General features: G+C 38.4%; 1 protein-coding gene and 1 long non-coding RNA gene across 2 annotated transcripts in view; both read right to left on the bottom strand.

Annotated features, from left to right (window-relative positions):
- Positions 1–15,374: 15,374 nt before the first annotated feature.
- LOC124170447 lies at positions 15,375–19,567 on the bottom strand. Its single transcript, XR_006867462.1, has 3 exons — positions 19,546–19,567; positions 18,310–18,398; positions 15,375–15,475 (listed from the first exon to the last, which is right to left on the bottom strand). It is a non-coding gene; the product is annotated as an uncharacterized LOC124170447 (long non-coding RNA).
- Positions 19,568–52,988: 33,421 nt separating this feature from the next.
- The window catches only part of LOC124170408 (zinc finger protein 271-like), a 23,420-nt gene continuing 4,319 nt past the window's right edge, over positions 52,989–72,089 (bottom strand). The window contains exons 4-8 of the mRNA XM_046549129.1: positions 69,389–69,517; positions 64,725–64,853; positions 56,402–56,474; positions 54,069–54,911; positions 52,989–53,050 (exon numbers count right to left, since the gene is read on the bottom strand). Of these exons, the coding sequence (XP_046405085.1) occupies positions 52,989–53,050; positions 54,069–54,911; positions 56,402–56,474; positions 64,725–64,853; positions 69,389–69,517 (1,236 nt within the window). The remainder of the gene's footprint in view (positions 53,051–54,068; positions 54,912–56,401; positions 56,475–64,724; positions 64,854–69,388; positions 69,518–72,089) is intronic.

The following is a 72,089-nucleotide window of genomic DNA, read 5'->3' as shown; positions in this document are numbered from 1 at the left end:
TCCCCTCCGAAGGCTGGTAAGGGGAAAACTTGCGTGTTTGTGAATTAAGTGAATTTCACGTCTTCATCCGGAAGCAAAATCCTTCATTTCATCTCAAAAGGTTAAAATTGACACTTCGATTACAACCAAAAAACGAACACGGCATGAATAAAATAACACTGGGGCATTGTTTAAGAACGTATTAAAATCGTTGACATGCATAAAGTTAGCTAAATACAGATTTTGTAGATAGCCTAATTTTCGGATCTATTGAACGACTCATCATTATGAATTCAAAGTGAAACTCAGTACTTACGGAATTTATTCTCGATGTATGAAAAGAAGTTTCTTCAAAAACCATTGAATCCATGTCAAATCCTCCCCTCCGAAGGCTGGTAAGGGGAAAACTTGCGTGTTTGTGAATTAAGCTAATTTCACGTCTTCATCCGGAAGCAAAATCCTTCATTTCATCTCAAAAGGTTAAAATTGACACTTCGATTACAACCAAAAAACGAACACGGCATGGATTAAATAACACTGGGGTATTGTTTCAGAACGTATTAAAATCGTTGACATGCATAAAGTTAGCTAAATACAGATTTTGTAGATAGCCTAATTTTCGGATCTATTGAACGACTCATCATTATGAATGCAAAGTGAAACACAGTACTTACGGCATTTATTCTCGATGTATGAACAGACGTTTCCTCAAAAAACATTGAATCCATGTCAAATCCTCCCCTCCTAACGCTGGTAAGGGGAAAACTTGTATGTTTGTGAATTAAGTGAATTTCACGTCTTCATCCGGAAGAAAAATCCTTCATTTCATCTGAAAATGTAAAAATTGACGCTTCTATTGCAACCAAAAAACGAACACGGCATGGATATAATAACACTTGGGCATTGTTTAAGAACGCATTAAAATCGTTGCCATGTAATAAGTTAGCTAAATACAGATTTTGTAGATAGCCTAATTTTCGGATCTATTGAACGACTCATCATTATGAATGCAAAGTGAAACTCAGTACTTACGGCATTTATTCTCGATGTATGAACAGAAGTTTCCTCAAAAACCATTGAATCCATGTTAAATCCTCCCCTCCCCAGGCTGTTAAGGGGAAAACTTGCGTGTTTGTGAATTAAGCGAATTTCACGTCTTCATCCGGAAGCAAAATCCTTCATTTCATCTGAAAATGTAAAAATTGACGCTTCGATTACAACCAAAAAACGAACACGGCATGGATATAATAACACTGGGGCATTGTTTAAGAACGCATTGAAATCGTTTACATGTAATAAGTTAGCTAAATAAAGATTTTGTATATAGCCTAATTTTCGGATCTATTGAACGACTCATCATTATGAATGCAAAGTGAAACTCAGTACTTACGGCATTTATTCTCGATGTATGAACAGAAGTTTCCTCAAAAACCATTGAATCCATGTTAAATCCTCCCCTCCTAAGGCTGGTAAGGAAAAACTTGCTAGTTTGTAAATTTAGCGCATTTCACCTCTTCATCCGGAAGCAAAATCCTTCATTTCACCTAAAAATGTTAAAATTGACACTTCGATTACAACCAAAAAACGAACACGGCATGGATAAAATAACACTGGGGCATTGTTTAACCCATTAATGCCCAGAAGATTTTTTTCTAAAAATTTTACTTTTTTTGCTTAAATTATGATTAGGCATCATACCTGATGCGGGAAAAAATATTTTGAAAAATCTCTAATATTTGGATAGTACTTAATCCTACACGTATCTTAAGATACATCTGGGCACTTAAGGGGTCAAAAATGCACATTATCATTTTATTGTGTTTAAGCACGTTTTTTCTATATAATTCATCACCCATGCCTTCATCAGTAGTTTTTAATACTTGAATTTGAATTATTATGCATCAGATAATAAAATTTTGAGTATTATTATAGTATTATAACCTGAACAATTTACATTTGCATTTTGAAATTTTATAGCAGTGTGATACTGTATCCGAGTTTTTTATACCGTATCCATCCCTGTACAACTGATACATCCAAGTCTCATCTGAAATATTTGAACCACCATTTTATTCCTAATTGTTGTCCGGTAATTTGCCAGGAATTGATCACACAGATCCACTCCACCCATGTGAGAATTGTAGTCCGCGATCGCCACTGGCATTTCGGAAACAGAATAACAAACAGGAGTTTTCATTTTTTATGTATGCTAATGGTAATCAATTCTGATATGAATAAGTTGTCAGCAAATATGTTTGTACCTGGTGGTAATTTTCACTCATCCACTAGTCCTAAAAGTACATCTCTTTGACCAAGACTTGTTCTCTGAAGGTTGGCTACAGCATGATAAAGGTTGACTAGATTCGAAAATACACCATAATTTTAACCATAATCTTACTCGTTTCCCTCTAATACATTGCTTGCAGCCATATCCACAATAGTAGAGGTTGGATGATTCATCCACCAAACAGTATTCTCCAGCGCTTACAAATTTGAAAGTCTAGTTCAAAACCTCAAACTAAGGTTGAACTTTATATAGCCATCCTTGCCATCATTCTTCCCATTATAATAATTATCTGCCAGATGCAGAAACCTTAACATTTCTTCAAACCTGTTCCTTCGCATTGACTGAGAAACTATTTCGATGCTGCAGTCTGGAGATGACCTCCGATAAAGCCATCAACTAAGTAGACGGTGACCTGAAAGAAGCAATATTCCAAACACTTCATAAATCACTTTGATTTGTACGTACTAAGAATGTACTAACATTTTTTAACAATTGTTCATAAAATTTGTCTTGAATTTTATCTGCTGACAGCACTGATGTTAGAGCTATTTCAGATTTGTTTCACCTCTGCTCAATCACTAAGGTGTAACGTCTTCTCTTCTCAGCGGTAAATGGGAGCCCCTATGCTTTTTTCGTGACTTATATAGCAAGCGGTGTGCAACAAAAGTAACAAAAAAGTATTTACAGAAGAGACGGTTGAAAAGTCTTTAAAGCGCAGATTCCTCATTATGTCAGGTATATCTTTCGGAGACTCGAATTTGAATACAAAGTACAGAGTTTTTGGTGATGGAGCGTAGTACAAAGTTTCTTTATCAATGTTCGCCAAAGTTGCTTATTTCGTACACTGATTTCCGGCTTGCAAATTGGATATTATTGCCAGGGGAAAGTTGAACGAGAAACAAAGTAATCAATCCATTCCACTGTCGGCGATACAGAATACAAGTAATGCCATGACAGTGGCAGATACATATGGGGGGCGAAGGGGGAGCGCGCCCCCCTCTTACGTGGCCGCCCACATTGTCTAACAGGGCAGAGCTACAATTGTAACTCTTTCATATCATAAGATGTCATTGCCTTGTATATATAATAATTATATAATATATATAGTAATAATGCCTTGTTTATAATCATTTTAAATAAAACTTTCCTAAACTTTGCACGTGACTTGATTATTTTTCATAACGATACAAGTAAAGATAGCTCAAGATATCTTTTGTGCCCCCCTTGAATTCTTTTCTGTATCCGCTACTGTGCCAGGATAGGCAACTTGATATTGCGAGTTTTTGCATTTCCAGAAATCCAATACTGACTCATTTTCTGCTTCCAATGAAGGTACTTTATCACAATTCAAATGAGGTTGCACAACAATTCTGAGAAAATTCCTGTTTTGCTGTATTTACCTAATTGTTTAATATTATACTTCATGAAATGGCAGGAATATAAAACTGTCTTCGATCTATCACATAATTAGGATTATAAAATTATTACTTATTCATCTAATCAATAAATAGAATGAAACATACCAATAAGTCAAAACTTGAATTTTTAGTACCACAAGTGCCCAGACGTATCTTTAGATACGTCAAAATTTTACTGATTAGTTTTGTGATGAGCTTGAAAGAAAAATGAATATCTTTAAAAAGATAATACTCCTTATACATTTAAAATAAATCAGGTAAAAACTGGATTCAGATAATTCAATGGTTTATGTGAAAATTTAATTTTCACATGACCATAGCGTAGCGATTTCTGAGTAGTTCATGACCAGCCATGTGTAAGTAAGCATTAAAATTGCAAATATTGGCTTAAATAATCTAAATCACCTGTATACCATTTCAAGACTTTATTCTGTCATATTACGTAAAAAAATCGCATTAACAACAAACCACAGAGTATTTAGGAATTTTTAAAGTGTGACGTATCTAAAGATACGTCTGGGCATTAATGGGTTAAGAACGTATTAAAATAGTTGCCATGCATTAAGTTAGCTAAATACAGATTTTATAGATAGCCTAATTCTCGGATCTATTGAACGACTCATCATTATGAATACAAAGTGAATCTCAGTACTTACGGCATTCATTCTCGTTGTATGAACAGACCTTTCCTCAAAAAACATTGAATTCATGTCAAATCCTCCCCTCCTAAGGCTGCTAAGGGGAAAACTTGCGTGTTTGTGAATTAAGCGAATTTCACGTCATTATCCGGTAGCAAAATCTTTCATTTCACTCAATATGTTAAAAGTGACGCTTCGATTAAAACCCATAAACGAACACGGCATGGATATTATAACACTGGAGCATTGTTTAAGAACGCATTAAAATCGTTGCCATGTATTAAGTTAGCTAAATACAGATTTAGAACATAGCCTAATTTTCGGATCAAATGAACGACTCATCATTTTGAATGGATAGTGAAACTAAGTACTTAATGCATTAATTCTCGAAGTATGAACCCACGTTTCCTTAAAAACCATTAAATCCATGTCAAATCCTCTCCTCCTAAGGCTTGTAGCGGGAAAACTTGTGTGTTTTTGAATTAAGAGAATTTCACGTCTTCATCCGGTAGCAAAATCTTTTATTTCATCAGAAAAAGTTAAAATTGACGCTTCGATTACAACCAAAAAACAAACGCGGCATGGATATAATAACACTGGGGCATTGTTTAAGAATGTATTAAAATCGTTGCCATGTTTTAAGTTAGCTAAATACAGATTTTGTAGGTATGCTAATTTTCGCATCTGTTGAACGACTCATCATTATGAATGCAAAGTGAAACTCAGTACTTACGGCATTTATTCTCGATTTATGAACAGAACATTCATCAAAAACCATAAAATCCATGTCAAATCCTCCCCTTCCCAGGCTGTTAAGGGGAAAACTTGCGTGTTTGTGAATTAAGCGAATTTCACGTCTTCATCCGGAAGCAAAATCCTTCATTTCATCAAAAAATGTTAAAATTGACACTTTGATTACAACCAAAAAACGAACACGGCATGGATATAATAACACAGGGGCATTGTTTAAGGACGTATAAATATCGTTGCTTTATATTGAGTTCGCTAAATACAAATTTTGTAGATAGCTAATTTTCGGATCTATTGAACAACTCATCATTATGAATGCAAAGTAAAGCTCAGTACTTACGGCATTTATTCTCGATGTATGAACAGTAGTTTCCTCAAAAACCATTGAATCCATTTCAAATCCCCCCGTCCTAAGGCTTGTGAGGGGAAAACTTGCGTGTTTCTTAATTAAGCGAATTTCACGTCTTCATCCAAAAGCAAAATCCTTCATTTCATCTGAAAATGTAAAAATTGACGCTTCGATTACAACCAAAAAACCAACACGACATGGATATAATAACACTGGAGCATTGCTTAAGAACGCATTAAAATCGTTGCCATGTATTAAGTTAGCTAAATACAGATTTTGTAGATAGCCTAATTTTCGGATCTATTGAACGACTCATCATTATGAATGCAAAGTGAAACTCAGTACTTACGGCATTTATTTTCGATTTATGAACAGAAGTTTCATGAAAAACCATAGAATCCATGTCAAATCCTCCCCTCCCCAGGCTGTTAAGGGGAAAACTTGCGTGTTTGTGAATTAAGCGAATTTCACGTCTTCATCCGGAAGCAAAATCCTTCATTTCATCTGAAAATGTAAAAATTGACGCTTCGATTACAACCAAAAAACCAACACGGCATGGATATAATAACACTGGGGTATTGTTTAAGAACGTATTAAAATCGTTGACATGCATAAAGTTAGCTAAATACAGATTTTGTAGATAGCCTAATTTTCGGATTTATTGAACGACTCATCATTATGAATGCAAAGTGAAACTCAGTTCTTACGGCATTTATTCTCGATTTATGAACAGACCTTTCCTCAAAAACCATTGAATCCATGTCAAATCCTCCCCTCCTTAGGCTGGTAAGGGGAAAATTGTGTGTTTGTGAATTAAGTGAAATATTACGACTTCATCCGGAAGCAAAATCCTTCATTTCATCTGATAATGTTAAAATTGACACTTCGATTACAACCAAAAAACGAACACGGCATGGATAAAATAACACTTGGGCATTGTTTAAGAAGGTATTAAAATCGTTGACATGCATTGAGTTCGCTAAATACAAATTCTGTAGATAGCCTAATTTTCGGATCTATTGAACGACTCATCATTATGAATGCAAAGTGAAACTCAGTACTTACGGCATTTATTCTCGATGTATGAACAGTAGTTTACTTAAAAACCATTGAATCCATGTCAAATCCTCCCGTCCTAAGGCTTGTAAGGGGAAAACTTGCGTGTTTGTGAATTAAGCGAATTTCACGTTTTCATCCGGAAGCAAAAACCTTCATTTCATCTGAAAATATTAAAATTGACGCTTCGATTACAGCCAAAAAACGAACACGGCATGGATAAAATAACACCTGGGCATTGTTTAAGAACGTATTAAAATCGTTGCCATGTTTTAAGTTAGCTAAATGCAGATTTAGGACATAGCCTAATTTTCGGATCAATTGAACGACTCATCATTTTGAATGCATAGTGAAACTAAGTACTTGTGGCCGATTGTGTAACTTGGCTAACTTTCGATCGTTAGCGATCCGTTCACTCTCGATTGAGTTCCCGGTATTCGAACGTGGCTGTAAGTGCGATTGTGTATGGACGATCGTCAACAAGCAATCGAAAGTTACGACGTTGTCATATTTACTTGGAATTGGGAATAAGTGGGAATAAGTTTCGCGATTGTTTTCCTTGATCGCATGCGCAGTAAGGCCGAGAGTGGCTGTGTTTGTTTTGAAAAGCGAAACTATGTTAACAATATTGGTTTCAGATACAATCGGACAAAAGTTTATATTATTGAAAGAATTTAACTTTGCGTATAAATCAATCTTTCTCAATTCAGTATTAAATACCTTACTTTCCGTTGGAGCTTAGCTGATATTTGGGATGAGTATTTTTTACTCAGATATCGCTGACTATTTCTCCATTTCGTTACTTTTGCAATTCGCTAATAACTTGTATCATTTGTAATTGACTTAATTCCTTTGGAGGAAATATATGAGCGGATATTCGATATTGATAGGCTCTCGTCTTCGCCTTTGTGTGTCTGCAAGGAGCAATGCCGCAGAATATTGAATATTTGCAAGAAATAAAAACTGACGAGTGTGAATTAGTACGACGTCTTAATAATAGTCGTAAGGTAAACAGTTAAAAAAGCACGTAACCCATGAAATAAATAAGTACGTTAATATTCTCAATCAAAAACATTCTCATCATCACAAACCTTTCACCTATTACTTGAAAGAAAAAGCAAATTTGCAGAGTCATCTTTGATATCTCCTCTCGTCTCAAACACCCGAATATCACTTCAAACAATTTACCCTTTTTGAGGAAACCATATCGCATCAGAGACATTAATTGAAGTACATAAACCATAAAAATTCAACTTAATTTAAAACGTCATTGAGAAGTTAAAATAAACTATTTGAATACATAAATTAAATCATTTACTTGTCAATAACTGCCCGATGATCCGAATTAAATTAAACATTGTAGAGAATATAATTTTGGCAATGTATTATAGCACAACTATAATTTACCTAATATACTATAGTGGAACCGCGTTTAAATCAAGCATACAAAAAGGATAATTTCATTTGAATTGCACACACATAAACGTCCTCATCTTTGTATCGTATATTAAACTAACACGTACAAATTGTATTTATCGATGTAATTTCAATACTTATTCACGTTATTAAAAACATAACACAATGATGTATAAATTAAATAGAATGTTTAATTCACTTAATTCCACATGAGTTGATTTCATGTCAATTGCACACAAAATACACAGCGAAGCAAATGTAAACTTGCTCATCATTATACCATAGTGAACTAATACGGAAAAATTGCAATTATTTATGTCATTTCACTACAAATTCACGTAATCAACAACATAACACTTCGATTTATGAATATAATTGATTGCATAATTCACTTAATCCCAAAAAAAGGACAAACAACGTGGCCATGAAAGGTAATAAACATTTAAATTCCATCCCAAACCTCACCTGCGAACGATTCGATAGCCTTATCGTCAAGTGATGTGTTGACGAAGAGATGCTTTCGATCGAGAGCCGGAATACTTTCGAACGTAAAGTCACGAAATCGCTCCTTCAATTGTTTTCGAGTTGTTGATCAAAATTCCACGGGAACCGGATCGTTACGTTCGAACGTAAAGTTACACAACCGGCCCCCTTAAGGCATTAATTCTCGAAGTATGAACCCACGTTTCCTTAAAAACCATTGAATCCATGTCAAATCCTCTCCTCCTAAGGCTGGTAAGGGGAATACTTGAGTGTTTGTGAATTAAGCGAATTTCACGTTTTCACCCGGAAGCAAAATCTTTCATTTCATCTGAAAAATTTAAAAGTGACGCTTCGTTACAACCCGAAAACGAACATGGCATGGATATAATAACACTAAGCCATTGTTTAAGAACGTATTAAAATCGTTGCCATGTTTTAAGTTAGCTAAATACAGATTTAGGACATAGCCTAATTTTCGGATATATTGATCGACTCATCATTACGAATGCAAAGTGAAACTTAGTACCTACGGCATTATTTCTCGAAGTATGATCACACGTTTCCTTAAAAACCGTTGAATCCAATTCAAATCCTCTCCTCCTGAGGCTTGTAAGGGTAAACCTTGCGTGTTTGTGAATTAAGCGAATTTCACGTCATTATCCGATAGCAAAATATTTCATTTCATCTGAATATGTTAAAAAAGACGCTTCGTTACAACCCATAAACGAACACGGCATGGATATAACAACACTTGGGCATTTTTTAAGAACGTATTAAAATCGTTGCCATGACTTAAGTCAGCTAATTACAGATTTAGGACATAGCCTAATTTTCGGATCAAATGAACGACTCATCATTTTGAATGCATAGTGAAACTAAGTACTTAAGGCATTAATTCTCGAAGTATGAACCCACGTTTCCTTAAAAACCATTTATTCCATGTCAAATCCTCTACTCCTAAGGCTGGTAAGTGGAATACTTGCGTGTTTGTGAATTAAGCGAATTTCACGTCTTCACCCGGAAGCAAAATCTTTCATTTCATCTGAAAATGTTAAAAGTGACGCTTCGATTACAACCCGAAAACGAACACGGCATGGATATAATAAAACTGGGCCATTGTTTAAGAACGTATTAAAATCGTTGCCATGTTTTAAGTTAGCTAAATACAGATTTAGGACATAGCCTAATTTTTAGATCTATTGAAAGATTCATCATTATGAATGCAAAGTGAAATTCGGTACTTACGGCATTTATACTCGATGTATGAACAGACATATCCTCAAAAACCATTGAATCCATGTCAAATCCTCTCCTCCTAAGGCTGGTAACAGGAAAACTTGCGTGTTTTTGAATTAAACGAATTTCACGTCTTTATCCGGTAAGTAAATCTTTCATTTCATCTGAAAATGTTAAAAGTGACGCTTCGATTACAACCCGAAAACGAACATACATGGATATATTAACACTGGGCCATGGTTTAAGAACGTACTAAAATCGTTGCCATGCATTAAGTTAGCTAGATACAGATTTTGTAGATAGCATAATTTTCGGATCTATTGAACGACTCATCATTATGAATGCAAAGTGAAACTCGGTACTTATGGCAATTATTCTCAATGTATGAACAGAAGTTTCCTAAAACCATTGAATCCATGTCAAATCCTCCCCTCCTAAGGCTGGTAGAGGGGAAAACTTGCGTGTTCGTGAATTAAGCGAATTTCACGTCTTCATCCGGTAGTAAAATCTTTCATTTCATTTGAAAATTTTTAAATTGACGCTTCGATTACAACCAAAAAACGAACACGGCATGGATAAAATAACACTGGGGCATGGTTTAAAAACGTTTTTAAATCGTTGCTATGCAATAAGTTAGCTAAATACAGATTTTGTAGATAGCCTAATTTTCGGATCTATTGAACGACTCATCATTATGAAAGATAGTGAGTCTCAGTACTTACGGCAGTATTTCTCGATGTATGAACAGACGTTTCCTTAAAAACCATTGAATCCATATATAATCCTCTCCTCTTATGGCTCGTAAGGGGAAAACCTGCGTGTTTGGTAATTAAGCGAATTTCACGTCATTATCCGGTAGCAAAATCTTTCATTTCATCTGAAAATGTTAAAAGTTACGCTTCGATTACAACCCGAAAACGAACACGGCATGGATATAATAACACTAAGCCTTGTTTAAGAACGTATTAAAATCGCCGCCATGTTTTAAGTTAGCTAAACACAGATTTAGGACATAGCATAATTTTCAGGTGTATTGAACGACTCATATTGATGAATGCAAAGTGAAACTCGGTACTTACGGCATTTATCCTCGATGTATGAACAGACCTTTCCTCAAAAACCATTGATTCCATGTCAATTCCTCCCCTCCGAAGGCTGGTAAGGGGAAAACTTGCGTGTTTGTGAATTAAGCGAATTTCACGTCTTCATCCGGTAGTAAAATCTTTCATTTCATTTGAAAAATTTAAAATTGACGCTTCCATTACAACCAAAAAACGAACACGGCATGGATTAAATAACACTGGGGCATGGTTTAAGAAGGTTTTTAAATCGTTGCTATGCATTAAGTTAGCTAAATACAGATTTTGTAGATAGCCTAATTTTCGGATCTATTGAACGACTCATCATTATGAAAGCTAGTGAGTCTCAGTACTTACGGCAGTATTTCTCGATGTATGAACAGACGTTTCATTAAAAACCATTGAATTCATATCCAATCCTCTCCTCTTATGGCTCGTAAGGGGAAAACCTGCGTGTTTGTGAATTAAGCGAATTTCACGTCATTATCCGGTAGCAAAATCTTTCATTTTATCTGAAAATGTTAAAAGTGACGCTTCGATTACAACCCGAAAACGAACACGGCATGGATATAATAACACTGAGCCTTGTTTAAGAACGTATTAAAATCGTTGCCATGTTTTAAGTTAGCTAAATAGAGATTTAGGACAGCCTAATTTTCGGATCTATTGAACGACTCATCATTGTGAATGCAAAGTGAATCTCAGTACTTACGGCATTCATTCTCGTTGTATGAACAGACCTTTCCTCAAAAACCATTGAATCCATGTCAAATCTTCCCCTCCTAAGGCTGTTAAGGGGAAAACTTGCGTGTTTGTGAATTAAGCGAATTTCACGTCATTATCCGGTGGCAAAATCTTTCATTTCATCTGAAAATGTTAAAAGTGACGCTTCGATTACAACCCGAAAACAAACACTGCATGGATATAATAACCTTGAGCCTTGTTTAAGAACTTATTAAACTCGACGCCATGTTTTCAGTTAGCTAAATACAGATTTAGGACACAGCCTAATTTTCAGATGTATTGAACGACTCATCATGATGAATGCAAAGTGAAACTCGGTACTTACGGCATTTATTCTCGATGTATGAACAGACATATCCTCAAAAACCATTGAATCCATGTCAAATCCTCTCCTTCTAAGGAGGGTAAGGGGAAAACTTGCGTGTTTTTGAATTAAGCGAATTTTACGTCTTCATCCGGAAGTAAAAACCTTTCATTTCATCTGAAAATGTTAAGAATGACGCTTCGATTACAACCAAAAAACGAACACGGCATGGATAAAATAACACTGGAGCAAGGTTTAAGAACGTACTAAAATCGTTGCCATGCATTAAGTTAGCTAAATACAGATTTTGTAGATAGCATAATTTTCGGATCTATTGAACGACTCATCGTTATGAATGCAAAGTGAAACTCAGTACTTACGGCAGTACTTCTCGATATATGAACAGACGTTTCCTCAAAATCCATTGAATCCATGTCAAATCGTCTCCTCCTAAGGCAGCAAACGGGAAAACTTGCGTGTTCGTGAATTAAGCGAATTTCACGTCTTCATCCGGTAGTAAAATCTTTCATTTCATTTGAAAAATTTAAAATTGACGATTCGATTACAACCAAAAAACGAACACGGCATGGATAATATAACACTGGGGCATGGTTTAAGAACGTTTTTAAATCGTTGCTATGCATTAAGTTAGCTAAATACAGATTTTGTAGATAGCCTAATTTTCGGATCTATTGAACGACTCATCATTATGAAAGCTAGTGGGTCTTAGTACTTACGGCAGTATTTCTCGATGTATGAACAGATGTTTCCTTAAAAACCAATGAATCCATATCCAATCCTCTCCTCTTATGGCTCGTAAGGCGAATACTTGCGTGTTTGTGAATTAAGCGAATTTCACGTCTTCATCCGGAAGCAAAACCTTTCATTTCATTTGAAAAATTTAAAATTGACGCTTCGATTAAAACCAAAAAACGAACACGACATGGATAAAATAACACTGGGGCATGGTTTAAGAACGTTTTTAAATCGTTGCTATGCATTAAGTTAGCTAAATACAGATTTTGTAGATAGCCTAATTTTCGGATCTATTGAACGACTCATCATTATGAAAGCTAGTGGGTCTCAGTACTTACGGCAGTATTTCTCGATGTATGAACAGACGTTTCCTTAAAAACCATTGAATCCATATCCAATCCTCTCCTCTTATGGCTCGTAAGGCGAATACTTGCGTGTTCGTGAATTAAGCGAATTTCACGTCTTCATCCGGTAGTAAAATCTTTCATTTCATTTGAAAAATTTAAAATTGACGCTTCGATTAAAACCAAAAAACGAACACGACATGGATAAAATAACACTGGGGCATGGTTTAAGAACGTTTTTAAATCGTTGCTATGCATTAAGTTAGCTAAATACAGATTTTGTAGATAGCCTAATTTTCGGATCTATTTAACGACTCATCAATATGAAAGCTATTGAGTCTCAGTACTTACGGCAGTATATCTCGATGTATGAACAGACGTTTCCTTAAAAACCATTGAATCCATATCCAATCCTCTCCTCTTATGACTCGTAAGGGGAAAACCTGAGTGTTTGTGAATTAAGCGAATTTCACGTCATTATCCGGTAGCAAAATCTTTCATTTCATCTGAAAATGTTAAAAGTGACGCTTCGATTACAGCCCGAAAACGAACACGGCATGTATATAATAACACTGAGAATTGTTTAAGAACGTATTAAAATCGTTGCCATGTTTTAAGTTAGCTAAATACAGATTTAGGACATCGCCTAATTTTCGGATCTATCGAACGACTCAGCATTATGAATGCAAAGTGAAACTCGTTACTTACGGCATTCATTCTCGTTGTATGAACAGACCTTTCCTCAAAAACCATTGAATCCATGTCAAATCCTCCCCTCCGAAGGCTGGTAAGGGGAAAACTTGCGTGTTTGTGAATTAAGCGAATTTCATGTCATTATCCGGTAGCAAAATCTTTCATTTCATCTGAAAATGTTAAAAGTGACGCTTCGATTACAGCCCGAAAACGAACACGGCATGGATATAATAACACTGAGCCTTGTTTAAGAACGTATTAAAATCGCCGCCATGTTTTAAGTTAGCTAAACACAGATTTAGGACATAGCATAATTTTCAGATGTATTGAATGACTCATCATGATGAATGCAAAGTGAAACTCGGTACTTACGGCATTTATCCTCGATGTATGAACAGACATATCCTCAAAAACCATTGAATTCATGTCAAATCCTCTCCTCCTAAGGCAGGTAACAGGAAAACTTGCGTGTTTTTGAATTAAGCGAATTTCACGTCTTCTTCCGGAAGCAAAATCTTTCGTTTCATCTGAAAATGTTAAAAATGACGCTTCGATTACAACCAAAAAACGAACACGGCATGGATAAAATAACACTGGAGCATGGTTTTAGAACGTACTAAAATCGTTGCCATGCATAAAGTTAGCTAAATACAGATTTTGTAGATAGCAAAATTTTCAGATCTATTGAACGACTCATCGTTATGAATGCAAAGTGAAACTCAGTACTTACGGCAGTACTTCTCGATATATGAACAGACGTTTCCTCAAAATCCATTGAATTCATGTCAAATCATCTCCTCCTAAGGCTGCAAACGGGAAAACTTGCGTGTTCGTGAATTAATCAAATTTCACGTCTACACCCGGAAGCAAAATCTTCATTTCATCTGAAAATGTTAAAAGTGATGCTTCGATTACAACCCGAAAACGAACACGGCATGGATATAATAACACTTGGGCATTGTTTAAGAACGTATTAATATCGTTGCCATGTTTTAAGTTAGCTAAATGCAGATTTAGGACATAGCCTAATTTTCGGATATATTGATCGACTCATCATTATGTAAGCAAGGTTAAACTCAGTATTTCCGGCATTATTTCTCGATGTATGAACAGACGTTTCCTCAATATCCATTAAGTTCATGACAAATCCTCTCCTTCCAAGGCTGGTAACGGGAAAAAATGCTTGTTTGTGAATTAAGCGAATTTCACGTCATTATCCTGTACCAAAATCCTTCATTTCATTTGAAAATGTTAAAATTGACACTTCGATTACAACCAAAAAACGAAGACGGCATAGTTATAATAACACTGGCATTGTTTAAGAACGAATTGAAATCGTTGCCATCTATTAAGTTAGCTAAATACAGATTTTGTAGATAGCATAATTTTCGGATCTATTGAACGACTCATCATTATGAAAGCTAGTTAGTCTCAGTACTTACGGCAGTGTTTCTCGTAATATGAACAGACGTTTCCTTAAAAACCATTGAATCCATGTCCTAAGGTTCGTAAGGGGAAAACCTGCGTCTTTGTGAATTAAGCGAATTTCACGTCATTATCCGGTAGCAAAATCTTTCATTTCATCTGAATATGTTAAAAGTGACGCTTCGATTACAACCCATAAACGAACACGGCATGGATATAATAACACTGGGGAATTATTTAAGAACGTATTAAAATCGTTGCCATGACTTAAGTTAGCTAATTACAGATTTAGGACATAGCCTAATTTTTCGGATCAATTGAACGACTCATCATTTTGAATGCATAGTGAAACTAAGTACTTAAGGCATTAATTCTCGAAGTATGAACCCACGTTTCCTTAAAAACCATTGAATCCATGCCAAATCCTCTCCTCCTAAGGCAGGTAAGGGGAAAACTTGCGTGTTTGTGAATTAAGCGATTTTCACGTCTTCATCCGGAAGCAAAATCCTTCATTTCATCTGAAAAATTTAAAATTGACGCTTCGATTACAACCAATAAACGAACACGGCATGGATATAATAACACTGGGGCTTTTTTAAGAACGTATTAATATCGTTTCCATGCATAAAGTTAGCTAAATTCAGATTTTGTAGATAGCCTAAATTTCAGATCTATTGAACGACTCATTATTATGAATGCAAAGTGATACTCAGTACTAACGGCAGTATTTCTCGATGTATGAACAGACGTTTCCTCAAAATCCATTGAATCCATGTCAAAACCTCTCCTCCTGAGGCTGGTAACGGGAAAACTTGCGTGTTTGTGAATTAAGCGAATTTCACGTCTTCATCCGATAAGCATATCTTTCATTTCATCTGAAAATGTTAAAAGTGACGCTTCGATTACAACCCGAAAACGAACACGGTGGGGATATAATAAAACTGGGCCATTGTTTAAGAACGTATTAAAATCATTGCCATGTTTAAAATTAGCTAAATACAGATTTTGTCGATAGCATAATTTTCGGATCAATTGAGCGACTCATCATTATGAAAGCTAGTGAAACTCAGTACTTACGGCATTATTTCTCGAAGTATGTTCACACGTTTCCTTAAAAACCGTTGAATCCATGTCAAATCCTCCCCTTCTCAGGCTTGTAAGGTTATCACTTGTATGTTAAGTAAATTAACGTAATGAGTTTGCCACCAGCGACAGCAAAGAACCTGCTACCTCAAGCACCAGTGCCTCCTAGGTTTTATGGGTTGCCCAAGATTCATAAGGAAGGAACACCGTTGATGCCGATTGTCAGCGCAATTAACTCTCCCACACATTACGTTGCAAAATATCTTACGGGTATCCTAACACCATTCTTTGGTCTCGGTGAACACCATGTGATAAACTCACTAGAATTTGTGAACACTTTTAAGGATATTCGTTTAGATCCTACCGATTTGATGGTTAGTTTTGATGTGGTGTCTTTCTTCACGCGGGTCCCTCTTGTTGCCACCTTGAGTCTGCTAGAGAGTAAATTCGATACGAAGACGGTCAAACTTTTTCATCATGTGCTCACTTCTTCCTATATTTCTTTTGAGGATATTTTTTATGGGCAAATGGATGGTGTCGCAATGGATTCACCAATATCACCGGCTATCGCTAATTTTTTCATGGAAGATTTTTAGAGAAAAGCCCTCGATACCGCTCCCTGCCGTCCAAAATGTTTTTTTCAGATATGTGGACGATTCCTTTTTAGTTTGGCAACATGGTACAGCTGCATTGCAGGAATATTTGACACATATGAACAACCAACACCCGAGCATCATATTTGCCATGGAGGTAGAAGAGAATGGGCGACTTCCTTTCCTCGACATCCTAATACATAGGAAATAAGATGGGAGCCTAGGTCTTTCCGTTTATAGGAAGCCAACGCATACTGACCTGTACCTCAACGGACAGAGCCACCACCATCCATCGCAGAAGGCCGCTGTATTATCTACCTTGGTCCATAGAGCCAAGTTAATATCAGATAATATAAGCATCTCAGCCTAGTTAGACCACCTTAAGACAACATTTTTACGGAATGGCTATGGAAAACAAGAGATTTTTAAGGCCCTAAGCAGATTCAACATAAAAGAAAAGAGTTGCCGGGATGAGCCGCCTGAAAAACCACTATCAACAGCCTTAATCCCATATGTGTCAACCATATCTGGTAAGATCCACGGCATTCTACGACGGTATAATATCAAAACTGTCCATCTGCCACCACCTAAATTAAGGCACCGCTTGGTGTGGGTGAAAGATCCGATTGGGTTGAAGACACCAGGGGTTTATGGAATACCTTGTGAATGTGGTAAAATGTATGTGGGGGAGACAGGCCGAACGATTGAGACGAGGCTGAAAGAACACCGGAGATTTTTCAGACTAGCGCAACCAGAAAAGTCGGCCGTGGCGGAACACAGCATTGATGAAGACCATGCTATTAAATGGGACGACACCAAAATCCTTTGCCATGCTCAACGTTACTGGGACCGCGTAGTTAAGGAAGCAATAGAGATCCGCCTCAATCCCAAAAATTTCAACCGGGACACCGGCTTTCATCTAAGCACTACATGGAGACCTGTAATCAGCTGCATGAAAAGCATAAGGGTTAAACGTGAAGAATTTCAAAAGACCTACAGCCAATCGGACGACACCTGAGCCGTATTGTTGTCTCCGTAAACGGTCGATCCTGTTCAGTGTGAAATTGAACTTCATTCAAGAAACACAGCCTTGAGGATGGAAGACAAGTCGTCTTCCGAAACGTCGGCTTACATAAAAGCTTTAACCTGTATGCAAACCCGAGAAATATTTTTCAGAAGTATTCACCAGGAAAAACTTAAATCGTTTATCGATAAATTGGTGTTTTTCCTTAGACAGCGTATAAAGGGCATTACATAACAATGCTATCTTATCCCCTTAATAGACGTTTGTTCATGTTTCTAACGTTTTCAAATAAATTGAATGTACTATTGAAATGATAATTACGATTAATATGAAAAAATGCGAATATCTTTAAATATCACAAAATGAATGATATATCTTTTATATTGGAAAGAGGGCCACTATGGGGTGCAATATTATGTTTCGAAGCAAGTGTGATAGACAAGGGAAAGTAAAAAAAATCTTCAGCTGCATCTTGAAATCGGAATCTTAAGACTTATACACGAGAAGTTCGAATGGATTCTCATTTAGCATTCGAATTTTCTAAATCCATACACGTAGGTACGAGTGAATATATAATAGGATCTAGTATTACTCTTTGGCATCAAATATTACAAAATGTATTAAATTATCAAAAAATGAGATAATAGCTTACCATCCACAGTATCTCCACTCGCCAATTCAGTCGAATGCCAGAAAATGTCACTCGTGTAATCACTGCCGCTTTCATATGGTCTCAATTTACTGTAAAAAAATATAAAAAACACGCTTTAGAATAATGATTTCAATTTGGTAAAACCAAGACTACAAAATGCATAAAAGCTGCATTGCTGTTTATTATAATGGCTATTACCAACTACCACAATGACGGTAAAGTTCAGATACGAAAATAAATTATGCACAAATAGCAGGCAATCCACTTCTTTACAATCATCTTTCCATTTTGATTGCTAAAGCTAAGCAGGTCAACGGCCAAAAAGGTAATTTCAATCAAGACAATTGTAAATTCTTGGTTGGTTGAAATAAAATTCCCGAAAAGCAGGGATTATAACTATTACATTCACTCGCGACTACAGAAAGTATTACGAAATTACTCCATGGAGGCTCTCCGCATAATTTCATGTGGCTGATAATAGCAACATTGACGAATACGGCGGTCAAATGGGACCTTTTTACAAAAATACTTGAACTTGGTGACGTCCTCTCAAAAATTCATGTAATAGTTTCTTGTCGTGTAATATATGAAGACAATAAAACTCGATCACTATCACTTTTCACCACCGATTTGGGATAAATCATTGTATACCAGCTGTCCTCAAAACCCACAGGTAATCACCCGAGTGGCATGCAAACATTATCCTGAGAAAAGCACTTCGGTTATATCGCTTTAAAAAATTCACGGAAACCACCTCATTTAAACAATAGTCACAGTAGCAGCCTATGGATTTCTGCAAGGGCGGATGCAACGTCACCTGAGTTATGAAGCATTCCGGAAAAATAACGAACTAGATTACAAGGGGTCACACTCGTGGACGAACAAATTCGACGAATGTCATTTCGCAAAGGCATTTTCACATGTCGTATTGGATTATCAGACACAAAAGGGACTGGGAGGAAAAGTATCCCTTCAACACTCGTATGTTTGGCAGCAGCAACGAAAGACTTTACAACGCTGGCGAATGTATTACAAAAACATTTCCTTATGACCTTGAGATTGTTTGCTAAGTAAAAAACATATTGTAAAGCGAAATGAATCCGATTGAAGCCCTGAACTCACATACAACTATCAGCATTAATCATTTCAAACATACTGATATCGTGAACAAAACAACCATTAATAGCATAGATGTATAACAAGGAAACAACAACCTAGGAATGTCTCTTCACTTACCTCTGTCCTCGTTGACGGATCCCTCCAAACTGAGACGATTTAAGCACCCGAGAGCTAATTGTTACGTGATTGGATAACGACTCTGACGTCACAGAGAATTGGCCAAACTCATTTTCTTAAGAACAATTAAAAATGGTGATTTAGAGTTAATTGAACGAATAAGATTTTATTAGACTACATCTTATAACTTTACATTTGTAATGGACTCCTTTAAAAAATAAAGTTTTCCAAACACCTTGATTTTATTCCGCGGAAAATTTCTACGCCGTCATCTGATTGGGTGTCACTTGTTTTAGTGTAATCTCGGCTTCCCTTGCGTTGACCAAATAATGCTATCATCTGCATTTTATTATTTAATATAACTTTTGTTTGTGGTAGCACGTGGATCGGTGAGTTACGTTGTTTTTTAATTGAATTCTCTTCAGCAATATCCGTAAGGCGCCGTGGTCCAGTGGCTAACGTGGTCTACTGCCACGGTAAGGTCCTGGGATCGAGTCTCACTAACGACAAATAATTACATATTTTCATAGAAAATTTTTATTTTAAGGAAGACTGCTATCCAATGTTATGTATTTAATTTTCACTTAAAATTAAAATTTTGGCGAGGAAACTTTTTTTTGAACACGCTGTTTCCGATTTTCTCCTATTTTTTACACGGGAGCTTCTATTAACACTTTACGGTCCATAAGAATTGCAGCCATTTAATTGCAAACAAAATACATTCTTAGGCTAATGTTGACGCTAAGATTCCGAAAATGTTTAAATGAAAGTATTTTCTCTAAAAGGTTTTGAGATACAGTTTGGGACTAATATGGGTCCCTATGGTAGGTGAGGATAAGTTTGATTCCGAAAATAAAGTCCTATGTGCTGATTATGGTGTGTTCTATTACTATCTACTAGCCTCATGAATATTGTCTAAATGTTTATTTTGATATTAAAAATCTCAAAATTCCATGCATATGTTGACTTATGGCAAGTCCATAAATAAATAAAAATAATTGTTAAACAAATATAATAGAAAAATTTTCAATGTTTTCAGAGCATCCATCAACGTCCACTAGAATACAAATTCAGAGTATATTGGTTCATCTAATATTATCGGGAACCTACTTGGTACATAAAAAAATTAATAAAAAACAACCATAATACAATCAACATGTAATTTTTTTCGTGTGGCTGAAGTCCTACGAACAGTGCTAACAAATTTACAGAAACAGACAGAAAGAATGCATGGAGCTAGTACATGTCGGGAAAGGGATGTTTAAAACATTGCTATAGAGGATAAAATGTAACGAGGAACAACGAAGTGCTGGACATGGTGGATGAAGGTTGGAATATAAGATGAAATACGAAAGTGACAGAATATTGAATGGATCTATTACATGTCTAGAAGGGGAAGTTTACAACATTGTTATTGAAGTTAAAAATGTTATGAGGAACAACGGAGTGCTGGAAATGATGGGTATAGATACGTAGCCTTAATATGAAATACGTAGGAGACCGAATGAATGCAGGGATACAGTACATAGCGGGGAAGGGATGGTTAAAACAGAGTTATAGAGGGAAAATATTACTAGACACAACGAAGTGCTGGACATGGTGGGTGAAGATAGGAATTTAAGATGAAATACGAAGGAGACAGAAATAATGCATGGAGCTAGTACATAGTGGGGAACGGGATGTTTAAAACAGTGTTATACAGGATAAAAAAGTTACGAGGTAAAACGAAGTACTGGAAATGGTGGTTGAACATAGGAATTTAAGATTAAATATGAAGGAGACATAATGTTTGCACGAGGCGAGTATATAGCGGGAAAAGGGTGTTAAAAACGGTGTTATAGAGGGTTAAATGTTACGAAGAACAATGAAGTGCTAGACATGGTGGGTGAAGATATGCAGCTTGAAGATGACATACGATGGAGACAGAATGCACGCATGAAGCGAGTACAATACCTGAAAGTGTTTTTTAAAACCGTGTTAAAGAGTAATTCTTCGTAAAAACTTTCGCGGGTGCTCGTCATGTTGGATTAAAACTTTTGGGCTATGTCGCCCCGTCAATGCTTTGGGTGACCCCAACGTTTCCCGACCGATGCTGGTCGCTTTCTCAAGGGAAACTGGATTCTACACAGGGAAGCCTTGCTTTGTTATCTTTGTTATATCTGCTTCCTCAAGGGAATCTACACAGATTCCCTTGAGATGGCAACCAGCATCGGTCGGGAAACGTTGGGGCCACCCAAAATCTGACGCGGCGACATAGCCCAAAAGTTTTAATTCAAAATGACAGTGTTATAGAGGGTTAAATGTTACGGAGAACAACGAAGTGTTAGACATGGTGGGTAAAGATATGCAACTGAAGAGGATATAAGATCGAGACAGAATGCATGCATGGAGCGAGTACAATACCTGAAAGTGTTGTTAAAAACAGCGTTATAGACGTTTAAATGTTACGAAGAACAAATAAGTGTCAGACATGGTGGGTGAAGATATGCAGCTTGAAAATAAAATGCGATGGAGACTGAAAGTATGCACGGAGCGCGTACATAGCGACAAAGGGATGTTAAAAACAAGGTTATAGAGAGTAAAATGTTAAGAAGAACAATGAAGTTTTGGACTTGGTGGGTGAAGGTATGCAGCATGAAGATGACATACGAGGGAGACAAAATGAATGCATAGAGCGAGTACATAGCGGAAAAGGGATGTTAAAATCTGTGTTATAGAGGGTAAAAGGTTACGAAGAACAACGAAGTGTTAGACACAGTGGGTAAAGATATGCAGCTCGAAGATGACATGCGAAGGAGACAGAATGTTTGCATGGTGCGAGAACATAGCGGGAAAGAGGTGTTTAAAACAGTGTTATAGAGGGTAACATATTACGAAGAATACGAAGTGTTGGGCATGGTGGGTGAAAACACGCAACTTGAAGATGATATACGATGGAGATAGATATGTATTGAACGAGTAAATAGCGTGAAGCGAATGTTTAAAACAGTGTTATAGAGCGTTAAACGTTACAAAGAATATCGAAGTTTTAGAAATAATGGGTAAAGATATGGCGGTAGGGGAAGACATACGAAGGAGACAGAATGTATTCATGCAGCGGGTACATAGCGGGGAAGGGATGTTAAAAACAGAGGTATAGAGGATAAAATGTTACGCATAACAATGAAGTGTTAGACATGGTGGGTGAAGGTATGCAGTAAGAAGGTGATATACGAAGGATACAGAATGTATGCATTGAGCGAGTAAAAACGGGAAAAGAATGTTAAAAACAGTGTTATAGAGGGTTCAGTGTTACCAAGAACAACGAAGTGTTAGACATGGTGGGTGAAGGTATAGAGCTTTAAGATGGCATACGAAGAAGACAGAATGTATGCATGAAGCAAGAAAAACGGGAAAGAGATATTAAAAACAGTGTTTTAGAGGGTAAACTATTACGAAGAACAACGAAGTGTTACAAATGGTGGGTTATGAAATACAGCTAGAAGATGACTTACGATGGAACCAGAATATATGCATGGAGAGTGTACAAAGCGGGAAAAAGATGTTAAAAACAGTTTTATAGAAGGTTAAATGTTACGAAGAACAATGAAGGGTTAGACAAGGTTGGAAAATATATGCAGCTTGAAAATCACATACGAAGGAGGCAGAATGCATGAAAAGAGCGAGTTCATAGCGGGAAAGGGAAGTTAAAAATATTTTTATCGAGGTTTAAATGTTACGAAGAAAAACGAAGTGTTATAAATGGTGGGTGAAGTTATAAGGCTTGAAGACGACATAGGAAGGAGACAGAATGTATTCATGGAGAGTGTACAAAGCGGGAATGGGATGTTAATAGCAGTGTTAAAGAGGGTTAAATGTTACTAAGAACAATGAAGTGTTCGAAATGGTGGATGACATACGATGGAACCAGAATGTATCTATGGAGCGAGTACAAAGCGGGAAAAGTATGTAAAAACCGTGTTATGGAGGGTTCATTGTTACCAAGAACAACGAAGTGTTAGATATGGTGGGTGAAGATATGCACTTAGAAGATGAGTAACGATGGATACAGAATGTATGCATGGAGCGAGTACTAAGCGGGAAAAGGATGTTGAAAACAGTGTTATAGAGGGTTTAGTGATACCAAGAACAACGAAGTGTTAGGTATGGTGGGTGAGGGTATTCAGCTAGAAGATGACTTACGTTTGATACATAATGTATGCATGGAGCGAGTAAAAACGGGAAAAGAATGTTAAGAACCGTGTTATAGAGGGTTCATTGTTACCAAGAACAACGAAGTGTTAGATATGGTGGGTGAAGATATGCACTTAGAAGATGAGTAACGATGGATACAGAATGTATGCATGGAGCGAGTACTAAGCGGGAAAAGGATGTTGAAAACAGTGTTATAGAGGGTTTAGTGATACCAAGAACAACGAAGTGTTAGGTATGGTGGGTGAGGGTATTCAGCTAGAAGATGACTTACGTTTGACACATATTGTATGCATGGAGCGAGTAAAAACGGGAAAAGAATGTTAAGAACCGTGTTATAGAGGGTTCATTGTTACCAAGAACAACGAAGTGTTAGATATGGTGGGTGAAGATAGCACTTAGAAGATGAGTTACGATGGATACAGAATGTATGCATGGAGCGAGTACTAAGCGGGAAAAGGATGTTAAAAACAGTGTTATAGAGGGTTCATTGTTACCAAGAACAACGAAGTGTTAGATATGGTGGGTGAGGGTATTCAGCTAGGAGATGACATACGATGGGGACAGAAGATATGCATGGAGCGAGTACAAAGCGGGAAAAGGATATTAAAAACAGTGTTATAGAGGGTTCATTGTTACCAAGAACAACGAAGTGTTAGATATGGAGGGTGAAGATATGCACTTAGAAGATGAGTTACGATGGATACAGAATGTATGCATGGAGCGAGTACTAAGCGGGAAAAGGATGTTAAAAACAGTGTTATAGAGGGTTCAGTGTTACCAAGAACAACGAAGTGTTAGATATGTTGGGTGAGGGTATTCAGCTAGGAGATGACATACGATGGAGACAGAATGTATGCATGGAGCGAGTAAAAAGCGGGAAAAGGATGTTAAAAACAGTATTTTTTAGGTTTCAGTGTTACCAAGAACAACGAAGTGTTAGATATGGTGGGGAAGATATTCAGCTAGAAGATGACTTACGATGGTGACAAAATGTATGCATGGAGCGAGTACAAAGCGGGAAAAGGATGGTAGAAACAGTGTTATAGAAGGTTCAGTGTTACTGTTGTTTTTTTGCTGGAAATAAATGAGGCTCGATTGTCTCGACCGGCACGCCGCCTACCCCGGCTTCCCAAGCTGCAGTTGTGAGCTCGAAGCCAGCTGCCACCTTTCCTTCCGCCGAGCCAGTCGGGCTCGCTGAACCGTTAACCACGTGTTAAGTTATTGAGCCCGGCACACCACAAATGGCGACGAGGGTAAACTGTGTAGAAACTAGCGTTATGTAACAGATCGATAACGGCTAGGATAAAGGAAGTAATTCTGTGTGATCCAGTAATTCTGGAATGGCTGGAGTAATAGGTTCGGTTGGCGAGTTTGATAGTACGATAGACACGTGGTCGTCGTATGTCGAACGATTTGAATTCTTCGTGGGATGTAACGAGATAAATGCGAGTAAGAAAGTGAGTACTCTCTTAACCATTGTGGGAGTTAAAACATTTAATTTGATTTATGATTTGTGCACGCCGAACAAACCATTGTCAAAGACGTATAGCGAGTTAGTAAAGCTGGTAGAGGACCATCTTTACCCGGCACCATCATTTATTGCTGAGCGCTACAAATTCAGCAGGAGAAATCAAAATGAGGGGGAGACGGTAGCTGATTACATCGCAAACCTCAAAAGGCTGTCAATATACTGCCTGTTCGGGTCTCCCTTAAATGACTATTTAAGGGATCGCCTAGTAAGTGGCATCAGGATTGAGAAACAGCGACTACTTGCAGAGGCCAGCTTGAGTTTCGAGCAGGCAGTCAAGATTGCCAGCTCGGTGGAGGCAGCAGAGAAGAACGCAGCAGCCTTGGCTGTCCAAGGAGTCGACAACGGCGGCCGAGTACAGCACATCGCATCACGGAGAGCACCGCAAAGGATCAACAACCCTACATAGACCAGGTCAAACTCAGTGTCCAGGGATGGTGGTGTGAAGTGTTTCTTTTGTGGGCAAATTGGGCATGTAAAGAATCAGTGTTAATTGTATGGTGTTCCTTATAAATATTTCTCGGGTTTCTAGCCGAGTGAGACTTTTTTGGTCTAACGTTTCGACGGAACACTCTTCCATCGTCCTCAGAGAATGAATGTGCTGCAGGCCTGCCTTCTTGCGCTTATATAGCCGTTCAAAGCGGGGGGCATTGTTGTCGCCTTCTGTCCGTTATCTTTTTGATTAACGGTTTCCATTCCATGCTTATCGTGTACCCAGAATCGCGATTTACTTTATTCCTCTCCAGCCGGATCTCAAGTCTCACTTGGCTAGAAACCCGAGAAATATTTATAAGAAATATTCACCGAGAAAAAACAAGATCAGCTTAACACCTTGAGTGCGGCATGACGTGATATCACGTCATGATGCGCTATCCCCTGGTGCTGATGACGTGATATCACGTCATGTGTACCCCGAGGGTTCCGGCCCTCCGTAAGAGCTCGGTTCAGTTCTATTAAGACATTTTGCCCACCTAAGTTGCTCAGCAGGGATCTAGGAGCGCATTTGTGAACGCCGTTTCAAGCAACCTTTCCTGGGAGGATCGGGAGAATTTTTTTCTTTTATCTTAAGGTAAGCCAATTTCCATTCATTTTCCCCCTGTATTTTATGCTATTATTTTTATTTATTTCTATTAATGCGTGAATATGACAATATTTATTTGAGTTTTATTTTACAAATCATAACTATTTACTATCTGGAACTTAATTATGTGTGTTTATTAATTTTCTATTCTGTTTTAATAATGTTTAGCGAGAATATAGATATTTTTTTCCATCCTTTTTTTTTCTTCTTGCGAGCCTAGTATTTTTCGAACCTTTGTTGTCTGATGTTAATAAGTTTTATTCAATTAATACATGAAGTATTGTGATTGGTTAAACTTTAATGTAAATTTGAAAATGCCATTATATTTTATTTATGCAACGTAACATATCTCTAGCTTTTGCACCCTTCCTTTGTTTGTCAGTGCAACTCCTAAGCAGGGAGGGGATCGACAAGCGGCAATATTACGAGAGTGAAGAAAGTTATTTACGGAAAAAGTGTAAGTTTTTTATAACCTTTATTGTTGATATACGTATATCATGCACCTATAAACATTCTTATCATAATTGCAAATAACTGTTTGCACATTATCCCATGGATTTGTAATGAAGTGCTAAGGAGTTGCTTTATAAAAATGCTTTTATTTTCTCGATAACTTTGAAATCAATGGCTTATGGGTGCTCTCAATTATTTTTCTCGCCATTGTGAATATTAAGTTCCTAAACATATTTTTACATTAGTAAAGCTGTTAGTAGCATTTCAGCTTTGGCCTATTTCACCGAGAGTGTGTATTTTGATCCTGTTATTTGTCGGAATTTTTACAAAAAAATACAATGTATTTATTGCACATGGTACAGAAGCGAGGAGTAAAACGGAAAATTTTTCATGCTGGTCGGTAGTCGATGCCGCCAGAAAGAGGTGAAATTCTCTATTCATCAGCTTTTGCAGATGATCAGCAGTCTTCGACCTTCCATCACGACCTGCAGCCATCGACGTCGAGGGAGGAAACCTCCGCATGGACACAAACATTTCCTTCTTAGCTCTCTGCCTTCTCTAGACGAATGTACACGAAGAAGGAATAGTGGGAGCTCCTGGAAGAGAGCGGGATCAGGCATTCTCTGAAGACTCAGAGCTAGAAATTAGGGAGGAGGAGGGTAAAGAGGAGGTTGAACCCTCACAGTCAGGTACTCCGTTGCCTCCTTCTACGCTAGATCCCTTTATGTCAATCACTGGCCCATCCCCTTTGTCCTATTCTTTCCTTGAACCCTCCAACAATACCGTCAGTCCTTCTCCATCCGAACGTCCTTTGCGGTGGACTCGTAATTCAGTGACCCCTCAAAATATCACTTTCATAGAATACCCAGCTCTCACCACTCCACCCCCTTCCAACGACCCAAGTGTTTTTTGCGTTTCCTTTTTCCAGACACCCTCTTTCGTATACAGACATACTTTCTTATAATCTCCGTAAGAATAGGTTAGAAATTGGAAACAATTGACCTTTGAAGAGTTTTACCTTCATAGGCCTAATATTTCTCAAGGTAGGTATTCCTATAACCAATATATCCGACTAATGGAGCATTACTGTCTTATTTGACCTGCTTTTCTTTCGGAAATACATGAGTCGTGATTGATTATTTAGCATTCTTCAAGCCCTTCATTTTTCACCGACGCAAACGATTCAGAGCCTGAGTATTTCCTCTAAAAAATCCGTCCCTTTTAGATTCATTTCACTCATCCATTGATTCCCTAATAATTCCTTCCCGAAAGCTATGCACGCTTTTCCATTTATCGTGAACCCGCCGGAAAGATTTCCCTTTATAAATTCCGTCTTTCTGTCATTAGATCCTGTATTCTTCCATCCTACATTCCTTATCCCAAACCACCTTTACCATCAATATCTCAATCTCACTTCCCTGAACTCATCCAAGAGGAAGGTGGCAGAAAGAAGAATCGATGGTGGAAGTATTGCACTATTGCGGTGCAAGCATTCTTGGGCGTAGAAAAAAGACCGCAGATATCTACATTGGTTGCTAGGTCTCCTCTACTCAGTCCCGAGCTTTTTTCTTTCTTTCATGAGAAGGCATAAATAGTATTATATATTTTTGTATCATATATTGCAATAGTATTATAGGTTAAATATATTGCTATAAAATTTGTGAGAGAGGTATTTCCTACATTGGTAAAACATACATGACTGTACTTAGTTGTATATAAGATATAATTTGAAAATGGTCATCATTTCAATTGTAATGAATTTGTTTTGGGTAAATATAATACTTTTTTTCATGCCATGTGATTCCTTTTTTCAATAGACTACGGCTCTTCCATTCAATAAGAAGTAACTAGAGATTTCCAAGCACGATGGAATTAGTCTTTCCCTCGCGTAATTAGAAAGAAAATGCCATCGTTGCTTTCGGTAATCGGGTAAGTAATAAGGGGCATAGATGCTGCAAATCTATTCCTAGCAATGCGTATTATTGAATGGTTTACTCGAATTGATATTATTATTCACCAAATGAAAAAATATTATTGCGGTAAAAATTTACATCATTTTCAGATTTCCGCAGAATATTCGTAGTAAGAACCGCGATACGTGGCCTAAATGAAGACTAATTGTAAGATGTTTGCTTGCAAATACTATAAGTTCCAGTTTTTATGCATTGATTTCTAACTCGGTAACATCATATTGCAAAAATATGTTATTGGCTTGAGTTCAGAAGATAGTAATGAGGAAGTTATGGGTTGATTATTTCTGTTTCCACATCCATTTTTATTTCGGCAACGGAGTCTATACCCCAATGACCCAAAAAGGAGACGTATCAGCAAAATCTTTCCCCATCTTTTTGATGTGCCGATGGCACTTCCGAAAAAGTTATTCCTAGTTCTTACAAGTGGACCGACTAAATCTTACTCTCACCCCTCGCTTCATCTCGGTACCCCTTCCACCTTAGAACAGCCGGCAGGAGTGGTGCACGTCAAGAAACACCCTAATACACCGTCGGGAAATAATCTCGAAAGCGGAGTGCCACCTATCTCAACAATAGATTTTTACCTGCAGTAAAGGGAATACATAATGGCATGTGAAAACCATTGTTGTTAAATATCTGATGCCTACGGGTGGTCGTATGGGAAGAAAGGCATTGGAGCTGAAAACATGAAACGAGTGAAGGAATTTGTGACGAGAATAGTGGCTTCAGAAGAAAATGTAGAAATTATTCAATATGATTGAACCCTACCCCGATACTTAGGATTACTAGTACAAGGAATACGCGGAAATATCTTGCATAGAATTACAATCACAATCAAACAGCAGTTCACGGCGATTCCTTGTACTTATAACTTGCATTACATCCATCTAAGCCAAAAATTTCCCTATGACAGTGGCAATTACCAATGGCGATACCAGTAGAACATAACAAATTCATTTTCCTCGTATTTTTTGGGATACATAGCGCAGAAAAAAAATTGAAAGAAAACGGTGGCGCGGGGAAAAAGCCGACCGTATGCAACCCGCATTACGTTAATATCCCGCTGTGCGGGTGACGTGATATCACGTCATAAATAAAAAAATTCATAGCTAACAAATTAGGGCCAAGAAAATTTTTTCATTATTTTTCCCAGCTCTTTTGGCACTCATGCATGCGTTTTGCATTAAAAAACGACAGCCGCACCGGGGGTCGATTTTGAGTTTTACATGGTCAGCATTGAAAGTGTTAAGGTTGGATGGCGATATTTGGTGGAACTTGTTCGCAGATAACATAATGAAATACACTTTTGTATGTTATGTTGTATGTAATGTTATTATTTCCATAGCCAACAGCTATTCTTCTCACATATACAGTTACTATATTTGTTGTTCTATACTTATTATAGGGTTTTATTTTGTCTAATGTTCTCATGTTCATCTAGCCTCTCATTGAAAATTGTTATCCTATGTCATTGGTTGACAAATGCAATTGCATGTTAGTGTGCCTAATGTTTGCAACTGTGATGGTGGGAGGATAAAATATTGTATTGAAATCTGTTCTCAAAAGATGGTAATTTTCTGAGAGGATCTATTATTTAAATAACGTTTTCTATAGTTTGCTTTATATTGGTCTTAATTGTTGAATATTTGAATGAAGTTTTTTATAATTTACATTAGTCAGCATGTTGGAAGGCATTTAAGTTCTCATCTTTTAATTTCTTATGGCTTGGAACTGCTGTACATTTTAAATGATTTTCAATTTGCTCTTTCTCATATCTTTTTTATGTTAGACGTCAGAGAGGAGTATTGCCTTAATTCTTTCAGAATTTTAAACGCATTCCAACTATAATTATTCAGTGGACGAAAATGAATATGCATTTGCTCTTTTTTGTACCCAACAATTTTCTCTCTTAACTCTGACGTGTAAAATGAATATATTGGATTAACATTGCATTCCATTAAGTGAAGCTATTTCTATTTTACGCTCTTGTAATTAAGTCATTGTTGATGAATTATTGTGATCGTTGGGTCTATTTTTCAAATTGGCTGTTTATTAATCAATGCTCTTATTGGATGACTGGAATTAAATTTGATAATTTTTTTCGTGCTCTGCTGAATATTACTCTTTTATCCATGTAATATGATATTCATCCAGGTCATAATTTAATGTTATTATTTGAAAATAATATTGTCTTGTCACATTCACACACTTGAAAATTTTCACTTTTCATTTAATTTCAAACAATAGATATCGTCTTTTTTAAATCTAAAACCTTATTGAATGAAATAAAATAACTTTTTTCTATTCCACAATTTATTTTAAATAGCACGACCCGGGTTTCAACATCTCGTGTTATCATCAGGTACAATTGGATGGGTGCACTGCTCTTAAATAGGTAATCGTGGGTGGAAAGGGGGGGGGAACTGAAAAAGGGGGGCAGGTGGGAAGGAACATTGATGATGGGGAGACGGTAGCTGATTACATCGCAAACCTCAAAAGGCTGTCAATATACTGCCAGTTCGGGTCTCCCTTAAATGACTATTTAAGGGATCGCCTAGTAAGTGGCATCAGGATTGAGAAACAGCGACTACTTGCAGAGGCCAGCTTGAGTTTCGAGCAGGCAGTCAAGATTGCCAGCTCGGTGGAGGCAGCAGAGAAGAACGCAGCAGCCTTGGCTGTCCAAGGAGTCGACAACGGCGGCCGAGTACAGCACATCGCATCACGGAGAGCACCGCAAAGGATCAACAACCCTACATAGACCAGGTCAAACTCAGTGTCCAGGGATGGTGGTGTGAAGTGTTTCTTTTGTGGGCAAATTGGGCATGTAAAGAATCAGTGTGGTCTAGAAGCTGTTTCTTGAAGAAAGGAGTGGGGGGGCCTTGGGTTGGCTTGCATGGGATAAACGACAAGGAAAAAAGATAAAGTGAGGAGGGGTTCTCAAAAGGTTTAAAAGACATGAGGGAATCAAGGCTGAGGGTCGTAGGGGGATGGTAGTGTGACGTAAAGCAATGGTGACTGGGAGGGGAACATATGGTCATTACAAAGTTTAGTGGGGCTATTCACAATCTCAAACTGTTCTAATAAGTCCATTTTTCTCCCCTTGTCAATACAATGTAAAATCCTGGTTTCAAAATTACACCAATGGTTTTCGTCTCATAAAGGTTTTGCTGTTCCAGAGGATTCGTCATTATTTAAAAAACATCGTCGATGTTATTTCATTCTTAAAAACAAATTAATTGTAGACTGGCTTAACGTGTTTTTTTTTCCCCGGAAAGTCAATTGCTATTGTACATGATGGAAGGCTTCCCATCAATTTCACATTTTTGTCTGCAGTTCCTTGGATTTGGAAGATAAATTTTGTCTTATGCATGGATGATTGAGAAGTATGGTGCATTATGCATGTAGGCCTCATCTGACAGAGACAGATATCAAACGGAACGATTGTTTCAATGCATCATCAGCATGATTACGGCATTACCATGGGACGTAAGCGTTTTCAGGTAAACAGCTGTTCTATAACGTCTCATAAAACTAGATATTTATAAAGTATAGCAATGGTTTAGTCCCAAAATTGGATTTTATAATGCATGGTTAAGTTAAATCTGGCTGTTATTGTGGCTATCAAGTAAAACCAAGGATTCCCATGGGTGAAAAGGTGCGTGTGGAGATAAAATTATTGAAAATAGCAAGTGTTTGGGTTAATGTTGAATTAGCCGACAATGTTGGAGAAGAAATGAGCGACCAAGAATGACGACCCCAACATTTTTCCATTTTTGCAATATCAGCAATCAATTTTCATTCTCATCAGACAGATATTCCTATTACCACTGGCATTGGTGGATTTAGGAGAGCCGCCCCTCCCTGATGCTTAAGAAATAGAAAATATTTTTAATACAGTTATTAGGTTTGTTTTTTTGTGTATTTCGGAGCCTCAATCATTTTAAATTAATATTAATAAATTTCATATAAAAAAGGGAATATTCTCTACAGTAATTGTTGTATTTCGTTTTTAATGTCATAGATGAGAAGATCAGTCAGACCCCTGTGACCCCCAGAAAAAATCCTGGATCTGCCCCTGACAACTGGTGATATCCCTGAAGTGGACCAAGTCCTCAAGTTTGATAAAAATCAATCTCATTGAAAAAAAGCGTGTAATTGGTGGACTAACAATTGGAGATTTCGTGGTCTACCCATTGAATTTGCACAGTTTGGCAGTATTAGTAGTTGCAAGCATCAGCTTTTGTTCCAAGAATAGTTTCTGATGTTTATTTTACTTTTCTTTTTGCCTACTTTGTTTGTATACCTGAAAGGGAATTCATGTCTTTGCGACTTAATGTAGCTATTGTAGGCTTGAGTTTGAGGTCTTGAGTAGGAATGGACTATGAGGAAGTCAGTAATGGGTCGAAAGTGGTGAGCTGCATTAAGAGATTAATTATTAGTTGATAACGTAAGTCATTGAATCATATGTATTGTTGAAGAAAGTTTTTTTTTTCAGAAAAACCGCATGTGTTCCATTAATACTGCAGCTTTAATGAAATACCAGGTATCATTTTTAACTTATTCTCACCAGCTTCTGACGTAAAATACAACCTCAACCTCGAATTTCACTATTTACCTATTAATTTGACTTAAAAGTTTCGATAAGAAATACACGTAGAAGGTGTTCATTATTATTACCTAGAGCCCTTCCTTCTTTTGCATATATATTTAATTTATTATAAATACACGTTCTCACTCTTGCATCAGGAGCTAGTGGACATTAGTATACGGGAGATTGAAAGTACCAAGACGGTAGAGGAAAGATGGGATAATATAAAAACGGGAATAGTCAAAGCGGCGGAGAAGTCAATTGTTTACGTTGACAGTAGAAGGATAAAGAAGCCGTGGATAACGGAGGCAATGGTAAATGAAATGGAGGAGAGGAAGAAGTGGAAGAACGTGGACAAAGAACAGGGCAAAAGAATGTATAGGGAATTGAATAATCGATTACGACGTGAAACTAAGAGGGCAAGGGAGGCTTGGTGGAAAAGACAGTGCGAGGAAATGGAAAAGTTCCAGAAGGATGAAAGGTAGGCGCGTTGTACGCCAAAGTTAAGTCGCTATCGGGCGGCAAAAGAGGACAAGCCATGTTTAAAATTAAGGCTAAAGATGGGAGGATGCTAACCGAGCGAGAAGAGGTACAGGGTAGGTGGAAGGAATACGTGGAGGACCAGTATGACGGAACGAACAGACCAGAGAGATTGACTCTAGAGGAGGAAAGTGCAGTGGAGGAGGATAATCTTCGGCCGGAGATATAAGATTCAGAAATAGAGAGATCACTCCGTGATATGAAGACTAGGAAAGCAGTAGGCGTGGACAACATCCCGTGTGAGTTTCTGAAGAATCTAGGGAAGGAAGGTAAGAAAAGATTTTTCGAACTAGTGCGCAAGATCTATGAGGAGGGATGTTGGCCGGAGGATTTCGTGAAGACGGTTTTAATTCCGCTTCCGAAAAAGAAGAAAGCTGTGGAATGCGGAGATTATAGGACTATCAGCCTAATATCCCATGCGGCTAAAGTAGTGCTGAGGATATTGAACAGACGAATGGAGGCGAGGGCAAAGGAGTATTTGGGCGAAGATCAGTTTGGTTTCAGAAAAGGGAAGTCAACTCGTGATGCAATAGTAATAATGAGGGCCCTCGTGGAGAGGAACATAGAATATGAGCAGGACGTATATGTGTGTTTCGTGGATTTTTAAAAAGCGGTTGATAGGGTGAACTGGGTAAAGTTAATGGATATTCTCAAGAGAATAGGTGAGACTCAAGATAAAGGTGGGTGGTGAAAAACTTGAGCAGGTTGAGCAATTCAACTATTTAGGAAGTACGTTAGAGGAAAACGGATACAGTAGTAAGGACATCAGGAAGAGAATAGCAGTAGCGAAGGAGGCGTTCATGAGCAGGAAGGAGCTTCTGAGAGGATCGTTGTGTAAGAGTTTAAAGAAAAGTTTAGTGAAGAGTTTGGTTTGGAGTGTAGCTCTCTACGGTGCGGAAACGTGGATTCTGAGGAAAGAAGACGAGAGAAGATTGGAGGCGTTCGAGATGTGGGTAAGGAGAAGAATGGAGAGGGTGAAATGGACGGAGAGGAAAAAGAACGACGAAGTGCTGAATATGGTTGGCGAGGAGAGGCAGCTTTTAGATGAGATACGCAGGAGACAGAAGGTTTGGATGGAGTTAGTGCTTAGCGGTGAGGGGATGTTGAAAATGGTGTAGGAGGGTAGAATGTTGGGGAAACGAGGGAGGGGAAGGAAAAGAATAGGATTTTTAGATAGTTTGAAAGAGAGTAGGCCTTACAGTGAATTAAAGAAGGCAGTGCTGGAAGGAAAGGGAGGCTCCCAGATCACCTCTTTAGTACTCCATGGAAACCTACCTTAATCGGTAGAATACTTTGTCAGTGTGTTCCGTGATTCAGCCCAACCTAGGGTTTTTTTACATAATATAATAATACAAATATATAAATCCTCTCTGATAATATTAACACTTGAGCTAGCTTGTTGGGGAATAAAGTTCGCCAGTCTTCAAAAACCAAGATTTCAACATTGTACTTATATTCTGGTCTAAATCTGTCTCGTGTGTTCCTATATTGTACTTAAACTGTCTACAGTGTGATTTTTCAAAGCTCAAAGTATTGTAGCAGATTTTTTTACGATCGGCATTAGGAACTCAACACCCATGGCTTATAAATTACGCCGCGTAACCGGCCATGTATCAAATCTGTACCTATATATCTGCCTCAACTATGAATGCACAAGCTTCAAGTAATTTCTACAAAGAAAGATAAATTTTGACAAAAATCAAGTTTTATCATATAAAATGTATATATCGTGGTCTAAGTACGCCAAGTGCCCGGCCATGTAAAAATATCAGGCTTGCCTGTACGAGGTTTAACGTACAGTCTCAGCATACGAGGACCAAGGGTCAATGCATCACACAATATTAATGAAAATTACCGTAATATCACACGTAAAATATCGGTAACATAAGGCAGTTTTGAGAAACTACAAATTAGGTAGACAGAATGAGAGAAGAAAAAGGTGAGTGAAACACATCAACTCATAGTAGAATTGCTGGTGAGGTTTTCATGGGTTTTCCATCTGGTGAGATGATCGCATGCCGACGTTTCGATGGCAGAGGCAGCCATTCAAACATCGGCCCCTAATGAACTCACCTGGTGGGAAACCTGATAAGACATTACCAGCATAATTAGCCGGGAAAGAATCGACATCACGTGAGGAAGCGGAGTTCGAATTATCATCAATTACGTGCTCACATCCAAACAAAGAAAAGCCTTAGAGACGGAAGGTGACATTTTGTGGAGCGAAATATTGCTACCTCATGCAAAGGCCATCAAAATACTAATTGGTTGTGTTTGCCATCCTCTCGCAAGTGACGCAAGTGTTTTAGGAAAGTGTCTTGAATCAGTGTTTCGGATAAACCTGTGCCCTCTGATTCTAGTTGGTGACTTCTCCATTTGCTGGGAATCTCCTCTAAAGGCCATACACTCAATACCCATGATAGATATTTCATTGAACATTTCACCAATGCTGTCTCCCAACATTGTGTTCAGAGCACTCGCAATACGGCAACACTGGATTACTTGCTCCCAACCACGGTGCCTGAGGCAGTCGTCCCCGGGCGAAATATTTTCGAGTCAGACCATGAATCCATTGATGCTCGTTTCCTCCTCAGTGGCCCATTGAAACCCTGTGCAGCTCCCCCCTATGGCCATTTTCTGGTGATCCGTTTTTATGAAAGTTAACAAAATCGTTACTTTTCATCGCAGAAACACGATTCAAAGACGCACCCGATTGCTTGGTTGGCAGGAGTGCGACGTAGATATTCATTTTTTGATGATTGGATTGTTGGGTAGGTATTCAAAATGCAGTCAGAGCGGTCACATTTGAGAGGAGGGAGGCTCCCCGCTGATAGGGTCGATGAGACAAGCCAGCGAGGGTGAGCTCGTGGAGGAAAGGGTCCAGGATTAGCGACCCTTGGGAGGGTGTGCCATGTCCATCCTGGAAGTACGGCCCCACGAACCGCATTTTAACCTTTAGGCCGCATGTGAGGAGAAGGTTTTCGGAGATGGAACAGCAGTGAGAGGGTTAAACCCTCAACCGCAGGGTGATGGTAGATCCCCAGTCATGTAAATTTGTTGTTAACTTCCAGGGTGATTTAGCAACATCACTTAGCTGCTTAGGGTGCGGTCCAAAACACGCTGCTTTCCCTACCAGATGCTACAGATGGAAGTGTTCCGGTCCCTAGGCGCTACGTTCGCTGCAAGAATAACTTTTCGGACCAGTCAGGAGTGAAGTCAATCACTGAGAGAAGCCTGTTACAATGCCAGAAAAACAGTCGTCTGCAAAGATGAAACTACGCAGTAGTAACCCCGAAAACCTCCACGTTGTGATCTTGTTCTTTTTAGGTAAAGAATAATTGCATCTCCCGTAGAAGATATAATTCGCAATATATTTCGCATTTCCGCAATTTCGAAGAGATAAATATGCATCTCCCGTATTATTATAACTTTTGCAGCATTTAATGTGACCATTCAGAGCATTCAAGCAAAATAGGAAGAATGCATTTTTTGCGCAGCTAACGCTTGAGGTAGGATTCCACAAAAGATAATAACTTAAAGTTCATTTCCGGCAATTACATTACATTTAGCTAAATGCGCAAGTGATTAATTTGTTTGAATACAGAAGATTTCATGAAATAAAATATTTGCCTTTTGTAAGCACTAAGCTTATAGGAAGGGGTAGGTTCGTAGAAGTCAGAATGAGATGACAAGTCTGGTTCCACTCGTTTAATTGTCAGAGCACAGGTACACACTCCCCCTCCGAGCAACAGCGTAAGACTCCTCGCGTCTTTTCCCTCCAAGGGGCTTCCTCCCGTGTCGCGTCCGTCCCGTGACCCTCTCGGCGTCTTCCTATTGGCCGGGAAAGGCCGCAAGATAATGCATTTCATACGCCTTACCAAGCCAAGATACTGCAACGTGTTACGGTATTAAGTGTTGGAGAAATACGCGGAGACCAATTCCCAGGCGAGAGAAAGTTGCAAGTTGTTAATCAGAGTAAGGTGTCAGAGTCATGCACGAGGATGGATCCCACGCGAGAGGTTGCAACGTGTTATGAGCTTCAGATACTAGACCCATCACTCGGACGAGACTCTGCGATTCTTCCATTATCCCAAGAGCGAAACCGAGATGACACGAGACGGAAAGCGACACCCTTACACCGTTGAATTTTAGAATACTGGCAAATTCCAACCAATGGCTCTCGCTACTTGTTTCGTAAACAGAGGCATATTTAGTTCTTGTAACTGCCACCGGAGGGCGTGGTTGTATTACGATATTCAGTTGTGTGTGTGTGTGCTTACGACGAGTCGTCGTATTTCTCGAAGTCAGTTGAGTCAGTGAGGCAGACAGCGAGTGGAACTCATGGTGAAAGTGTGTGGTGCCAGCAGTTACCCCGCCCCCCAAGTGTACGCACGTTTTGTCCAAATGACAGACTGGAGGATTTGCTGACTGACCGACTGACTGACTGACGGGTGAAGTTGCCCCCACTATTGTACTGATTTGTGAAAGTCATTATTATTCATTGCTTTCTAGATATTGTTAAGTTGAGAATGTATGCAATGTAATTCTTTTGAACGTTTAAAAACTGTTTCTCTCGTGCTTCGGGTGATAGTTGAAGGAACATCGTTCCTTTTGTCCCGCGACAGTTATTATCACTGTCCATGATTTCAATTAAGTGACATTTTTCGGAGTTATATTTAAACAAAATTGAAACTTCCTTCTAATTTACTGAAAAACAGTAATTTTTAACGTCACCACCGCGATAAATACTATTTTTCGTTTATTTATGAAAAATGTATTTTGAAATAATGCAGACCTATATTGGAAAAATATTGATGAAATTTATCTTTATATAGGGTTAAAAAATAAGCTTCAGTAAAGGTACTGCGAATAAAAACTCTTCTTCGTACATTAAGTAATACTTTTGTGGCAGAAAATAAAAATTAAGCGGCAAAGACATGGAAATAGTAGTAAAGTCCTTAATAAGAGAAACTAGATTTGTACAACAGATAATAACCAATGAAGCACGAAAGCGGTTTAAGGGCATCAATCAGTTTTGAAGGGCTTTTCAATGATACTGAAAAAAATATCAAAGAGAAATATATTATTTATGAAATCTTCTGAATAAAAACAAATTAATTACTCGCGCGTTTAGCTGAATGTAAAGTAATTGCCGGAAATGAAGTTAAAAAATTATCTTTTCTGGAATCCTACCTCATGCGTTAGCTGCACGAAAAATGCATTCTTCCCATTGTTCATGAATGCTCTAAATGGTCACGTTAAATACTGAAATAGTTACAATACCACGGGAGATGCACATTTTTCTCTTTGGCACATGCCTCACCCAGCTCACGTTATGACTGAACACCATACTCTGCTCCTTTGATGCTAATTTTACAATCACTAAGCTTGAAAACGAAACATTGGTAAAAGTTAAACTATTTTCATCATGAAAACAAAAGTTTATTTTAATAGCTTTTTAACCATCTGCATTGATAATTTACCTGTTTCTGCGTTCACTAAGACCTGTCTCCGGCAGGCGTGGATCCAAATTCTCCTTCTCTCAAAATCTTTGGGAAAACGAAAAAACTTCACACTCCCTTTGCATTTGCGATAGCTATTGCTGCAGCCAGAAACCGAGCAAAAAGACATCGCAGTTCCTTGGGTACAATTTACTTTAAACAAAAGTTGTTTGCCACAAGATCCAGTAGTCTTCCCAAGATGCACGTTGCAAATTAAATCCGGTTGACGTCACGCGAACGTCTGCATGCGTAATGGCTTAACTATTTTAGTAGTACAATGCAGAATACGTACTCATACGGAAGTAGGGGGAAAGTTAATTTCGTGGTCAAGAAAGTCCACATCGAGAGCTTAACTCCGGTCTTACTTGGTTGGCGTGTTAATTTCTGAGTGAAATACCTCCATTTTTGGATATTTTTTTCTTGAAAACCGTCATGTTAAAAACCCGAAAATCCAATGCAACAAGCGGAAAAATACCTTTCCGCGTATCTGAACTTGTCTCAATTCCGCGACATTGAAACAAATTTTCTAAGGAGGGATTCATTTTTTGCGTACATAAAGTTCTGAAATATGGAACAAAAGATGGGCATAAACCATTGTCCGGGGATGGGGAATACAATAAGTCGACCGGTCTACTACCGACGGTCAAAACACTAATTTTTCGAAAATTTTGATGACCATTGACAAAAATTTGCAACAATACCGTAAAATTCAACATTTGGGTGCGAAATATTCTTCAAAAGCATTTATGTTTTTACGATAATAAATTCAACATGGAAATGCCTAAAAACACCATTATTAACGAAATTTGCAATGAAGTTGCTGTTGAATACCTTGATCTACGCAACCAAGACTCTTCGTACGTAGTGAAGATAACCTAGACGCAATTCAAAACTGCCCCAAAATACGATTTACGCTACAAGGAAAATAGAATAATTATTATTTAACCTCATTCGAGTGAATATTAAAGATTTGTTTCTATTAACTGAATTACTATTTCTTTAATCGCTTATGCATTTCTATTGCATATATTAAAGAATTTTCGCTTTCTTGACCAAACGAATCAGACTGAACCTGCCCATGTTGTGTTTGCGCGTAGAGGACAGTTGAAAAACAAATAAAGACGTCTATAAATCACATGGAGTTGCAAACATATGGAAAGCAGTTACTTATGAATCTTCTCAGTACACAGCAGTTACACTACGAATGATGACGTCTAGAAATCCTGTCGAATCGTTAAAAAGGAGTTCCAAACGTGTAGAAAGCGGTGCCTTACGAATACTCTTTGCAAAAAGGAGATAAGAAGGTGATTACAAATGAGTTAAAAACGTCTTCATATTGTCAATGTTTGGTATAAATGAGTGGAAATTGAGTTCTACAGCATTTCCATGAGAGATTTTGGTGTTTCAAAAGGGTTCCAAAGCAGTTGGAAAGCAAAAATGTTTCCCTGAGAAACCATGGCTGGCAATATATTGTTTTCAAGAAGACGCATTTTATTGTCATTTGTACAAATAATTGCATGGTGATTGTGGTGCACGCATCCAAACTACAACACAATACTGAATCTTTGGTCCTTCCTTAAAACAACGTAAAAAGTTAATGAAAGAGTATTTGCTGCTTCAAATGTAAAAGAAAATAATACACAAACAGATAAGTTATTTTATGCGTGAAATTTCAAGCCCCTTCCCCGGATTTGATGACTTCTAACATCAAGCAATATTATGTTTTTTCGAAGTACATTATCTGTAATTATATCATCAATTTCGTTTAAAAAATATTTTGCGATTGATTCAGTACTTTTATGGCTTATCTCGGACAATGAAACTCTTCGAAGGGTTTATAATGTAAATCTAATTACCTGTGAAAGTGAGTTTTAAAACCTGAGACTTTATTTCTTAGAACTATTTCGGAATTTTTGGACAGCGAGAAATTATTCTTTTGAAAAGAATTCAACGCGACCGGTTGCATTCTAACCATTCTCCTCCGTTTTCCACATTCTTTCTCAATGAAATACTATAGATCTTTCCTTTGTGTAGCAACACAAACATGGACTCCACCTCCTCAACACCTGTTTCTTTTTTCTGGAAACTAACCCTTGCCTATCCCAACCTTGCAATAAATACGGCGCACAGTGGTCCGGATTGCGAGAAAGTAGGACTAAAATCAGATTTTTGTCGGATTGTTTTGAAAATTGCACCGCGTATGTTTTTTTGTCATACTTACTTCATTTCTACACCTATTTTTACGATAACGCTATTAGTATAGAAAATTTTGAGAAATTACAATTCAAAAGCTATCTAATATTAACGCTGACAGCATAAACGACCTTTATTTATTATTGAACATAATAATGAAATGGATTTCTTTAAAATGTATAATTTAATGATAATTAAAATTGCTACATAACCAAAAACGGCTAAAATTAAGGTTGTTGGGTGTAAACTGACTTACGTTAATGAGATGTTATCTTCTGGCTTCTTGCACACTGCTATTTGGACCAAAACGTAATGTATAAGACTGAATAGTTATATGAACGTAATATATAAGAATTTAAATAAGATTTTGAAAAGTGTTGGAGGGAATGTTTACTCCTCCATTTTCATTAGACAATTTTAATGTCTTATATTCTTGAAAATAATAAATTTCAATGTCAGATCCTCCTGAATCCCTCCCCTCCCTCTTATCTTCGCATTCGCTCTCTGAGTCCGGGTGCTCTTCCGGAGATTATTCAATGCGTGGATTGAAAATATGAGGACCCCAAGTCAGGATCAGTCTCCGGAAAATATCATCATTCGCGTAAAGTCGAAATATTTTCCTGGCGGGATGGTCGCGCAATTTTATTACACATTTAATTCACGATTCCTCTCCCTCCTCCGACAGTTACTCAAAAGGAAAAAGAGCCGACTCGATCACATCTGCACCATGTATCAATACTATGCATTGTGGGAGTTATTGTAGCGTCTTTAACAAGATACGCTTCTGCACCATTCCTTGCCCCCACTTAGCCTCATTTCCATGGCAAAAGACGTCTTTGCAGGGAAATGTCTTTCAAGCTAATTTCTTTCCCTTAGCAATGTAGTTTGTCGTATTTTTTGAGCGGGTAGGTGTTGTATTTGTGCTGGAAATAAATGAGGCTCGATTGGCTCGACCGGCACGCCGCCTACCCCGGCTTATCAGCGGCAGTTGTGAGCTCGAGGAGTTGCTACCCTACCTGCCGCCGAGCCAGTCGGACTCGCTGAACTGAAAACCACGTTGTCTTGAGTCATTGAGCGGTACACCACAAATGGCGACGAGGATAAACTATGTGGAAACTAGCGTTATGTAACAGATCGATAACGGCTAGGATAAAGGAAGTAATTCTGTGTGATCCAGTAATTCTGAAATGGCTGGAGTAATAGGCTCGGTTGGCGAGTTTGATAGTACGATAGACACGTGGTCGTCGTATGTCGAACGATTTGAATTGTTCGTGGAATGTAACGAGATAAATGCGAGTAAGAAAGTAAGTACTCTCTTAACCGTTGTGGGAGTTAAAACATTTAATTTGATTCGTGATTTGTGCACGCCGAACAAACCATCTTCAAAGACGTATGGCGAGTTAGTAAAGCTGGTAGAGGACCATCTTTACCCGGCACCATCATTTATTGCTGAGCGCTACAAATTCAGCAAGAGAAATCAAAATGAGGGGGAGACGGTAGCTGATTACATCGCAAGCCTCAAAAAGCTGTCAATATATTGCCAGTTCGGGTCTTCCTTAAATGACTATTTAAGGGATCGCCTAGTAAGTGGCATCAGGAATGAGTCGACGAAACAGCGATTACTTGCAGAGGCCAGCTTGAGTTTCGAGCAGGCAGTTAAGATTGCCAGCTCAGTGGAGGCAGCAGAGAAGAACGCAGCAGCCTTGGCTGTCCAAGGAGTCGACAACGGCGGCCGAGTACAGCACATCGCATCGTGGAGAGCAACGCAAAGGATCAACAACCCTACATCGACCAGGTCAAACTCAGTGTCCAGGGATGGTGGTGTGAAGTGTTTCTTTTGTGGGCAAATTGGGCATGTAAAGAATCAGTGTAAATTGTATGGTGTTACTTGCCATAAGTGTGGGAAGAAAAACCACATTGCCAAGGTTTGTCGATCGACGAGTGCGTTGACAAGTGCGACAACTGTGCGTAATAATAATTACGGCCATTCCATACCACCAAAATGTAAGTCTTTTAATGAGTCTATGTTAAAGCCAAAACACAATTTCGTGGGTTCGGAAAAATGTTCCGATACGCCAAGTGCTTTTTGTGTGGGAAATCAAGCTGACGATTTGCACATCGAAGATATTCAGCACATGTTTGTCATGTATGAGGAACATACCGAGAAAGTCAAAGTTGACCCAATAAGGGTAGATATTGTCGTTCAGGGTGAAATGACTACGTTCGAAGTAGACACAGGAGCAAGTGAGACTGTTATTAGTGATACATTTTACAAGAATAATCTAAGTTCTTGTACGCTTTACCCTAGGGAGTTAAAGCTATGTTCCTTTACCAATCAACCGATTGTTCCAATTGGTAAAATTAAAGTCAAGGTCAGCTATCAGAATGTAAATAAACTTCTTGATATGTATGTAATCCAAGGGGGATCACATCCGTTAATAGGACGTGATTGGCTTAAAATATTGGGCATAGACATTTCCTTCAAAAATAAATCCGATCTGTACGGAATTAGCGATTCAAGTAAAATATTTGATAACTTTGATTTAATGGTTAACAATTTAGTAAAAAAGTTCCCTGAAGTTTTTACCAATAAATTAGGCCAGTACAAAGGCGAACCAGTAGAATTAATTCTGAAAGAGAGTGCTAAGCCGAAATATTTCAAGCCAAGACCCATTCCCTTTTCCTTAAAGTCAAAGGTTGAGAGTGAATTGCAACGTCTAGTGGACGAAAAAGTGCTAATGCCTGTACGTAGCTGCAATTGGGGTACGCCAATTGTGCCCGTGTTAAAAGCTAATGGTGACATCAGAATCTGTGGGGATTTTAAGGTCACTCTAAACCAGTATTTGGAGGTTGATAAATACCCCATACCTCGCATTGAGGATTTATTTGTAAGCATGCATAAAGGTCGGCATTTTAGCAAAATTGATTTAAGCAATGCATTTATGCAATTGACCTTAGATTCTGAGTCACAAAAGCTTTGTACTATTAGCACACACAAGGGTCTCTTCTCTTATTGCAGAGTGCCCTATGGTATTTCGAGTGCTCCAGGAGTATTTCAAAAGGCCATTGAACAAACCTTAGCAGGGTTAGAAGGTACTGTTGTGTTTTTAGATGACATTTTGGTTAGTGCACCGGATACTAAAACCCATTATGAGCGATTGGAGGCTGTGTGTAAACGTCTTAGTGAATGTGGTCTAACAGTGAAAAAAGAAAAATGTAAATTTTTTGCAAGTAAGGTTGAATATTTAGGGTTTAAAATTGATAAAGACGGATTGCACACATCCCAAGATAAAGTAGCTGCGATTGTGAATGCACCCATACCAAAATCAGTCAATGAAGTTCGAGCATTTATTGGTCTTGTGAATTATTATTCTAAGTTTATTAAAAACATGTCAACCATTTTAAATCCTATGTATAAACTTCTACGTAAAGATGTTCCGTTCAAATTTGGCAAAGACTGTCTTTATGCATTCAATGAAGTGAAGAAAATCTTGACGCAAGCACCTGTGTTGGCACACTATGATCCAACACTGCCCGTGAAATTGGCAGTTGACGCCAGCTCCACCGGACTTGGTGCTGTTTTAAGCATAGTCACTCAGGAGGGTGTCGAAAGGCCAGTTGCATTTCATTCGCGAACCTTATCTCCTGCCGAGTGTGGGTACTCACAGATAGATAAGGAGGCATTAGCAGTTGTTTTTGGCGTCAAGAAGTTCAACCAATATTTGTACGGACGGAAGTTTACTTTATGTACCGATCACAGACCCTTAGTAAGCATTTTCGGCCCAAAAAGGGGATTACCTGTTTTTGCCGCGAGTAGACTGCAGAGATATGCTTTGTTTTTATCAGGGTATAATTTTGATGTTCAGTACGTTAAATCTGAAAAACATGGTAATGCTGACGCTCTTTCACGTATGCCATTACCTGACTTACACTCTGTTAATGAAGAAACAAAATTGGTAGGAACTTATTTGCATTGTATAGCTGAGAGTTCCGTACCACTAAATTTTGAACATGTAAGAAAAGAAACACAGAGTGATCCTATCTTAAAGAAGGTGTATAATTATGTAATGAATGGGTGGCCTAACTTTATCTCAGAGGAAAATAGTGAGTTACAGCCATATTTCTTAAGGAAAGATGAACTGACTGTAGAGCATGGTATTATTATGTGGGGGTACAAAATTGTTGTTCCAAGTAAATTGCGTGACTATGTTCTGAACGAATTGCATTCGGGTCATCTAGGTATTGTAAAGATGAAATCTGTGGCTAGAAATTATGTTTGGTTCCCTAATATTGATAGACGAATAGAAGACCTAGCTAACAATTGCTCGCCTTGCCTTAGAGAACGTTCTAGCCCTCCCAAGAGTGAACTTCATGTGTGGCATTATCCCGCTTCTCCTTGGGAGAGGTTACATGTGGATTACTTGGGCCCTTTTAAAGGAAAGATGTATTTAGTGGTGATTGATGCTCATACTAAGTGGCTTGAGGTATTTGAAGTTAGCTCTACCTCGGCTAAGGTAACCATAGAAAAGCTCAGAGAGCTATTTTCAAGATTTGGACTACCTGTTTCCTTACATTCCGATAATGGCCCACCTTTCACTTCATTAGAATTTAGAAATTTTATGGTATCAAATGGTGTGAAGCACTCATTTTCGCCGCCATACCACCCTCGATCTAATGGCCAGGCGGAGAGTTCTGTTAAGTATGCTAAGCATAAGTTAAGTTGCGCTTTTGTAGAAAATGCAGATGTAAATATTGCCCTGAGTAATATATTGTTTAGTTACAGAAACTCTATTCATAGTACTACGAATGAAACCCCTGCTAAACTAATGTTTGGTAGACCTTTAAGATCCAGACTAGATCTATTGAGGCCTAATGTGGTCAAGAGAGTGGAACTTAAGCAAGAAAAACAAAAAGAGTATTTTGGTGTTAAGAAAACAAGGATTTTGTTTGAAAATCAACCTGTTCTAATTAGGGATTATCGCTGTAAAGACAAATGGGTTGAAGGGATCGTATTAAAACAATTAAGTGGTGTAATGTATTCTGTAATGTTCAAGTCTGGTTTTGTTTGTAACAGACATATTGATCAGCTCATTGGGATGAATTCCAGCTCAGTGTATGCCAATTCTGGTGATGTTAAAACGGGTGATTTCAATGTCAATAACGACGCAGTAGCGGAGAGGTTCCCAAACAAAAACAACCTTTCCCCTCACTCCTCACCCACCTCTAGCATTCCCAGTACGCCACGTTTGCCTCACGCATCCCCATCGCTGCAATCCCCGGTTCCTTCTCACTCTGACACTCAGTCAAATGCAAGTGTTCCATCTCCAAACGAGGGATCAGCTGTTGATAAAAGATACCCTCAGCGCATTAGGAAGCCGGTTGATAGATTTCAATCGCAATGATCTTGTTTATTTGGTTATATTTGAGGGTTTAGTTGGTGTTTATATTAGTTTTTATAGTTTATGCATTGTTACACTGCTATTGTTATTGCCTTATATTTCCAAATATGTGTTTCCAAGGAGTTGTTAAATTTTTGTTTATTGAAACAAATTTATTTTTTTTTGTTATTAAGTTTTGTTCTATGATGTAACCATTTTTGAAAGGGAGGAATTGTTGTATTTGTGCTGGAAATAAATGAGGCTCGATTGGCTCGACCGGCACGCCGCCTACCCCGGCTTATCAGCGGCAGTTGTGAGCTCGAGGAGTTGCTACCCTACCTGCCGCCGAGCCAGTCTGACTCGCTGAACTGAAAACCACGTTGTCTTGAGTCATTGAGCGGTACACCACAAATAATTGTTAAATTGTTGTATTTGTGCTGGAAAAGTTGTGAGCTCGAGGAGTTGCTACCCTACCTGCCGCTGATAAGCCGGGGTAGGCGGCGTGCCGGTCGAGCCAATCGAGCCTCATTTATTTCCAGCACAAATACAACAGTAGGGACATCGGTTAATTCTTTGCTTAGACTATCCTTATTTTTAACGGAGTCAGAGGTTTAAAAAATTTATAACAATCGCCCAGGGAACCCTATAATACCGTTATAGTACCAGAATAAAATAAATCTGTGGTGTTTGGAAGTTTGCGAAAGACATAACGGACATCAATTATTTTATTCAACCAAGTATAATTCTTCTCTAAAAAAGTTTTCTCGCAAACAAGCCCGCCATCTTCTCTCATGGAAATAAGCTAATTTCATATTCACAAATTAACAAGCTCAAGTTTGGCCTCCTCATCGCCGATTAATTGAAACAAATCTCTTGAAATTCGTTCGAATTCCTTTTTCTCGGGTCCACGTTTTTCCTTTTTATCTCCGGCAGTTCTCTACGCGAGAAAATCTAAACCTTAAAACTCTTGTGGAATAATCGTTGTTTTTGCGGTTGTTAGGAATTATGGAATCACTGAATCACAAGATTTATAGTTTTCCAATCTCCTGAAATTCCTTGCGAGATCACTAAAAAACGAAAAAATATTACCAATAGAGTACTTGTCAATTGGCGGTGGGCATCGACAGAAAACAAGTTACTGAAGAATTCCAAACAGTTTCGACCGAAATATGTAAGAGTTAAAAAGAGGATTAATCAATGGGACCTGGGTCTTTCCCAGTATAACTTGGAGAGATACGGTTGGACCAAATGATAAGAAATGTGTTGTATTTGAATTTTGTGCGAATATGAATTCTAGCGGCGGACCTGCAATCAAACGTATCCAAGTGGAAGTATATGGAGGGTAAAAGCCATACCTGTTAACACTAAAATGACCGGAGGTGGTCATTTGACCGATTGCATTTTTATTTCGCGCACTTTTTTGTTATTTTCCGACCAATAACGCTGAGATTTTTTGACTTTTGATATTTCAGAACAAAAAATCTGAAAATGAAATTTTTCGTGTGGAAAAAATTCCTGTGCAGAGAAACGTCAGCATTTACCTAGGATGACCGCTAGCAGTTAATTGACCGTTTTTGTATACATTACTTTAATTTAGCTCTATGCAGATCATTGGTGTCAGTTTCATCAAATATCATAGTGTGCACTTAAGCACACACGAATGTTACTCAAGTTTGATTCCCATGTCTTTACGTATGATTTTACAGTTTACGTGAAGGAGGGACCCAAGCAATACCAAAGTAGGTGTCGTCATAAAGAGTCACCACTAAGTCCTCTAGGCATTCTAGCCGATGTCCCACGGTCAAATTTGCGTCAAAATATTTTGATCAAAATTTTTGTCCAAATATTTTGATGCAACTGGACTGGGGGTGTCCCACGATGCATCTCATTTTGATCAAAAACAAACGAAAGACGATATTTATGTAAACAATTAGGAAACTTGTGGAGGTGGAGGATTCTTTCTTTTTTAGCAGGCGAAATCGTCTGAACAGGCCTCTTGAACATTAAAGATGCGAAAAAAAAGAAAACAGAAGGAATGCTGAACTTGGCCTTGGCTGGAAAAGGGGTATGAAAGCGTTGGAATAAGCATGCTAAACATGTTGGAGAAGGAGTTGGTCGCCGATGTTCCCGTTTATTATCGATAATAATTGACAAGTGAGGATATTTTCATGTCCCTTATCAGCAAGGTTGAGGGCAGAATAAAACGCCAGGATACAAACGTGAGACAGTTTATTCCAGCGAGGAAAATGTTATTAATAAATGATGGACATTGTGGTTGAGGAGATGTTATGAATAGTGCTGTAAGCGTGCATTTAAATCACATTTTTCTCTCCTAATCTAGCAGTCTCTAAAATAAGGTCCTATCCTATAATCATAGTAATAGAAACGGGCAGCTGTAGTGTTTCACAGGTACAATCGTCAGTTCATATTAGTCATTTCTCCAGCTGCTCGCTCGCATTGTACGCCTTCCATAAAGCGTAAAATTCGGCCTCGATACCTTAAGTAAATCTTTTATTATTTCTAAAACATCCCTCCTGGTATTGCGATTCTAAAGATCGCTTCCTTTCTATTTAAGATCAACTGATTATTACGGATTTCCTAGTTGAGAGCTTCCATCGCCTATCACTAAGACAAATTTTTGCTCATATTTACCTTTAGGGCCACACCAGGCGATAAAATAGACGATCACGAACGTATATATATATTTGAAATATTTTTTTGTGAATTCACTTCGTGGTATGTTGATATTATAAATTTAAAACTAAGCCTTTTAGTATTCCATACAATACTAATGAAAAAACTCAACCGGTTTCGATCTTTTCAGGTCCTTATCTAGAGGTTTACGATTAAGATAACGACCTGAAAAGGTGGAAACCGGTTGGGTTTTTAATGCATACTGTGTGGAATACAACAAATTTTATTTTTGTGTCCATAATATACATAATTATTAATTTAAATACTCATGCAGACGATAAATAAGTTTAAGCTATTTGGCCTGTGTGTCAGCGCTTGGCGATGCTTTTTTGTCAAAGGCTCTGTGATTGGTCGGTTTCATCCAATTGGATGAAAATTTAGAACCTGTCCTATCCATTTGTACAAATCGGTGATTTGTACAAACGATAGGACCAAAAGCCAGTTGGACAAAATTTTGACCGTGGGACAGGGTGCGCGTCAGTTGCATCAAATTTTGATGCAAATATTTTGACGCAAATTTGACCGTGGGACATCGGCTTAAGGGCAGTGATAAGGATTCATTCAGCTGAAATTCATTGTTGCATTCGTACTGTCTGCCATATAAACGATCACGGATATTTCCACCCACCTCCCCGTCAACTTGTTCGCTTTCACTCCGCCTTGCTTTCCCTTGATCGCTGCTTCTTCTGATGGTTTCCCTCAACATTCCTCCGTTCTGCACGTCCCATAGATATTGTCTACAACGCTCTCAATGAACGTGTTTGAATATATTTCTGGGCCGATCGGTTCCACCTTTGCCACTCTCATTATCCCTTCGCGCTTGGTATCATGAAGATATCTTACTAAGACATTTCAGTTTAGGCACAGACTCAGAGGATCGATAAAATGAAATGCATTACGTCACATTCCAAAGGCTTTCTTTTCTACCTCCTCGAGATTCAAATACAACTAAGCGCTGTCTCTTTTATTCTCTCGTAGTCTACGTAAGCGTTCTTGATTCGTTGAAGCTTCGAGTTTTCACCGAGTTGTTTGTCATAGGGTGACGACAGTTTCTCCTGGATCCCACTGGGCGTCTTTAGAAGTGCCGATATCGGCATTTTGCATCTCCTTTGTACCACTTTTTCTGACCCAGAAAAATTCATCGCGTTTTTAATTTACATGGGCAAAATTGATGTTTCTCGATGTTCCAGGAAAACTATTCCATTTTTACACTGATGAGTGTTTCCCAAATACATATTTGAACGTCGTGAAAGTAATCAGAATATTTGCAAAAGTGCTAAGAGAGTTAAGAAATACATACCTTGAGACCAAATTTGTAGTGCTTCATTTTAATGTTTTCTTTTTTGTTTTTTCTCAAATAGATATATTTTTAACCCAGAAAAATTCAGCAAATAACGTGTTCGGAAACGCTACTTGAGTTTTGAAACACATCACGTATTTAATTTTAACTATGCAAGTGATACGCATTTTTATTTTTCAGAAATATTTTTTGGTGTAATTGATATTTTTTGTAATGTAAACACTAAATCTAACTGTGAAACTAATCAGAACATGAAAAGTTATCAGAACACTTCAATCCACGTTACATAAAAATATAAAGGGAAAGCTAATGAAAGAGTGCAAGAAAAGGGCGAACGGTCAATTGACCGATGGCGGTCATTCTATGTATGCGGCTTGCCCCGGTCATTCTAGTATTAACACTTGTGTTTTAGTGGCAGTAAAACTTCCTCTACTGTAGCGATCAAGTCAAGTTGGATGGTGCACCATTGGGAAATAGCAGAATGTCCCGATTGAGGACCGCTTCCCACTTCCCTTGGGTGCAGCAGGTGTTCGAGAAACGGATCTCCTCCCACTTCGGATCGGAAGAGAGAAAAGTCAAAGGTGGGTGTACCCAATAGTAGTGCAAGCAGCCTGTCGTCTTTACATAAAAAAGTTAACCAAAACGTCATTGAAGTCGTGCATGCATGCGATAAAATAAAATATTATCCTCCTCCTCCTCCCCCTGCGTCAAATATGCGCGTAACATCGAGAAAAGAAATTATTTCACTGTTACATTTAGTAAGGTTGGATAGTGATAAAATAGAAAATAATGCATAAAATGTGAAACTTCTTTTTATAAATGAATGGACGATCTACGTCTGTTGAACAGCTGAAAGAGAACAAAATCCCCACGGCCGTGCTCTTCGGTGGGCAAAGTGGGGGTTGGGGAGCATTTGTGTGTGTATTCGCGGAAATTTGTTCCTTATCTGGAAGGTGCTGCGTGATTTTTTTGATTTCACATTGTTTTAGCTTGATTTCCGCGTTTTAATGTGGCTCAGTACCACATCTTCCGACAAAATACCATTGCCGATATTAAATCTCAGTTTTGCCTATCTTCCAGTACCGCATTGAGGGAGGCTGCAGTACTTTGTCAAACGAATCATTATGGACGCATATTATTAGCATGCTGAATATAAAAACCCCACCAACCTCCATTCGATATTCGAGCATATCTCTTCTCACAATTTCGTCATAATCCTTGTTGGTTGAGTGAATATTTTCGTGACGCTATAACTTGAAAGCCTATTCGTTTAGTTTATGAAAATATATTTATAGGACCGAAGACCCCCTGATAATTCCCTCCCTCTTCTGCCTGGCTTTCAGACTTCGATATTTGAAGTACATTAGACGGTTCCAACACTTGTTCACAGCTGTATGTTGTAAAACTGTTTAAGTGATAATGGGGAAAGCCAAGCAGAAGAAAAGATCGATGGGTTCGTGGAGGACGCAGCTCGCCAAGCGTGAAAGAACCCCTCTAATAGGACCCTGCCACAAGGTCCCGATTCCGCATGCTGATAGGAGAGAGACTATTAGACTATTCTTTCGGTCCGAGGCGAAGATCGTCTTCCCTCAGCCGGAGGCGATGGATACGGACGGAGAGTTAGGAAGTGGGAAGGGAGTGAAGGGAAAGAAGAGAGAGGGAACTAGAACGACCTTGAACGATGGATCTCTCGCCTCTTGCTCGCAACTCCGAGGCAATTTATCGGCTCTTTCAGAATTAAAACAGTCAACACGATTCCCTCCTATGACGTTAGCCCTCTAGCATACTTATTGTATACTTTAGATCTATCTTATTTAATCGTACATTATCATTACCTTGACATTTTCATAAAAATTACATAGAAGCACTATATGAACTTACATCTATCAGACGAACAAGCATTATTTAATCACACAATTAGAATTAATGCCACAGAAAATTATTCTTGAGACTAAGTGCCTCAAACTTTTATCAAAAGTGTTGAAATGAATGGCTTTTATATAAATGCAGCGTTACGTCGTTAAATCTTGGAGATTGTCCACGTAAGCTCAGAAATTGGGAACTCCAATCGTCGGTCACAAGCTGGTTCAGGGAAAGACTCCACAAACAAGAAATCAGCACTTAAGAAACAATTGTCAAAATATTTACGAGATATTTTCAATCAATATCTATTTTAAGTACACGTATTAAAAATCAGATTTATTACAGAAAACAACGGTGATAACTAATGATCCCATAGGAAACATTACCAAACTAAGTACCAGCTGTATAATTTTTCTAAAATCACCCATGTCAGTCGCGCAATCCATCCACCACGGGCGCCCGAGCAAAAGAGAGGGCAGGATGATGCAGGATTTCCGGAGGCAGGATTTTCCGGAGGCCGGATTCTCCGGAGACGTGAGTTTCCGAGACTTCGCCGAGTCGAAGGGCCTTTGCGCGATAATCCTAGGCGCGAAAAGTCCTTAGCGGGAGAAGTTCTGCGGATAAGTTCGGAGGAAGTTCGAAAAAATTTCTGGGGGGATACCAGAAATTTAGGGGAGGGGTACACTGAAAAATGCCACATAAATTTAAACACTTTACTACCATTAAAAATAGCAGCTAACGATAAAGGAATAATTTATTTGACCCTTGTAAACATAGTAGAGTAAATTTCCTTGAACATTTAGAAATTAGGTCACAGACCTAATTGAATATTATTGTATTATTTTAACATTATAAGGAAATTCGTACATTTACCCCATGCCGATATCGTGGTAATGACAATTTTTATCGTGATGACTAATGAACAGAAATTAATTAGACTACTAAGGCCTAACACTGAGTTTTAAAATGAGAGAAAACATAGATCTATTGAGAGAGTCTCTTCACAATCAATGAAACGATAAGGCTTCTTTCCTCTGTACACGCATGTGTAAGACAAGGTTTCTTTTGGTAGCATAAGACTTTTCACATTCATTGCATCAATAAGATTTCTCCTTCGTATGAGTCTGCAAGTGACGGACAAGGTTGCTCCTAAAAGGGAAAGACTTTTCACATTCATTGCAGGAATAAGGTTTCTCCTTCGTATGAGTCCGAATGTGATGGACAAGGGTACTCTTACGAGAAAAAGACTTTTCACATTCACCGCAAGAATAAGGTTTCTCCTTCGTATGAGTCAAAATGTGACGGACAAGGTCACTCTTTTGAGAAAAAGACTTTTCACATTCATCGCAGAAATATGGTTTCTCATTTGTATGAGTCCAAATGTGATAAACAAGTTGACTCTTTCGAGTGAATGACTTTTCACATTCACCGCAGGAATAGGGTTTTTCCTTTGTGTGAATCCTCATATGACAGACAAGGTTGCTCCTCACAGAGAAAGACTTTTCACATTCACCGCAGGAATAAGGTTTCTCCTTTGTGTGAGTCCGAATGTGATAGATAAGGTGACTCTTTTGAGAGAAAGACTTTTCACATTCACCGCAGGAATAAGGTTTCTCCTTTGTATGAGTCCGAATGTGTTGGATTAGGTGACTCTTTCGAGAGAAAGACTTTTCACATTCATCGCAGAAATAAGGTTTCTCATTCGTATGAGTCCGAATGTGACAAATAAGTTGACTCTTTCGAGTGAAAGACTTTTCACATTCACCGCAGGAGTAAGGTTTCACCTTTGTATGAGTCCAAATGTGACGGACAAGGTCACTCTTTCGAGTGAAAGACTTTTCACACTCACCGCAGGAATAAGATTTCTTTGTTGTGTGTGGACCATCTATGCATGATTTCCCATCTACAATGAAGTTTCTCCTCACTTCCATAACATTTTTCCTCTCCCTTGTTCTTCCAAAGTTTGCCTTAAGAATACCTCGCCTTATTTTACTTCTTCTTCCTTTCACTGACTTTGATGCTCTCATTTTTGGTTCAATGAGAGCAAACAAAGCTGAGGCTCTTTCAGAAGCTGCGATACCTAGAAAGGAATTTCACATTTAAGATAAGTGAAGTCAGACATGTAATCTATGATTCTATGACCTAATTTGTAATAACCATTACACAGATATCAAAGTTGCAACTTCAACCGATCTTTTGGTTCAATAACATGCACATACCAACTGTTGCAATTCATTTTTTACGGTTGTTTCCTAACATGTGTTCACAAATTGAGTGGCACTGCTGCTCAGAGAAATTCAGTAAGGTATTACATACTAACCTCAAATATCCACTTCAGAAAACACCCCAGTGCACAATTACATGAAAAATGGCACTAGAGCATCCTAATGAAAAAAATATACCTAGCAGTTATATGCAAAATTACATAAAAATTATACAAACTTCTCATATCCACCCTCAATGAGGGTGATGCCCTTTATTTCATTGTGCCTACATTAAAAATTTGGATGAAACAATAGCCTTGAAAACTTAGCTAACAAGAATAAGTAAGCATGGGCTGGTCGCTTACTGTCATTAATCTCCAGAGCCAGAACTTCTACACACAAGGAAATATAATAGAGTTTTGCCTATTTTTAGCCAAATTAGTTTTTCCCCATATTTCACTTCTTCCATGAATATGTGTTTGAGCTAATAAAGCACAGTTTCTATGAGAACAACAAATTGAATTGGATGGGGTATGTATCAACGCAAAATGTTCCCATTATTTCAAAACTGAACCAAACCGTTTGTCCTCATTTCAACATGTTCCATGTTAACTTTGTCTATTGACACCGCATAATTGATGAGAAGGTAGCAATCTCATGCTTTGGATTCTTTGCAAGTGTTTTTTGGTAATTATTTTCTATTAACCAATCTTAAAGGACAAAATTGTTAGGTAAAGTACAGGGGAGTTCCCAAAGGAATGCACATGACTCCAAATATTGCTTTAACATTAAGAAAATTTTGATAGAAATTTGCCAACCAGATTAAAATATCAATCAGAACTGTTAACATAAACTAAAGAAAGTATATAAGGATGACAAACTCAGATGCTACATCCTTCACAAGTGGAGTGTCCAAAAACCTGGTCGAAGAACTCAACCAAATTTTGTTGTGTAATAGTCCATTGTGAGTTTTCCTCGAATCAGCCTCCATATGGGGTTACATGTATAACCAATACTATAACCTAAAAATCCAGTTAAACATTTGCAGGTCAAATGTATTCATGTATAAGAGCCACTCTGCAAAGGGTGAGCATTAGTCTAGTGCTTAAGGTTTCCAGTTGTCACCTTGAGGACCTGGTGTCGATCCACGTATAAAAATAAAATTTTTAGTGAAATTTATTGAAATATTGAACAAATGACCGGTTTCTGTAAAAAAGAAAGTAGAATGAAAGTACGAAAAAATTTCATGTGTGAATTGCAAAATTTGATTGAATTCTGATATCCAGTTTTGGGACATTTGCCTAGACAGAATTAGTTACAAGTCTTTTCTGTGATGAGTCATTTTCAAGCACTTAAGAGCACTCACCCACTGCCTCCGTCATAGACTCCATGGCCATTGTCTGATTCTGAATCAGCTCTCCGTTCTCTGTAGAAGTAGGCTGAAAGTAAGCATCAAAATATGAATGGATAAGGAATTGGAACTATACCAGCAGGTGATTAAATACAACTTATTCTTAAACCATATGAACTCACCTATCATCTTATATTGTCAATGTGAACAAGAAGTAAATAAATAATATTTATTATAAAATATGTATTCTCTATGAATGACAGCAAATGCAAATAAATCTGATTTTCCTTCCTTTCAAAATGACAAAAATCATAAACAGCAGCGGATACCTCATCCAATTGTGTCTGTGGTCTACACCCATTACATTCCGTCTTGACTTCCAACCAAAACTTGTATTTATTTAATTATACATGTATTTATCCTGTGAATTGAGCACTCTCAGAAATCGCATTAGCTGGCATGACATACCTTGTCACTCGCAAAACACATCGTCTACACATCGATACCATTTTATGCATTTTTAATAAGGACGCATAATAGAGACCTCAAGTTTTTCGAAAATTATCCATACAAATGTCGGCTACGATGGGGGACAAAGGTGACCCCAGAGCTACGCTATCTAATTGATTGTAATGCCTGCCAATGAAGAAAAAACTTATGATTTTTGCACAACTTCGGGAGTTCCCAAAGTTCACTTGTCACTGGATATGGTATATCTGACTTGATGAGGGCGATTTCCACTAAATACACTAACAGGTTTGCAAGTTCATCGTTACAATAAATGACTATAAAGAAATATTCAAGTTTTTATTTCTTCAACTCCCACAATGAATGATCACCACCAAAACGATTTCAGTTTTTCCTGGTGAATACTTCTGACAAATATTTCTCGGGTTTGCATCCAGGTTAAAGCTTTTATGTAAGCCGACGTTTCGGAAGACGACTTGTCTTCCATCCTCAAGGCTGTGTTACTTGAATGAAGTTCAATTTCACACTGAACAGGATCGACCGTTTACGGAGACAACAATACGGCTCAGGTGTCGTCCGATTGGCTGTAGGTCTTTTGAAATTCTTCACGTTTAACCCTTATGTTTTTCATATAGCTGATTACAGGTCTCCATGTAGTGCTTAGATGAAAGCCGGTGTCCCGATTGAAATTTTTGGGATTGAGGCGAATTTCTATTGCTTCCTTGACTACGCGGTCCCAGTAACGTTGAGCATGGCAAAGGATTTTGGTGTCGTCCCATTTAATAGCATGGTCTTCATTAATGCTGTGTTCCGCCACGGCCGACTTTTCTGGTTGCGCTAATCTGAAAAATCTCCGGTGTTCTTTCAGCCTCGTCTCAATCGTTCGGCCTGTCTCCCCCACATACATTTTACCACATTCACAAGGTATTCCATAAACCCCTGGTGTCTTCAACCCAATCGGATCTTTCACCCTCACCAAGCGGTGCCTTAATTTAGGTGGTGGCAGATGGACAGTTTTGAAGTATACCGTCGTAGAATGCGGTGGATCTTACCAGATATGGTTGACACATATGGGATTAAGGCTTTTGATAGCGGTTTTTCAGGCGGCTCATCCGGGCAACTCTTTTGTTTTATGTTGAATCTGCTTAGGGCCTTAAAAATTTCTTGTTTTCCATAGCCATTCCGTAAAAATGTTGTCTTAAGGTGTCCAAGGTGGTCAACCATATCTGGTTAGATCCACCGCATTCTACGACGGTATAATATCAAAACTGTCCATCTGCCAGCACCTAAATTAAGGCACCGCTTGGTGAGGGTGAAATATCCGATTGGGTTGAAGACACCAGGGGTTTATGGAATACCTTGTGAATGTGGTAAAATGTATTTGGGGGAGACAGGTCGAACGATTGAGACGAGGCTGAAAGAACACCGGAGATTTTTCAGATTAGCGCAACCAGAAAAGTCGGCCGTGGCGGAACACAGCATTAATGAACACCATGCTATTAAATGGGACGACACCAAAATCCTTTGCCATGCTCAACGTTACTGGGACCGCGTAGTTAAGGAAGCAATAGAGATCCGCCTCAATCCCAAAAAGTTCAATCGGGACACCGCCTTTCATCTAAGCACTACATGGAGACCTGTAATCAGCTATATGAAAAACATAAGGGTTAAACGTGAAGAATTTCAAAAGACCTACAGCCAATCGGACGACACCTGAGCCGTATTGTTGTCTCCGTAAACGGTCGATCCTGTTCAGTGTGAAATTGAACTTCATTCAAGTAACACAGCCTTGAGGATGGAAGACAAGTCGTCTTCCGAAACGTCGGCTTACATAAAAGCTTTAACCTGGATGCAAACCCGAGAAATATTTGTCAGAAGTATTCACCAGGAAAAACTTAAATCGTTTATTATTCACCTCTACGGGGAGGAGATACATGGCTATGTTTGTGAACTTGGTGCGTTGCGCAAGGAGAAGGCAAGACTTCTTTGCAGTCTTAATTTTCTCGTGAAGTGCCGTGACGAGGAAGTCATCCCAACCTTTGCCAAGATCAAGTCGCCGCTGAAATCGAAGAAAGTGGATCGTATCCTTCGACGGACGAGTTTTGCCTTGCTTAGAGAACGAATGCAGGACAAGAGACGAAGTCTGGATTGCAACGCAAGAAGACTGATGGACCTCCACCTACGCCTCTCTACCATTTTATCACCACTCGATTGGGAGTTTGTTGATCGTGCAACTAGTGCTTTGGGAGAATCAGTTCACAAGCAAGACACGGAAAGGCTGAATAAGAAGTTGATAAATAGAATGTCTTCCGAGAAACGGCTCCCCACGACTGATCACCACCGGACAGTTGTTAACTTAACTGATGAGAGGATTGATGAAGGTACATTTTCAGTTCTTTCTAAGGAACTAAATTTCGCCCCCGCTCCAAGAAATATTCCGTTTGGAGATATAATTGGAGGGGTAGAGGAAGCAATTCGGAAACTTCCCAGTGATGCAGCCAAGGACTTAAGAAGTGATATCTCTCATGTACTTTAAAATGCAGTTCTGCCCAAAGCCAACTTTTCTAAGAATGAGAGGAATGCTCTGAATTCTTTGAGAAGAAAAAACTTCAATCGTTATTCTTCCTGCGGACAAGGGAAATGCTACCGTTCTTATGAAAAGTGATGATTACCGTGAAAAGGTTCTGGAATTACTTAGTGGAAGTACGCACAGGAGAATACCTCGAGACCCTACGTATATCATCGCCAGAAGGACCTCAAAGTTAATTAAAGAAATGAATTTGCCACCAGAGACAGCAAAGAACCTGCTACCTCAAGCACCAGTGCCTCCTAGGTTTTATGGGTTGCCCAAGATTCATAAGGAAGGAACACCGTCGAGGCCGATTGTCAGCGCAATTAACTCTCCCACATATTACGTTGCCAAATATGTTACGGGTATCCTAACGCCATTCTTGGGTCTCAGTGAACACCATGTGAAAAACTCACTAGAATTTGTGAACACGATTAAGGATATTCGTTTAGATCCTACCGATTTGATGGTTAGTTTGGATGTGGTGTCTCTCTTCACGCGGGTCCCTCTTGTTGACACCTTGAGTCTGCTAGAGAGTAAATTCGATACGAAGACGGTCAAACTATTTCATCACGTGCTCACTTCCTCCTATTTTTCTTTTGAGCATATTTTTTATGAGCAAATGGATGGTGTCGCAATGGGTTCACCAATACCACCGGCTTTCGCTAATTTCTTCATGGAAGATTTTGAGAGAAAAGCCCTCGATACCGCTCCCTGCCGTCCAAAATGTTTTTTTTCAGATACGTGGACGATTCCTTTTTAGTTTGGCCACATGGTACAGCTGCATTGCAGGAATTTTTGACACATATGAACAACCAACACCCGAGCATCACATTTACCATGGAGGTAGAAGAGAATGGGCGACTTCCTTTCCTGGACATCCTAATACATAGGAAAGAAGATGGGAGCCTAGGTCATTCCGTTTATAGGAAGCCAACGCATACTGACCTGTATCTCAACGGACAGAGCCACCACCATCCATCGCAGAAGGCCGCTGTATTATCTACCTTGGTCCATTGAGACAAGTTAATATCAGATAATACAAACATCTCAGCCGAGTTAGACCACCTTAAGACAACATTTTTATGGAATGGCTATGGAAAACAAGAGATTTTTAAGGCCCTAAGCAGATTCAACATAAAACAAAAGAGTTGCCCGGATGAGCCGCCTGAAAAACCGCTATCAAAAGCCTTAATCCCATATGTGTCAACCATATCTGGTAAGATCCACCGCATTCTACGACGGTATAATATCAAAACTGTCCATCTGCCACCACCTAAATTAAGGCACCGCTTGGTGAGGGTGAAAGATCCGATTGGGTTGAAGACACCAGGGGTTTATGGAATACCTTGTGAATGTGGTAAAATGTATGTGGGGGAGACAGGCCGAACGATTGAGACGAGGCTGAAAGAACACCGGAGATTTTTCAGATTAGCACAACCAGAAAAGTCGGCCGTGGCGGAACACAGCATTGATGAAGACCATGCTATTAAATGGGACGACACCAAAATCCTTTGCCATGCTCAACGTTACTGGGACCGCGTAGTTCAGGAAGCAATAGAGATCTGCCTCAATCCCAAAAATTTCAATCGGGACACCGGCTTCCATCTAAGCACTACATGGAGACCTGTAATCAGCTATATGAAAAACATAAGGGTTAAACGTGAAGAATTTCAAAAGACCTACAGCCAATCGGACGACACCTGAGCCGTATTGTTGTCTCCGTAAACGGTCGATCTTGTTCAGTGTGAAATTGAACTTCATTCAAGTAACACAGCCTTGAGGATGGAAGACAAGTCGTCTTCCGAAACGTCGGCTTACATAAAAGCTTTAACCTGGATGCAAACCCGAGAAATATTTGTGAGATCACCACTAAGTTTCAGCAAGCACTATCAATTTCATTAATATTACACTTCATTTAATTCAATACCATTATTAGATATGATTTATACGTAAAAAGATTTTACTTAGTAAAACATAAGTCAAATGCATGCAAAAACAAAAAGAAACAATCAACTTGTCTTGTGATATGAATGCACCTCAAAGAACTCATTTAGGCTGAAGTAACTTAAACCACACAAAGGAGTGTCATTTTATACTTGAACTGTCATTTTATACTTTAACTCATGTTTCGGAGGAGTATAAATCATGCTCTGAGGCAAAACGTTCTTTACTTTTGTTGCCATATGAAAGTCTCTTGTTTTACACTATTGTGTAATTGCAGAACATGAATACATCGCCACCATGTTGAGTTAGTTACCCATGAACTTGAGCAAAGGAGATGAGCTTTTACAAGAAGTATTCTTTGAGTATAAGCAGAAGAATAAGATATGTGAAAGTAGATACAGAGCATAAGAAGTTTAATAGTATGCATAGGGCTTGTTGTCAAGTTTGAATCAATTAGGATACTTAAAAACCTGTGTAGAAAGTATGTATGTATCAAGTTCAATCATTAACGATACTTGAAATTCAGGATGTCTCCCAAACATCACTATCATCAATAAATTAAACTGAATTATGTAAATTTCATTGCAGCAGCATTATTCTCCTCCAAATATCCTTTTATGTGCATAGCATAAGAAGTTTAATAGTTTATTGTAAGGTAGCAAGTTTGAATCGATTGGGCAACTAAAAAACCAGTGTAGAAAGTATATAACAAGCTTAGTCATTTACACACGGGCTACTTGAGCCCTGAGGGCTCACTTGAGCCCAAAAACTGAAAATGAAGTTTGGTTCTCTGCGAGCTCTCAACTTCGGCAAAGCGATGTAGTTCAGTGCTTTGCTGGTAGGCATAGGCAGTAGGTAGACAATAGATCGAATCTAGGAGGCTTGGAAAGACACCACTGAGAGCAGTATTGGTTAATTAACCCACAGACGAGTTTGTTTTTTATAACACTTAGCAAACTTTCATCTGTAAAGACAACAGGAATAGCCTATAACTGGATATGATTGTATATCTTTCACATGAAGGATGTTGCTGAAGGAAATTTAGGCCTTTTCGTGACCTGACTCATTTACTGGTACTGTTTGTTTTTAAGTACAACTTGTACACATTATCAAAAAACAGATCACTTGAGCCCGTGAGCACAGGGTAGGGATATATCTACTCTGAGCCGTGGGCTCAAGTAATTTATTACCTCTTTTAATGTTCTTTAGTGTATGAGGGGTTTCCACTCAAGTTCCCCACACAAATTTTCTCACATTTTAAATGTTTAAGGACCGGGCCACCAATTACCCACTTATAACTCTTAAGAAACAATATGGGAAGAAGGTGGTCATTGGAGACAATCTTACTTCACAACTCATAATCAATGCAATTCAATTCTGTGATATACCCTTCGTTTTTCTTCCCCCTAATTCATCCCACTTCACTCAAGCACTGGATGTGGTGTACTTTTGGCACTCAAATGAAGTGGAAGGGCATTATTCACTGTAGGAAATATTTAATTCTCATAAAATGATCGGTTCTTCCAAAGAATAAGTCCTCAATGCTGTTGCGAGCTGTTTTAGAAGAAATAGGAAAGCAACCTATAGGCAGGCTGAAAGAAAGTTGGAGTAGTGCTTACAGAAGACAATCAGATTACAAGCCATTTGCCAAATCAAGAAAAATCCAAAGCCAATGCAGATTTGTGTATGATTAGGAATACATTTCTTCAAGGACTGCAAGATAAGAGATGAGTTTGTGACACTACCCACTACGTGGAAAAAATACTCATACGTCACCTAGATAGAGTATAAGAGATAAGGTTAACTGCATGGAGCCCATAATCTATGTTTGGAGGTGGACCAAAATCAATGATATCTTGCCATACAAAGGGTCCAGCAGGTTAGGATTGTGAAAAGTGCCCCCAGATATTTTGAAAAATTGCAGGCTCGGATTCTCACAATTTCTGGCTTGCTAAAATGCACGAAAGAATGAGAGCTTACTATACACATAGATTATAAATTTCACAAAAAATTAAGCCATTAAAAAATCAATGAAGAAAAATACACAGAAATACATGAAATTATTGCCCAAATACCTTTACTTTAAGCACACTACTGGCAAGTGAAATGAAACCCAAATCAATCAAATTTACCCAAAACAAATGACATCTAAAAATAATAAAAAAATGAAACGACTCTTCACTTATTGTGATTCTCTGGCGTGAATACACAAACAAATGAAGTGACCACATTAATCCAAAGACTATCCAATAATACATTCTGTCCGAAATACTAAAATATACTTTCAGTCATGGGGAACACAGGAGGGCCAAATGAATAAAAAATACAAGGAAAAAATTTTCCAGGGCAACGAGACTCCTTCACAGTTAGTTCTTCTATTCTTGATTGGGGATTATAAAATAACTCTTCATGTATCTTTTTACCTTGGGGGGGATGTAATATGGGATAACAGTTCTACTTATCCACTCCTGGTCATAGATGGGTATGACCTCCTTGGCTGTCTCATGTCAGGGTCGCTTAATCTTCATTCACCATGGGCTGAGAGAATATTTAATAATGGGAATCGTGGGTTGCCCTTATTCCTCATGGCGTAGGAAATCTACCCTTCTGTTCTTCCATTTCCTCATCTTCACCACTCTTCTCTTCTCTGTCTAAACTCCACGATTCTCTTCCCTCTCTACTTCCCCCCACATGACAGACAAGATGCATTCAGCTCTCCAGCATTGCATTTGGCCGCAATACGAAGCCGGCGTAAATGTGTCTTCTCCAGCTGATAATTGTCTGGGTTTTAAAACCTAGAGAGGGTTAGTATTCTGGGATTGTGGCAGGTAGGGGAAACCCTGGAAGAAGCGTGTTTTCTTATTATCTTCACCCTGGGCAGGGGGTGTTGCCGAAACATGGTGTCATTTGGTAGAGGGAAGGGGTGCAGATTCCATCACTCTCCATTTGCTGCTCACAGGTGTTGTTTGGAGGGAGGGGATGGGTAAAAGTGAGGACCTTTCACTGGCCACGCACACACCGTGGAAAAAAAACCCAAAAACCAGGAAAGCAGGGAATCGAGGGGGAAGGGGGAAACACTTTACCCTCCATTCAGGCTTCAATGCACACACACACACATACTCACACATGATGTTGCATCAGCTCTCCTGCCTTTGTGCACACCAATTTAAAGTTACCCATGAAACATGCCAAGTGGCATTGGTTAAAATACGTTTGGCCATTTTTAAAAATAATGATATTCGATGGTTTCAATATCTGGCCTCTAGATATTTATTTACAGTATTTAAAATTCAGGATTTCTCCCAAACATCTCTTTCATCCAATATTTTAATTTAATTTGAATTTCATGCATACCTCAGTGGCACCAGTCTCCTTGGGTGATTCTTTCTTGGCCAAAACCAGCAAAGAGTCCAGGTCTATCACAATGGCTCCTTTTCCTTCAGCATCCACCTCTTCACCTTGCGAAGATGTTGCGGCCTGTGCCTGCATATGAGTCCACAATCAGCATCATTAACCCTCATATGGATTTACAAAATTAGTTACGTCGTTGGATTTTCGGCGCCGCAGCGGCGCCGCGTCATTTTTTGCTATTATCTTTCAAAGTTAGCCATAATTTACAAGTTTTCCGATTGATAATGGTAAATACATCTATTATCTTTATTTCTTACCGTGTTTTGCTAGATTTAAACCCTTATTGTTGAAGTTATAACAACAAATCTTGAACGCTGCATTCTTTTCCATTTCTTGCCGTAATGCTCTTTATTTCAGTTCCCTTTGTTTGTTATTTTCGAATGAAAGTTTTAATTTCATGTGTTATTGTTGTTTGAAATATTTTTTTGATATGCACAGCTCGACAAACTTCGCTTTTTAATGTTTATATTGTTTATAATTTTATGTATCTAAATACTAAAAATGATGACCGAATAAAATTCGTTTATGCCCATATGACATAATTTTGCTTCACTACGTCCACCCTTTTGTTATATCTTTGCAGTGTATATAGAAGGAAAAGTTATTAAACGTTAATAATGGAACAGCTGTAGGTTAAGTGAGAAGAGACGAGTGTTACTTTCGTGATTTTTACAAGATTCTGGCGATCAAGACCAATCTTACGAATATCTGGGAGCTTATGTCCTGCATTAAAAAAATCAAGTCTTATGGGTTTTGAAATATAAATAGTATGGGATGACAAGTGACGTGTCGAAGAACCCTACGCTTCTTTGGAGTTGAAGCTAGAAGAGTCGGTACTCTTTTCCTACCACGGAGCCCTATTCCCCCACTGGGGACGTGTAGCCCAAGGGAAAGGTTTCCTTAGATATGGACGGGTAAATATTTTGCGTGGGAGTGCATCAGATTAGGTTTTACTCCTGAATTGGTGGGAAATCCAAAAAAAATAAATTCTTAGAAGTATATGTTATTAATGGTAGGGGAGAAGGAGCAGCTGCCTTTTTTTCGTCCAGCTCTGCGTGAGAAACCAATGAAAGAATGCTCTGGGGTGACAAAAATACCCTCACTTTGGAAGGACTTCCCTTACATTTTCTTTCCGTTTTCTTAGCGTTTCACTGACCCAAACATTGAGACTGTCCATACCTTCCCACTAAGCTCCCTTATTCGTCATTCACCACCTTCTTCCCCCCTCCCACAAAACTTGATTGAACTTCTCTCCACCCTAATGACCCACCCGAGCTAGACCTTCTCGGAATGAAGGGAGGGCCACCGCGGGGCGTTTTGACAAGGCTTTTGTTCCCTGTCCCTCATGCAGCGATGGAAGGAAGAAGAAAAAGCATGCTTTTGTATCTAATTGCCTCCTTGCACTCCCAAGCTTTTCCGCGATAAGGATTTTCTACTCCTACTTGTCCTTACGATCTGGGTATTCCCCGATCCTTGGCAGTCGACACACTACCACCACTTCACCTCAAAACAACCTCTTGGCATTCCTTCTCCTTTCTCCTCCTCACTCACCCCTTTACGTTAGTAACACCTCAATGCATAAAACATCTGTGCATTTCAGTACACAAAGAAACGAGAAATATGTTCACAAATTTTTACCTCACGGTAAATTGTCTTTTCACCTATTCATAATGAAAGGATTTTTACCATGTAAAGTCTAAACTCATCGTCGGGAAAGAGAAATTATTTTCTATCACACAATTAGTTGGGTAGTTATCTGGATTTCACCCCAATGGTAAACTGTCACGTCATCAGTAACTATATAAACGCTTGCAATTTTGTATACACTATCTTAGACGCAAAGGGATTTTTTTTCGAATGAAAGGTACAAGACATATAACAATAACTGTGCGATGTGTTCTTCACGGTAGTCGGTGAAATTTCTAAATCTCCTGGCAAGTTACAGTTACTCATTCAGCGAGAAATATTCACACAACGGTGAGGAAGCATTATTCTACGAATTCGGATAATGCATTGTGTTAAAATTTTCTTAGAATTGCGGCTTGGAGTAATTCTAAACAGAGTCACCCTAGGATGTACCCAAAGGTGACTATCACCACGGCAGGTACGTGGGCGCGGAGCGGAAAAGGTGCCCAAGCAAAACTAAGTCGGAAGCCAAGGAAAAAACAAGGAAAACTTGGCTAGCCATGAGTTTCTATGAATAATTCTTGCGAAAAGATGAAGTTTTGTCAATGAACATTACAACGAAGCAAACATAATGATTCTTAGCTAAAAGAGGAAGCACAATTGGTATTGTAATATTTTCCTTTTGTTAAACAATTTCACTTGGTTTATAAGTTAAAAAAAATAATAGGATTATAAATGCATTATTGCATTTCATATGAAACATAATTTTTGACATTAGCGTTGAGAGTGCAGACCCTGACGTAGCGACGAGGAAATTCTCGGCCCAAGGAAAACTAAGTCGGAGGCCCAAGAAAAAACAACTTTGACTAGCCATGAGTTTTTATGAATAATTCTCGTAAAAAGATGAAGTTTTGTCAATGAACATCATAACGAGGCAAATAGATTGATTCTTAGCAAAAATAGAAAGCAAAATTGGTATGGTAATATTTTCCTTTTGTTTAACAATTTTATTTTGTTTATAATGTTTAGAAATATAAACAATATGATTATAAATATATTATAGCATTTCATACGAAACATAATTGCTTTGACATTAACATTGAGAGTGCAGTCAACGACGTAGCGACGAGGAAATACTGAGCGCCGCAGCGGCGCCGAGAATCCAACGACGTAACTTTTTCCATTAGAGGCCAATAAAATGTAAACTATAGACACTACGCTAACAAAATTTTATATTTAGGCGCATAAAGCAGAAAAAATAGACTACTGAATATTTCAAAATGATTCATTGGAATGGAAAATTTTTACACCACTTTTAAAACCACGAGCGCCGCTAAGGCGCAGCGAATCCATATGAGGGTTAAAGACAGAGATACAGAAATTTAGAAGGAACTTTGTCTGTTCACCAAAAAATAATGATTCTATTTATTGCATTGATAAATATCTACAAAGCACCCTAAAATATTCACTTTTGTAATATTCACATGTTAAACGCTTGTGTGTGACATTTATATGCACTAATTTGTTCAATAATCTATCATAGTTTTTGAAAAAGAAAAAAAAACACTCATCCTATCAAGAAAATGTATGATTAATATTAAGTAACAAATTGCTATTAATTTGTGAATAAATATTTGTCTAATGCTTGAATGTGTGACTGAGACTTAGGTGTAATTTGAATTGCTTCAAGATTTTGTTGCCATTATGAGTCTTTACTTTAACTTATATTTTACACATGCAAAAAGTGTTTGTACTCTGTGGATTACATCCGCTAGATGTGTTATTTATCAAACTTCTTATTAGTCTTTGAAAATATAGATAAAAGATTCAATTTTCAGTGCACCATATCGTTAGCTCATCCTACTGCAATGCCTGGACTTATTACCAACCTTGAATTCCAAATCGAATTCTGCAGTGAGCAAGGCAATAAATAGCTAAGGAGTAAAAAGGAGCAATTCATAGTATGCAAACAATAACTGCCAGTTTTCGTCATTCCACTTCCTATCAAACCTTAAGTACAGTGGATATAATACCCCTCTTTGGGTACAAGAAGTAAGCCAAAAATGATCGTAAACATGCTATTCCGATAGCATTTTGATTTTTGGTGCTTTTTTTAGGGGAACATAATGGATAGTAACTGTATTAAATGTTTATTATTTTAAGCACACAAACATTAGTTCTTCATTAGTTCTTACACTCAACAGTGTATGCAACCAGCTCACATTCACTGATCTCCTTGAAAGGTAATGTATCTTTTAGATAAAATCTCAGTTGTTCTTATCTGGGTGTAAAACTTGATAATGGAGTGTCCTGGGAGCAACATCTGCAGAAGCTCTGCAGAAAAAATGAAGTCTACTAGTTTTTTGATTCTATCAGAAAAACGGTAGGTACATAATAAACCATTATTGTCAACTTATTATGGTGAATTCTATTTGCATGCGATGTTCAGTATCCTCTTCTGGAGCCCCAGTCCCAATTATAAAATAATTTTCAAAATTCAAAAGAGGATAACACAGCTCTCAAGTAAAATGCCTTCTTACACACCATGTCACCTCTACTTCAAAATTTGAGTACATTACCTCACCCCTGTGTGTTTATGTATGCAGCACTTGTTTGTGCAAAAAGTTATATATTTATAATTATGCAAACAATGACAATTAACATTGTTGTTAACCTAGGAATGCTTCAAGCCTCCATCAAACATTTAAAAGAATAAAAAACTTGAGTTATGCCCCTAAGCACATGGGCCTGTTTTTACTTAATAAGTTTCCACAGGAAGTCAGGTGAGTAAAGACTATGTCCCTCTTCAAGTGCAATATTCATTGGTTTACTTCGAAACTCTTTTTTGTTCTGTGGACAAATTTCTTCAAACAAACTTTTTATCTTTCTTAATTTGTACTGTTTTTGTATCTTACTCTTTCTTTGACAAGTCCGATGTGTGTACAATCAAATCACGCGACCAATGAAAATGTTATTATTACCTGATCATAGGCTTGGGGCACGTGTTCATTTGTGGTCCCATCAGTACTATCAATGTGCGCATCTCGTCCTTCATCATCGCTGACATGATCTGCTTTTACAGAAGGAGACTCATATGTTCCCATGCCACTCTGAGAGAAAGATAATTAACACTTCATTGTAATGGGTTTTAACCAATTGGCACCAGAAATAAAAAGATCACAACCAAAATATGAATTACAGATACATGCATAAATAAAAAATTCCATGAGAAGCTTTTCTGACCTCAGAGAAGAAGGAAGGATAAATTTATTGACTAATAAAATATGGCCCATCTAGTTACTTTGTCATCTCAATTGGCCATAGGGAAACCTTCCTAAGAAGGAAGAACAAATTTATCAGCAATATTTTGAGACATGATTGTCTTATGACAGCATTCATCAACAACCAAGAATCTTTGCCTACACGAGCAGAAAGAGTACAGAAACGTTGATTTCATCTGTTAAAGAAAGCCCCATCTTCCATCTAAACCCTCATCAAACATGAAATTTAGGTAGTTTAATAAATACTGAAGTTGCTCATGAAATCACATGCTGAGAAATTTTATAAAGAGACAGAAAAGCTCAATTTTCAGTCAACAAATAAAATTATACGTTAACACAGTTACCATTTACCAAGTGTAAAAAGATGTAAGGAAACATGGGAAAAACCTATGGACCTTATTGGAAAAAACCACAGCAGGAAAACACCCATAAAAGAAGGGGGCGTGAAAACCTGTGAAAACCTACTGATATAGATCTAGTGTAAACTATGGTATCAACAAATACAATAAATTACTAGGAAATATCACCCAGTACCTGGAACCAAAAAGAAAATTAGATGAAGCCAGAGGAGATAAGTGTTAAATCTTTCCTACTGTTTCCATAATGTTACCTGTCTCGTTGTTCTCAAAGAAGTTTTACGTACAGTGCCTTTTTGAAGCACACAATGAAAATGATTTACGTTGCGGTAAGTCAATGTTAAATCTGATGCTTTCCCAGAGAATATATTCAAAAAAGGTAGTTCAGGCTTCCAGCCGGGTGGTCTCCTTCATTTCTGATGATGTTTCGAAACACGAGTCAGGTTCCATCGTCATCCTGTTAGCCCTGAGGGTGGAACCCAACTCGTGTTCCAAAATGTCATGTCAGCAGAATGGAGGGAGGACACCCAGCTGGAAGCCCAAATTGTCTTTTTCGGTTAGTCAATGCTGTTCCATTTGCAACACGCAGTAACAATGAATGATTTATTGAATCTGACTGTCCCGTGGTAAGGTATCTAACGATTTGACTGTTGGATCCTTCTTCCTCATAGAATGGTCCTCCAAGATCGTTAGAAGAATAATATCGCAAGCTTGGTTTCCCTAATAGTAGGACCCGCCCACCTTTGTGATGGAGCAGGATTCCTCGTCCCTTCCCTTCATTCCCTATCCCCTCCCAAGAGGCGTCGTTGGGCTCCTATCGCGGCGGCGCCTCCTTCCTTTCTCCTCCCAGTCCTCCCCCTTCTGTGGTGCGGATGTGATAAGCTTCGGCTTCAGATTTCGGCCCAGGAGAGTAAACTCGCAAGCCCACCGTGGGGTTTTGTATCCACTGTCTGGTGGTAAGGTATAACGAGTTTTTCATTTCCCCTAGTATTTCAGTCATGTACTCCACTTAGTACGGCCAAGTGTATTAAGTGTGGCCAAGTGTACATCGGGGAGACCGGACGCACCATTGAAAAATGCATGAAGGAGCACGAAAGATGCGTCCGACTGTACGATCCCAATAAGTCTGCGGTGGCCGAGCACAGCCTAGAAAACGGTCACCAAATAAAATTTCAAGATAAAAAACTAATATGCCAGGCCAAAAATTGCTGGGACCGTGTTGTGAAGGAGGCAGTAGAAATCAAGCTTGAGGAGAAAAACATGAACCGAGACTCCGGCTTCCACCTGAGCAATGCATGGAAACCAGCTCTGAAAAAGCTGAAGAGGAAGAGGACACGTGTCGACCAATCAAAGCCCACCTGAAACCAACGCGACGGTATATAGGAAGGACACAACTTGGCTAATCTATTCACCCTGAAGACGTTGGCAGACTTAGCCTTCGAAACGTTGGTGCTGACAAACCCTTGGACCCGGCTGGAAACCCGTGAAGTCTTCCTCCTGCATCATCACCTGATTTATGCAACCAACTGAAACCAACACAACCCGATTTTTTATCCACCACCAATGTCTTACTTCTTCCCTGGGGAAACGAGATTCAAATCTTTGGGGGTATTCTGTCACACTATATTCGGTGATCAATTGTTCATAACATCACCATCACTAAGTGTGCGAGTACCGAACGCTACAGTAGGTAGAATGAATTTCACTTATTTTCCTTCCATATGAAGCAAGTTTCTCCATGGAAATGAGGCGTGGGCATTGACAACAGCAGAAAAGTCAACTGTGGAAGCATTGGAAATGTGGTGCTACCAATAAATGATGAAGATAAAATGGATCGACCGTGTATGTAACGAGGATGTGCTACGAAGAGTGGGAGAAAAGAGGTCTTCTAAAAAACCCTTAGCAGAAGATGGAAATACTTAATTATTATGCCACATTATGAGTCACAATGGCCTGATAAAATTAAGAGTAGAAGGACATGTGGAAGGGAAGAAGGGTTAGGAATGGCCTTGAATGAGTTTCATAGGGCAGGTCATTAAGGATGT

This window comes from Ischnura elegans, chromosome 13 (genome assembly GCF_921293095.1).
Source record: "Ischnura elegans chromosome 13, ioIscEleg1.1, whole genome shotgun sequence".
Classification (NCBI taxonomy): domain Eukaryota; kingdom Metazoa; phylum Arthropoda; class Insecta; order Odonata; family Coenagrionidae; genus Ischnura; species Ischnura elegans.
Note: the sequence above shows the minus strand (reverse complement) of the source record. Positions and strands in the feature narration are given on the sequence as shown.